The sequence below is a fragment of the Camellia sinensis genome, unplaced genomic scaffold (genome assembly GCF_055761805.1).
Source record: "Camellia sinensis isolate YWXY unplaced genomic scaffold, ASM5576180v1 Unanchor11, whole genome shotgun sequence".
Classification (NCBI taxonomy): domain Eukaryota; kingdom Viridiplantae; phylum Streptophyta; class Magnoliopsida; order Ericales; family Theaceae; genus Camellia; species Camellia sinensis.
In genome coordinates, this window is record NW_028128989.1 from 8390511 (window position 1) to 8462599 (window position 72089).

The window sequence follows — 72089 nt, forward strand, 5'->3', positions numbered from 1 at the left end:
CATTTTAGGAGTCTTATAACTTATCCGCTCATCTCGGATTCCGATATTCCTGCAGATAACCTCGACCTAGCCGAGATCACCTCGGCATCAAGGGCATGTGGCACCTCGGCTGGAACTTCGGTGCCACCTTGGCCACATGTTGCTATCCAAAAAATATGTCCCCACAACTTGGCCACGTGTTGCTATCATCTCTCACACTATCATCATAATAAACACTCTTTTACTTAATCCCTTTACTAATAATCCCCACATTAACAAATTCTTCAATAACAACTTTCTCACTAACAATTTTATTCAACCTAATCTACCAAAAAAATGTGGCCTATTTTACTTTTCCTCACTGCCTGCCAAACAACATATTGATCGAACAAACCAGTGATACCACCTCTCTGTCATCTTCCTCCTTCCCTCCATTTATTCCTCTCCATCTCCTTAGCAATAGATAGATTTGTTGCAAAAAGGGCAACCAAAATTAATACTTCTGCAGTTTCATCTGATTCATAAGCAACTAAAGTCTCGTTTGGCAATATCACTTTTTGGCCTAAAAGTTAAAAAGTAACTAAAAAAAATCAAAAAGTCAACAACTTATGTAAAAAAGTCAAAGATTCTATTTTTTCTATACTTTTTACATATCTTTTCATAAAAAGTTAAAAAATCATTCCAAATATACTAGTTTTTTTTATATCATTTTTTAACCATAAAGTCAAAAAATTACTAAAAAAACCTGTTTCCAAACAAAAATCAAGTGAAAAAATATTTTCATGTGATTTGAGATTTTTTGATTTGCGTCTTTATGTGATTTGATATGTATTTCTTTACTCTATTGTGGGTTTGAGTTTTTTTTTTTTTTTTTTTTTTTTTTTTTTTTTTTTTTTTTTTTTTTTCATGACTGAATCTATAATTCAGAATGCACACTTGCAATCATGTCTTAGTTGGATTGGAAGATCTAGTTCTTAATCTAATTTATTTTTTCCGTTCCAAAATAATAATCTATTTTGAAAAATTTAACCTTTTTTATAGTACAATTATTGCACTTTGAAAAAATTGATTTACAAAATTACTTAGTATATGTTTTGGGAAATATTAATTGTCATAATTACATTTTTTATGTTGTTAATGAATTTAAAAAAAAAGACAAAATGAGAAATTCATATTATTTTTGTCTTCGATTTTTGAAAATAAACTAATATTTTGAGGTAATAAAAAATGAAGTAGGAAACTAATATTTTGAAACGGAGGAAATATTATTTTTTCTTTTGGGTTTGAATATGGATTTCTTTTTTAATGGTTGTGATTTGTGTTTAGAATAGAAGAGGGGAATAGAGGGAGAGGAGAGGAAGCCAAAAAAGGATAGTGCAACGATTCAGAGAAAAGAGAGGTCGCGGCGATGGAGGAGTGGCAGGAAGAGAGAGGAAGTAAGTAGCTGTGACAGAAGCAAAATAAATAATAGCAAAAAAAGGAAGCAAGGAGAGGAAAAAGAAATGGGTTTTTTTTCCTCCTTTTTGACATGTGGCAAGAGGAGAGTTATGGGACAATGTATGAAGGCTAAAAGGTGGTTGTAGTGGTGAGATACTGGAGATAGGGGATGTATTGGTCCCAAGGGTTAAGGAGGAAGGGTCGTGGTGGTGGTGGTGGGTTACTATTGAGAAAAAGGGTTCATAGTGTGAGAGAGCGTCGTTGATGGTATAGGAGGAAGGGGGTTTCTAGTGTGGGAGGGAGGTTGCTAATAAGGGAGGGGGGGCTAGGGATTGGTGGTAAGAGGTAGTGATTGGGGTGTGAGATTTAGGAATAAGAATATCTATGGAATTAAGGGGACACATAAAAATAAATAAATTTTGAAAAGGGAAAATAATTTTTAAAAAATAGGTGAATGAAGAGTGTTTTTTTTTTTTATTGGTGAAAATTGAAACTCCTGGAATGACTAGATGAGGTCATTGTGCTTCACCTAGTGGATTGATAAAACACAAATTCCAAAAATGGAAGGAGACAGAAGTAAATTGATACGGGACATCAATTCTAAAACACGGATCACATTCATCCCAAGTACATGTACATGATTAATTCATGTTATAAATTTAATTTGAATGCAAAACTAGAAAATGGCAAGTCATCATCACATTCATCCCTAGTAAAAGTATTTAAAAATAAAATGTATGGTGTTAATTCAAATTTAGTTGGGAGATTTTTTTTTAAATCTTATTTTTAATATTTATATACTAATTAGTTCAAGTTAATTTCTAATAACCCATTTACTTCTATAGTTATCCAAAAGAACAAAAATCCCAACTTTAGATTTAGCATAAAAAATATAAACTAAATCTATATTTTATGAGAAAATCACAAACTTTAGTAAAAAAAATAGAAACTAAATCTATATTTTAAGAGAAAACCACTTTAGTTTGAATATTTACCCATTTGAATAAGAATCTACATATATTAGGAGAAAATCCTAGAAGTTAATAAATATCCTATTTAAAATCCTACTCTTTTAAAATTATGGAAGCTAATAACTATTCTACTTCATACTTTCACACTTTTTTATAATGTGAAAATTGAAAAATAACGTAATATAAAATCTAAATGAAAATCAAAATACAATCTGAATGTTCACAGTAAATAACAAATATACAACTAATATTCGAAAAAACAAAACACATATCAAAGTACAATATGAATGTTCACAATAAATAATAAATATACAACTAGCCTTTAAAGAAATAAACTTATACCAAAATACAATCTGAATATTGAAAATTTACAATTAACATACAATTACCGTTAAAAAAACTAAATTCATACCAATTCACACTGCAATGTGAAAATATAGAACAAAATTGAAAAAAGTGAAAGTTTACTATTTCGATGGTTCAAAGATAACAAAAAAATGGGACACAGGAATACTAAAGGCTTATTGATTTATAAGTTTTCTAATAGGATTTATAGTTAAATTTTTTTTATTTTTTATTTATAATTTTATTATTAATTAGTGATATGACATTAAATTTTTACAATCTTTGGTAATGTAATCCCAATAGTGGCAGATGTAACAAATCTCTGTATCTTATTTATGATTAACCAACTACATTTAAACCCATCTCAACCCTTCACATTATTGGCAGTTCAAACGCTGGGCAGTGTGTCTACTTTCTTTTTTCTCACACACAGACAGACACACAGATGGGGTTGAAGAAATGGGTAGAGGAGTCAAGACCATTTTTGAGCATGTTAATGGTACAAGTGTTCGGAACGGTGTTGCAACTGCTGATTAGGGTTGTACTTAGTGAGGGTACCTTCATTTTTGCTCTCGTGGCCTACCGTCATGTTGTGGGTGCTGTATGTGTTGCTCCTTTTGCTTTCTTCTTCGAAAGGTATTTGTCTTGTTATATAGTCAGGTAATTATATATCATGCATTGTTTACACTTCCTTTGAATCATGAGGTGAAAAAAGAAAGTAGAGAAATTATTATAAATTTTTTTTTTTGTGGGGGATGAATACTGATTGAAAGATGCTATATATGTTTTTTTTTTCCCCCAAAAATTATAAAAAAAAATAATTAAGATTTGACTTTTATAACAAAATAAATACTGAATTTTTTATTTTTTCAATTTAAACTCTTAAATTTTGATTTATTTTCAATATGAATCATTTTTTTTTTTAATTTTCGTTAAGTAAAACAAAGAAAAAATGATATTTTAATCATTAAACTTAATGAAAAATAATATTTTAGATATTTTATGTATACTTATATTGAGTTTAATAACAAAAATATTTTTTTTCATCTGTGTTACTAAGGTTTAAATTGACAAAATTAAAAACTCATAGTTTGTTTTGTTATAATGCTTAAACCATGGGAATTTTTTTATATTTGTCCCTTCTTTTTTTGCTTTATATTTGGAATGGTAATTTTTTTTTTGTAAAGAGTAATTTTGATTTTCTTACAAATCTCATCACTTTTTGGTGAGAAAACAGAACTTAAAAGTTTTAAAAGATTTGTTTTTCTCACAGTTTCTTTTCTTTTTCTTTTTTCTTTTTTTCCCTTTTTACCGAGGCCCTCAATCCAAACAAAATGTTAATATATTTGTTTATTTATACTATTATATAAGTAACAACGTTGTGCTAGCATATTTTTCTTAATTTTAACCATTTGAAAATAAATTTACCATTTGAAATCCTAATCTATTTTTCTCAATTTTTAAAATTTTAAAAATATAAAAATACACATGTCAATGAATAATTGATCATTGGTAATATGATTAATGTGGTAGTATATTTGACATTTAAACTTAACTATTTAAAAACATTTTATATGAAAACTAACTTTTTTGCCAAAATTCAAAGTACCAAATGCATGTCATTACTGTTTCATTGACCACTAAATGTTTTTCGAATTCCCTTAAATCATGATATTTTCTAAAAAATAAGCTAAGTTATATTTTATAGAGGAGGATCCCTTCCGGTCCAGATTTTGAATTTGAAGGTGTTGTTTAGGCATGTGGGATTCACTACAGGTTCCATTTTGATGATCCAAATCGGTCCCATTTTGATGATTCAAATCGTTCATTTTGTTATGCACTTTGTATAGCCATACCAAAAAATTGGTCTTTTTTTGGGTGAATAAAAAAAAAGCTAATTAGATCAATTCAATAATTGTAACTTATTCAATTTATTGTGTTTTTAACTAAGAAAAAATTGGTATTTTAAAAATAAACTGTACATTCTTTTTGATTAAAAATGCGATAAATTGAATAAATTACAATTATCGAAACAATCTGATTTTTTGTGTGGATGAAATACACAAAATATCGGACAAAATAAACGATTTGAATCATTAAAACGGGACCCGTGATGGCCCCACATGTCCGAACAGTGCCCCTCCATATTTTATAATCTAAAAATACACATGTTACAAAGTAACAAAATCAATCAATATTATTTTTTCATTATTATTAAATTTTATCAAACATAACATTTTCAATTTTTTTTTTATCAAACATAACATTTTTTTCTGCTAAAATTCATTTATCTATCTATTATTCATTGTCATATTTGGTGATCATTCTAAAAGGATTGCCTCAAATTATGTTGATTCAACATTTTTTTTTTTTTCAAATAGATTGCAATTTTTACTGGACATTAATTAACTATTTTAAACTCCCTTTTAAATCAAATTTCAAGAATTTCTAATTAATATCCGCTTGAACCTGCGATTCTTTTTTCACTTTCAATTCATAAGAAAAAAAATATAATATCATGTTTAACTACATATCATATAATCGCACAAAATAATTATATACCCCATTCTCATAAATTTAATAATGAACATTTTAAAAATATCTTACATTCAATATACCCCACCTAACCTACTAAGTTATTAATTAACTCTGAGTAATGTTAGGTATTTTAAATATTTTACCAATATTTTTATTAGATATCTCACATGAGTATGAGATTTACATGGAATCTATATGGTGTGAGTTCTACACCCATATAAAATATTTGATAAAAATGTTAATAAAACATTTGAGGTCTCTAACATTTTTCATTAACTATATGCCAACTTTTGTTTCATAGTTAATTTTCACACAATTTTATAAGAAACTTTTTTCTAATAAAAAATTATATATTTACTTTTAAAGTTATGTTATTTTTTTGTTAGTCATATTTTAATGGTATTGGCGGCCACGATAATGAAAATGGTAGTAATTGTGGTAAGATACTAGTGACAATGAGATGGTGGTGATATGGTGACGGATAATGATTTGTAATGATGATAATGATAGTAGTGGTGGTAAAAAAGTAACAGCTGTGATTAGGACCTCCACAGATTCCCACCCCCACCACCCCCATACACACGTGGGGGTTGGTGAGTGGGGGAGCAGAAAAAAAAAATAATAATAATTTGACCAATCAAAATTCAAAGGGGGTCGTGGGGGTGACTTTCAAAAGGGGTCGCAGTCTTTTTTCAAATAGTAATAACAATGGAGATTGTGATGGTGATGTCATAATATGGAAGGTCCCTATAACTACCATTGTTGTCATATTCATTGTTATATTGTTATTACATAGTGTGATATTGATAATATAGTTGCGATAATTGCCAAGATAGTAGTAAAGTGATAGTGGTTGCGATGGAGGCAACAATGTAATGGTGGGTAGTGATAGTAATAGTGATGGTTTTGGTATTGGTTGTGTGGTAATGATGTCGATAGTTGTGGTATGGAGAGGATGGGAGTGTTAATATTATTAGCAACGGTAGTGATAATAAAGTAATAGTGATTGTGGCATTAATGATATTGTAATAGTGGTGTGGCTGGGATAATGATGGTGCCATAGTGATTGTGTGGTAGTGAAGTAATAGTGGCGATGACAGTAGTAATATAGTGGTAGTGATTTTGATAGTGTTGGTTGAGTAATAGTGATACCTCAATACTGACATAAATATAAGAACTTTAAAATTTTACCATCAAATATAAATAAAATATCTATTTTTTAAAATTTAAATCTCTCTTTGAGGATGCAAGAATATAAATAGTACAAATTCAATTATCAAACGCGCTTAAAATTGCGCATTAAATACATTTAATCTTAAGGGCAAATTACATATACACCCCTCCAGGTTTGGTTAAATTACAGATACCCCCCTGAGGTTTCGGAAATTACATCCCGCCCCCTGAGGTTTGTATTTTCATAACAATTTACCCCCTGAGGTTTATATTTCATAACAAATTACCCCCTAATTTCTTATGCAAATATAGCATTCAGGGGGGAATTCGTAATTTCTCAAACCTCAGGGGGGTATCTGTAATTTTGTCAAACCTGGAGGGGTGTATATGTAATTTGCCCTTATCTTTTTAAATGATAAATTCGATTATTAAACTATTTTTAATGAATAGTGTTATATGCACTAATTAGTGTACTATTAGTGCACTAACACTAATTATGACATTATGATTGAACACATTCATTATACAAATTATAAATACCAAAAATATTTTAAATTATGCCACATCATCAATTGGTACACTAATTAGTGCACTAATTGATGCATATAGCATTAGTCGTTTCTACTAATCTCTTAAAATTATTAGTTGCATTTATTATATAGAAAATATTAAACACAAATATTTTTACGGTAGTGCTACATGCACCAATTAATGTACACACTAGTGCATCAACTAGTGTTATGCCATTATTACTAATTCCACCTATTAATACAAATTTCAAATACCCAAAGACTAATGTTATATGGATCAATTAGTGCACTAACTAGTGTACTAATTGATGATGTGGCACAATTTAAATGTTTTTAGTATTTATAATTTGTCTAATGAGTAGAGTCAATAATAAAGTCATAACTAATGTTAGTACACTAATTAGTATATGTAATACAACTCATATTCAAAATCTCTAAAATTATGCCATATCATCTGATAATATACTAATTAATATATATAGCATTACTCTTGTTAAGATTTTATTTTGTTTAATTTCCGTGCATAAACGAGTTCTCTGCTAGTTTACATGTACAAGTATTGAAATGGTGTGTCCTTAATGTAATTGCAGAGGCAAAGGAAAGAAGTTGAGCTGCTTGGTTTGCTTCTGGCTCTTCATGAACGCATTAACTGGGTAAACAATGTATTTTTGAATAATGCTACTATATAAATTAATAAATGTTATATATTTTTTTTAGTTATTAAATATGATACTTATTATATTATTAAATTGAAGAATCTCGTGTTTTGCTAACATTTTTTATTGCATAACACGTTTGAGAAAAGTTTCTAATCTTACAAAAGCAATTACTCCATTTATTAAAATTTGCTACAAAAAGTAATTTATAATCTAGATTCATTTTTCATGTGGGATTTACATAAAAAATAATTACTCCATTTATTTTTCATCCTCTATTGTATTTGTTTATATTAAATATTTTCATTAAACATATTTTTTGCATTACAAGGTCTAAAAATATAAATATAATTTATATATATTTTTTAAATTTTTGTTAAAAATTATTTGATCAACATTTTATTTTATGAGTTTTATGAATTATTTGTACAATATTTATGACATTACCCCAAACTATTTCATATATCAGGTAATGTATTAATTATATTGATTTAATTTTTATAACTGTTTATTATTTATTCAATCATAAAAATCATTTAAGTATATTTTCTTAATTGTACAAATTATATCAACCAATAAAATTATTTAAAATAACAATCAAACAAATATTACACTATGGCTCTGTTTGTTGCGACGTAAAATATTTTACACAATTTTTTTTTCTTATAAATTGATTTTACACAAAAAAACAGAGAAGCTTTTGTTTTTGTTTTTGGGTGTTTGGTTGATACTTGAAACAAAAATATTTCATTGCCTAAAAGAGAAATTTTAATTCAATAAAGTGTCATTTATGACTTTTTAATGAGTTAAGATACTTATTTAAAAAGGCATTCTGAGAGTCAACTTTGTAACATTTGATTTACAAAATTTTTAAAGGTAATCATTTTTGAAAAAAATATTGCAAAAATATTTTCCTTAAAAAATGTTTTACTTACTTTTTATCCAACCAAACAACGGAAAATGAGTAAAATATTTTTGACAAAAATATTTTATATCAAAACAAATGGAGCCTAAGATCCTTTTTTCCTTCTTTTTTTTGGTACTAAGATCGTAATTATATAGCTCAAAATTGTATAATAATTGAGTTAAATTAAAAAAATATTGATATAATTTTTTTTTATTGTTATTTTTCATAATGTTTATCGACATCGCCGATCCTAAGCTTGTGTAAAGGAGGAGGGTTGTGTGTTAAGTAGCTAGCAGTCAACACGTAAAAAAATCCACTCGGATTCTTTATGAATATGAATTCTACTTTGAATCGATTAAATGCTAAGTGGTTTTCTGTAAGTGACGTGTTGCTCCTACTTCTGATAGAGAAGAATTGATTCATATAGTTGATTCCATTTGATAGGACTCAAGCCTTGATTTGGTTTGGTTTGGTTTGATTTGATTTGATTTGATTTGATTATTTTTTGTAATGCTTAGGTAAGAATTTATCATTTTTCAAAATCTTTTTATTCTACCCTAAATTTCTGATTTCATCTCTGTCCTCTCATATGCACTATTTAATCAACATTACCTCCCTCAATGTCTAATGACTTATCGGCGCAACATTAAGATCGATTGCAATAATATTATGATCATCAAATTTAATGGTAGTACAATATGACAATATTAGAAGGATAAAATTTATTACCTAAAGATTTTGTGGATGCTACGGATGATGCAGGATATCAATAACTATGGTATTCTTCTACTATGGATTACGGGACACCACAGCTTCGTACGCGGTAAACTTCCTCAATCTCGTCCCAATCGTCACCTTTCTCTTCTCCATCATTGCCGGGTGGGTAAGATGTTAGTAAATTTAATCTTAGCACATTATTACAGTTTCATTTTTATAACATTTTATCATATAATACAATTTTAAAATCTCTAATAAAAATAGTCTAATTTTCCATCCAATCTCTAAGCCGTCTTATTTTACTTGCATTACAGATGTTTCATATATGTTCCCGGATAGAATTCATAAATTATCTAGTAGGTCTGGTGCATCATGTATCAGTATGTCCACCTATAATTCCACCATATTGTTTGTTTTTTAGACCATATAATTATTAGACCCCATATTATTATATCGGTACACAGTTAATAATAAATTTTAAGAATACAAGATATTTACTCAAGGGTTGGTTGGATCAGAGGGTGTTGTTCGAGTCTCATTTTGATGATTTGAGCTTAGAAATGGCAAAATTACCAGATTCGATTATTGGGCACGTTTTCATAAATCTCTTTTTACCTACTTATGTTCCACTTAGTTCACATTATTTTCTTATATTTCAATAAGTTCTATGGGTGACATAATTATCAAAATACCCTTAATAATATTTACATTTACAGTATGAATGTTTCGTGATGTGAATGTTCACACCGTCAATATGAATGTTCACATCGTCAATGTAAATGTTCACACCATCAATATGAATGTTAATATGTCAGTGTGAATGTTCATATTGTTAATGTGAACATTCACACATTACCAAATTATTAACCGTTCAAAAAATATTTGTAAGGGTAGAATGTCCATAAAATATTTTAAATATGAGAATTAAGATTTGGTAGATCAATTGTTCAAATAATAGGACTTATTGGAATACAAGAATATCTTATGGACTAATTGAGATACAAACATTTAAAAAAAAAATTTCTAATAAATATTCCAAAAATATTTGTCGATTTTAATATTAACAAAACATTTGAGAGAGCATTGATAAAGAGCTAAAGAATAAGGATAAGTAGGTCAAAATTGTCAAGATAATGATAAAATATGAAATTATATCATTAAAGTTAAGTTTAAAATCATAAATACACACCTAATACTAGAACAAAATTAAAACAATAATGATTCATCCCATTAAAAATATCACCACTAATAGCACTAATGCATTAAAAAAGTAAAAAAAAAAAAAAAATACAACTCCAAGACCAAAACATCACATCATTAATGGCGAGACCTACTGCCACCTAATTAGTGGGAGCACTAATTAGTGCTCCCAAGCATTTTTCAAATTAAAAAATAAAAACAAAAATGCCCCTGTTGCCATCCCAATCCGAGCTATTCATTGCATCATTTTTTTATTTTTTATTTTAAATTTTTTATTGATAAACACAATATGATTATCGAATCAACTTAATTTTTTTCATAAATAATAGGGCGAATTAAACTAACAGTCCCTTATAGTTTGGAACTTGTATCACTTTGATCTCTGACTTTTCAATTGTGACACATTTGACCTTGAATTTTGAATCTTGTTTCAAATAAATTGCTCAATTTCAAGGGCAAGTCGTCAATTGATAAAATATAAACTAATTTGACAAAAATAAATATCAAAAAAATATTTTTGAATTTTAAAAAATTATTTTTACCCATCAAAGATAAAATTATGTAAAATTGATAAATATTTTACACATTTATTTATTTATTTATTTTACTAAATTAATTTTTATTATGTGTTTTGATGATGATCATGTAATGGATGATTGTTTTTATTTTTGTTTTTATTTTCATTAAATTAGTTTCTATTTTTACAAAAGTCAAATATGCTGATAACTTTGTGTACGGGGGATAAGTATTCGATAACGCCCGTACTCCTTGCGTCCAAGCTCCGCTTCTATCTGATTAACTTGCGAACACAACGGTGGTGTGTTGTCCGATGGTCAAGTTAGCACACACTCAGAGAGAGAGAGAGAGAGAGAGAGAGAGAGAGAGAGAGAGAGAGGGAGAAAAGCTGGATCAATGTTAAAGTTTCTCTCACCGACTGATGTTCCATTGCAAGCATGGGGGGCACAGGCATGCTTATATACCTTCTCCGCTTGCCTCTGCATCCATTCGCTGTCTGATGCGTGAACCTGCTCTCCCTTTCCATTTCCCCACGCATCAGCTCAAATTCAGCTAACACCACCTAATTGAACCACCAAATAGCATTGGCACGAATGGACAGCCCGGCGGCCCTAACCCAGCCTCCTACGACCGTGCTACTATGCGAGACGACCAGTGCTCTTCACCGGGCTCCATTACGACCGAGCTTAGTACCACTCCGCTACGGTCGAGCTTGTGCTTCGTTGAATTGATCCGCGGAGGACCTCACTCGCCAATCTAAACGTGCGACCGATGGAGACTAGGCTAACAGAGAATCATCTCGGCTGGATAAGGTCTGGAACTTCAATCGAGCAAACTTTCCTCGGCACAGCCTAGCCCAGCTCGACCCAAACACGCTCGGACCTCCTTCAACTTGGCCAAAACTGTGGCCCATGGCAGGATTATGAAATCTCCCTCTCAATTGCCCCTTAATTCCGTCCGCGCAAGCGTGACTGGGATTACATGCTTCGGCCGTGGTCGTCCTCCTGCCCGGCCGCATGCCACAAAACAATAACCGCGTTGAGCCCCATGCCCGGTCTTTGACTTGCTCGGTTAGCGCCTCAACTTACCAACCCGTCTTTTCAATACTGACGCTGTATTCATGACGGACACGCGTTACTTACTCACTAGCCTCGAACGGCCACCCCATGCCGTCTTTTCACACTGGAATTTTGGCGCTCCTTTTTCCTTCTTATAGTCGTTACTTGCCCCTTACTCATTTCTTCTTCGCTATTCATCTCATTCTGTAAAAACCAACCTGCGATCGAGAGCTCTCGCCCTTACTCATTCTATTGAGATCAGAGTGCCTACGCAAGTACGTTCCACACTGCCGTCGCCGCTGAGGGCCTCCGTTCCACTGCTTTGAGTTACCGTCAATGCCCTAACTAGTAAGTTCTCAAACTTCCATTTTTTCTTCATTTGTTACTCATGTCCTCTAGGTCTGCGATTGTCATAGTCGTGTTTAGGGCACGATAGCGAGTAGATTTTAGGACGTAATCCCCAAGATCTATCCTTGTCCCTTCTTCCCCGACTGTTCTTCATTTTCTGTGATGAACACGCGAGGATCTAGGGCAAACCGCGCTCCCCGACCTCATTTGATCCCCAAAAATACAAGAACCGAGCAAGTTTGCAGTCTGTTGGGTAGGAATTTGTCTGACAGAATGCTAGGTCGCTCGACCGGGCTAATATCTGGTCCGCTTGGGCGACCGAGCTTCTGGGTACACAATAGTGACCGAGGTGCTGCTACACTTCCTGCGACCGGGTTAAAATGGAGCTCATTTGCGCAACTGCGCTGCTACTCACACTTGACTTTTACTGCAGAGTCCTAGGGGGCCAGACACCAGCACTAGGGCTCTCAATGGTCGAGCAGCCAACGCACTAAACTTTGCCAAACCAAAATCGCCGTGCTGAAACAGGCCGGCTTCACATGGGGCGTTACCGCTTCCTCGTTGACACGCCGGTCACACTAGCCGCGCTCCGGGAAGAATATGGCGTCCTTGCAGACGTACATCTCGAGCTCGATGCAGAGGACACCACCTCATGAGGCAGACTAGACCAATGCCCCTTCACCGTGCTTTCCGTAATTGAAGGCGGCCTACGTTTCCCGGTTCAACCCTTAATGTGTGAGTTCCTGAGGCGCACCAGGAAAGCGCTAACACAAGTTTCAACCAACACCTTCAGAATAATAAATGGGGTAACCGAACTGAACAACCGGCTTGGCCTGAACCTAGGATTAGCCGAGATTTTACGCCAGTACACCCTCGGGCATACAGGCGACGGGCTTAACTACTACCTAAAGATACCGGGCAAGGAAAAGCTTAAAACCGGCACCCCAGATAAAGATATGCACGACAACGATTTTTTCTGAGTATCAGGGAATTACAAAACAGTTGATGTGCCCAGCTGGTACATCAGCAAGAACTTCGGTTCGACATGTAAGCCGTGCTCACAGCTCGATCAAACTACCTTGTTTTACTATTCTATACTAATGTCTTTTTTCCTTTGCAGCTATCGAAGCCTTGCAAGCGAACTACAACCTAAACGAGGCTGCCATCAGAACTGCCCTGCGGTATCGTAACCGAGATTGCCACAACCTTCTCGGCTACGTATCGAGCTATAGATACACAGCTCTCCGTCGGAGTAGAGTTACAGACTTTCTCCGAGCACTGTCTCCACCACCCGATCCGACACTACCAGTCGTGCCACTAATCTGGTTAACCGAAGAAGAAGAGATGGCCAAACGGAGATGTATCAAAAATCTGATCACCGCCACGTCCACCGAGGTGCCAAGCATACCTCACCGTGCCACTGTTGCCGGTCAAACATCTGGGACGGTGATTGCTTTGGTGTCGACTGCTGCGACGCAGACCAGCAAAGACAGTCGCAGAGCCGAGAAAAGGCCTCGGCCCACCGACCCAACAGCTGAGCTGTCACGACCCAAACCCGCCCCTATGGGTTTAGCACCGTAACCGGCCAATAATCTGTGATTACCGATGGCCTGCTTGACAGTAAAGACAGTAATACAGAGTACAGGGGCTGGCGGAAGCCAAAATAGTAAATAAAAGATGTCCAATGAGCTGTGAAAATCTGAATGCCAAAAGATTTTTCTGCACATATTCATATTCAAAACCATAACAGTATATACATACATCATATACAGGCATTCAGGTTAGGGACCAAATCCCTACCATGACAGTACAGTACAAGTCTCATACAGTCTATACAAAACAGAAACAGAAAGGGAGAATCTAAAACACCCCAAAACAACCTTAGCTTGAGCACACTTGGAACCTCGAGGTGAGGCACAATGGTTGGCTTGACAAAAAGGGAGTAAACCCGACACTCCTAGCATCGATCTGGTGCCTGAACACCTACATATAAATATAAACAGTAAGCTAAAGCCCAGTGAATAACAATTGTGTAAAGAGGTTAAGAATGAATGTCATTTTAGTCATTAAACAGTCATATCAGTCATTTAGAAACCATAGCAGGCATATGTGGTACATCCAATAGCAAGACAGTGCAGTAGGTCTTAATAGACCGAACAGTCAGTTGATAGCCATCATAACAGTAAACAGTAATGGTTCCAAAAATGGGAATCGACAGAAATCTTTGTAACAATAGCAGTAACAGTACAATAATAGTAGATTGCTATGGATGCCACGAATTCAGTTCATAAGTAGGACAAACATTCATTTAGTAAGAAATATCATTTGAGAAAGTAGTACAGTTGATCATTCAAAAAATATTCATGATTGAACATATCTGTACAACATTGTTACTCACAGAGTACTGGGCTACAGAGACGCTAGTGAGCGTCCTCGGATACCAACTCTACACAGTTACAGAATGAACACACACTAAGTTACACACTTGGGAATCAATGACTTAGTCCCTATCTTGTCTTGGTGTGGTTCTACATCAATATCCTCATTAAGATGCCTTAAACATGGCCGAGGAATGCCTAGGATGGAAAGAGGATGCAAAGATGCATTTTAAAACACTTTTCAAAATTTTCAGAAAACAGGGGTCTCGCTCGAGCGTGGCTTTCTACGCTCAAGCGGACATGCAGACAAAGGATCTCCGCTCGAGCGGACATGCATTCTTTCGCTCGAGCAGACTATAAACTCAAGCAAAAGTACTGGATGCATAAAAATCACGCTCGATGGGCGCTCGATCCACGCTCGAGCGTGAGACTCAGGTCCTCGCTTGAGCATGAACTCTCTCGCTCGAGGGGACTGTAAACATATGAAAAGTACTGGATACACGCGTTTCACGCTCGAGCGTTACTTTCCTCGCTCGATCGGGATGCATGTACTCAGAGTGTACGCTCGAGCGTGGAGTCTTACACTCGAGCGTGGGTCCAAAATCTGGAATTTTCAGGATGAACCTCCAAGCTCAAATTCAACATTTAAAGCATCAAATTTGATTCTTTTGAGCCAATTTTCTGGAAAACACTTTAAAACTCATAATATGACATATTTCAAAGATCAATTTGCAAAATCAAAGCCCAAAGGTAGTTCAATTAAACACAAATCCAACAAAACTTCATGAACATAATGTATATGTAACATGCAAGTAATCAATTGAAATCAAAGCTTCAAATACTTGATCAAATGAGTCAATTCACTCAAAAACATGATGAATTCATGAACTATAACCCAAATATGGACATGCATGTGTGGATTCTATGAAAACAACCTTAAAATCCAAGAATGTAAACATGCATGCATGGATTACTGCTCAATTCAACATTTTGAACCAATTCTTGAATTAGATCACTAATGACTCATGAACCATGCAAGAACCAACTAGAATTCATAAACTAAAAGATAAATATCCTACCTTAGGTCCTCAATTCCAAGTCTAGAATTTCAATTATGCAATCTACTCTTCAATTCTTCTAATTCTCAAGCAAATTTTGATGAACTCAAGCTTGCTTCCAACTCTCTAGCTCTCTCTCACGTTTTTGGTCTCTAGAGGAAATGAATGGCATATCAACCATGAGGGAAGTAGAAAAAGAATGGTCTAGGATTGTCCAGTAAGTGGCAATTTGGTAATAAAGCCAAACTAATGTAATTTAACCTTATTTAATCTTATTTAATTGTTCCAAATCAAATTTAAATTAAACCTACCATAAAATCACATAAATTCTAATTAGCATGAAATACCAGTCAATTTCTGATTCGGCCGCCGATAAGGCCTTCAATTTACAGTTCGAAACTTAAAACATGAACAGATAAATCAATGGCAAATAGATAGGAACGCACTAAAACAACATACACACACAATCAGTTCAGAATTTCAGTCTAACCAGTTACTTATCATGTTCAGTCACAGTTTAGCAGTAATCAGTGGCGAGGGTTGTCACACGAGCTCATTGCAGAGCTGAGCACCGAGCAACCTGTAGATACATTTGAGCCAACGCCACCATGGCAGCCGCTGTTGAAGCACCGAGGTAAGGAGATCCCGGCCAACGCCTCAGTCAAAGGCAACAAAGAATATCTCCTGGCTTTTGACCTAACAAAAGCCCTACTCTTGTCGAGTGACGTGACCGGCAGCGACCATGTGCCCGACACCTGGCTCATTAAATCATCGGTTAAGTCTATGACCCGGGTAAGAACTATGCCTGTTTATTCAAATTGGTCCAAGTGTTTTCACGGTTATTCTTATCCTAACTCTCATCTTGCAGGCCATCCAGAAACAACACCTTGTGATGGACCGCAAAAGGTGACCGACGCCGCCAGCCAGGTCAAATACCTTGAAACCGAGCTGGGACGGTCAAAGGCTTCTTTGGAGATTGCAAACGCTGACAATTGAAAATTCCTTGGCCAACTTGGATTCGCCGAGAAGGAAAGAGACGCTCTCCGGGATGAGCTAGAAGTGTTAAAGCAATCGAGGAAAGCTGAAGTGGACGAGGCAAACAATCTCGGTTTCAAAGAGGTCAAAGACAACTACACCAAGCAGGTCGAGGCCACCAAGGACATATTCTTTAAGTCTGGTTAGAAGGCTACTTGCGAGCAGCTCGGCCAGGGTCCTGAAACCGAGGTATTTACCTCTCCCCCCGCTACCTTTCTCCCGGCTTACATGGTGCCATGTGCGAACGATGTCTTTAATGCTCTACAAGAGGAGGCCAAGGAAGAGGTAGAATATGACGCCAAGGAGAATGCGAAGGAAGCGGGCCGCCCAAAGAAGGCCGACCAGGTTGATTCCGGCGCCCGAGAAACCACCACCACGGTTGACTTTGAGGTAGTTGCGGAGGGCACCGGGGATGACTTTTCCCCCTGGTTTAGTTCTCTCTTCTTTTTTTTTGAAAATGTAACTGGGCTGCTTGCCCCACCTTATGTACATTTCTTCATCAATGAAAAGGTCTCGTTTTTCTTGTACTCTTGCAATGTTTTGCTGTTGTTAATTCTGCAAGCCTACTATTTCTTCTCGGCATGAAAAACATCTCGGCCAGAATCCTGACCTCATTACTTGACAAAAATTGCTGAAGTTGAACCCACCAACCGATTAGCCGAGATAAAACATCTCGGCAAAATGTAATAAAATAAATCCACTCGATTTTTTGAGATAAAACATCTTGGCAAAAATGTTGGAGTTGAACTAAACATTAACCCGATTGACCGAGCTAAAACATCTCGGCGAAAATGTTGGAGTTAAGCAAATCATCAACTTAATTAGCCGAGATAAAACATCTCGGAGTTGAGCAAGTCATCAACCCATTTAGCCAAGATAAAACATCTCGGAGTTGAACAAGTGATCAACCCATTTGGCCGAGATAAAACATCTCGGAGTTGAACAAGTCATCAACCCATTTAGCCGAGATAAAACATCTTGGCTGAAAATTCAAAGAACTAATCACTAGTCTTTTAACCAGGGTAATTCATCTCGGTTAAAAATTCAGAGTTGAACAAATCACCAACTCTTATAGCCGTGGTAATTCATCTCGGCTGAATATTTAGAGTTGAACAAATCATCAACTCTTTTAGCCGGAGTAATTCATCTCGGCTAAAAATTCAGAGTTGAACAAATCACCAACTATTTTAGCCGGGGTAATTCATCTTGGCTGAATATTCAGAGTTGAACATATCATCAACTCTTTTAGCTGAGGTAATTCATCTCAGCTAAAAATTCAGAGTTGAACAAATCATCAACTCTTTTAGCCGGGGTAATCACCTCGGCTAAAACGTGAAGCAAAAATGTCAAAAATGAACTTTCACAGCAAAAATAATTCACTTTTATTACATTTTCGAATAGAGTATTACATTCAGAAGTAAAGGGGAACAAGTCCTTTCACAAAAAATTACATATGAAAGACAAAAACTAAAAATAGTACATTTTGAGGTTGGCTGCATTCTATGACCGAGGTATGCTTTTGCCATCCAGGTCGTCTAAGTGGTATGCCCCCTTGCCCGCCAGACTGAGTATCCTGTACGGCCCTTTCCAATTTGCCCCTAGTTTGCCTTCGCCCGGCACCAGAGTGTTGCCCATCACTTTCCTTAAAACCCAGTCCCCGACTTTAAATGGTCTGGGGTGCACCGTCTTGTTATATTTCCTGGACAACTCTTGTTGATATGCAGCCACGTATCTCATTGACGAATCGGTTGGATGCTGTGGCCTCGAGGCTTCTTGCCCTTGAGACCTCGACAGCAGATCGGTTCAAAGACGTGCTGTCAGATGTCCTAGCCATTTCTGATTCTTGGAAAGACAAGTTTCAAGAAATTGTGGATGAACAGTCCCTTCTGAAGAAGGCCATCTGTGGGCATACGAATTCTGAAAAGGCTCATTCGAAAATCAAAGGGTCAATTTCTGTTTCAAAATTCTAGCCTGTAATGGCACTAAGTTGGACACTTAGTCTCAGCCAAATATATGAATACACACACACAAAAGTGCTATAACAAATAAGAGAATAGGCAACAAGTGATTACAGGAAAAACTCCCAACCTTTATTAATTGTACCAGCAATACAAAGGATGCCTATGGAAACTCTTATCAACACTTAGTTCATTTTCGAGTTCCATGGCTTATGCCTAAATAGGCTTACAATCAGTTTCAACTTACAACCAGCATTACAAGGAAAGCATGCCAAGTGGCATGGCAGTTGACACCCCCAACTGCCTAGGGACTTAGGAACATTTCTGGAGCATAACTGCTCTTAACTACTGCTATGTTTCAGCCTTGGTTCCATATGTCCAGACTTGCCTTGGCTTTGCCCATCATGGATAACTGCTGCCAACTAACATGCATAACTGTTAGAAACTGCCATGTTGTTTGGCTCATCAAGTCAGCCACAAATTTGGTTGTCTTGGCCCCCAGACCAAGTTTTGCCTACTGATTGCTTTGAACCCCCAAACATGCTGCAGCCCACATTCGGGTCATGTTAATGCCTTGCATCTGTGCAACGGCTGCACATACTTTGGCCAAGGGTTGTGCTGCTGCCTCAGCACTTTGGACAACGCTTCACCTTGCTATCTTGGCATGCCACCATCATGCCTTGGTCTTGGTTGGTCATGGGCACAAGGTGCTGCCAATGCCAACCATGCAGCCTTGAAGTAGAAGGTGCTAACAAACCACCCCCACCAGAAGAAGCCGACGTCCTCGTCGGTAAAGCCTCTAAGTAGTCCGTAATTTGCTTCTCAAACTGCCATAGAGTCACATTATTTTCCCAACTTGCATCCGCTTCAAGAGAACCCTTCCACTTAACCAAGTAAGTTTTCTACAGCAAATCATCCTCAGACGGATGGACAGACCGAGAGAATGAATGCGTTGCTAGAAGAATACCTCCGACATTATGTGACTGCAAGTCAGAGGAATTGGATTGACCTGTTGGATAGCGCACAATTTTGTTATAATCTGCATCGGTCATCTGCCATAGGAATGAGTCCATTTGAATTAGCCACGGGGCAGCAACCCCTCACTCCGCATGAAATGGCAAGGACTAGCTCAGGAGGTAGATGTCCCGCAGCATACCGGTTTGCAAGAGCTAAACAAGACATGCTAGATGAAACACAAGACAGTTTGGCTAAGGCAAGCAAGCGGATGAAAAAGTATGCTGACAAAGGGCGAAGACCCTTGGAATTCAAAGTGGGAGACAAGGTGCTGCTGAAGCTTACTCCACAGATTTGGAAAAAGATAAGTAGCAAGACAGTGCACCGCAGCTTAGTTCCAAAATATGATGGACCCTTTGAAATTCTAAAACGTGTGGGAAATGTTGCTTATAGGCTGAAATTGCCTGACCGGTTGAAGATACACCCAACAATCCATGTTTAGCTACCTGAAACCTTATAACGAGGATCAGGCTAACCTAACACGGACGCAAGCTCGACGCGCCCCTCTGGTGATCAGGAAATAGTTTGACAAAGAGGTGGAACAGATTTTGGATCACAAGACAGAGGGGCAAAGCAAGAAAAATCGAAGAATTCATTACTTGGTTAAGTGAAAGGGTTCTCCTGAAGCGGATGCAAGTTAGGAAAAGGATGTGACTCTATGGCAGTTTGAGAAGCAAATTACGGACTACTTAGAGGCTTTACCGACGAGGACATCAGCTTCTTCTGGTAGGGGTGGTTTGTTAGCACCTTCTACTTCAAGGCTGCATGGTTGGCATTGGCAGCACCTTGTGCCCATGACCAACCAAGACCAAGGCATGATGGTGGCATGCCAAGACAGCAAGGTGAAGTGTTGTCCAAAGTGCTGAGGCAGCAACACAACCCTTGGCCAAAGTATGTGCAGCCGTTGCACAGATGCAAGGCATTAACATGACCCGAATGTGGGCTACAGCATACTTGGAGGTTCAAAGCAATCAGTAGGCAAAACTTGGTCTGGGGGCCAAGACAAACAAATTCGTGGCTGACTTGATGAGGAAAACAACATGGCAGTTTCTAGCAGTTATGCATGTCAGTTGGCAGCAGTTATCCATGATGGGCAAAGACAAGGCAAGTCTGGACATCTGGAACCAAGGCTGAAACATAGCAGCAGTTAAGAGCAGTTATGCTCCAGAAATGTTCCTAAGTCCCTAGGCAGTTGGGGGTGTCAACTGCCATGCCACTTTGGCATGCTTTCCTTGTAATGCTGGTTGTAAGTTGAAACTGATTGTAAGCCTATTTAGGCATAAGCCATGGAACTCGAAAATGAACTAAATGTTGATAAGAGTTTCCATAGGCATCCTTTGTATTGTTGGTACAATTAATAAAGGTTGGGAGTTTTTCCTGTAATCACTTGTTGCCTATTCTCTTATTTGTTATAGCACTTTTGTGTGTGTATTCATATATTTGGCTGAGACTAAGTGTCCAACTTAGTGCCATTACAGGCTAGAATTTTGAAACAGAAATTGACCCTGTAACAATTGGTATCAAAGCACAGTTTTGCTCTAATGGTTTCTGCCATGGATGCCTTAAAAGACAGGGTAACTCGGTTGGAAAATCTTGTTGGTGACCCTGCTGATGAGAATATCTCACTAACGGATTAGTTGGATGCTGTGGCCTCGAGGCTTCTTGCCCTTGAGACCTCGATAGCAGATCGGTTCAAAGACGTGGTGTTAGATGTCCTAGCCATTTCGGATTCTTGGAAAGACAAGTTTCAAGAAATTGTGGATGAACAGTCTCTTCTGAAGAAGGCCATCTGTGGGCATACGAATTTTGAAAAGGCTCCTTCGAAAATCAAAGTTCCAGACCCTAAAGCTTTTGGTGGAAATCGGAGCGCGAAGGAACTTGAGAATTTTCTGTGGGATATGAAGCAGTACTTCAAAGCTGCTCATGTGCCAGAAGGAGAGAAGGTTACAATCACAAGCATGTACCTTACCGGTGATGCAAAACTTTGGTGGCGTACTCGTGTCGGGGATGATGCTCGGGCAGAGATCTCAACTTGGGATACTCTTAAGAAGGAAATGAAGGAACAATTCCTTCCGTGCAACACATCTTGGGTTGCAAGGGATGCCTTGAAACGGTTGAAGCATGCTGGATCGGTGAGGGACTATGTGAAAGAATTTAGTTCTTTGATGCTGGACATCAAGAACATGTCGGAGGAAGATAAACTCTTCAATTTCATGTCTGGGTTGCAGAATTGGGCCCAGTTAGAACTTCGAAGACTCGGTGTCAAAGATTTGCCCTCTGCCATGGCTGCTGCAGACGAGTTGCTTGACTACAAGTTAAGCAAGGAACCCACTACTGAAACCAGCAAATCTAAGAAGAAAGGAAAAGAGAAGACGGGAGAGAAGAAGTCTGGTTTCAAGAAGGGGAAAGAGGGTTCCAAGTACAAACATAAAGGGGATTCTTCTCAGACCAACGGTGGGAAATCTAACAAAGGGTGTTTCATCTGTGATGGACCCCATAGGGCGAAAGACTGTCCCAAGCGTGAGAAATTGAACGCTATGGTCGCAGAAGATGGCAAAGGGGAGTCGGATTCTGAGGGGCCGACTAGGGTAAATCCCTTACAATTGCTCAATGCAATTCATGTGGACAAAGCCCTCACTACTGGTCTAATGTACGTCAAGGTGACATTGGCAGGTACCGACATTGCTGCAATGGTAGACACCGGTGCCACGCATAACTTTATGTAAGAAAAAGTTGTGCAGACCCTCGGATTACAAGTTACCCAAAGCGCCAGTCGAATCAAGGCCGTGAACTCAGCGGCTCAGTCGGTACAAGGAATGGCTTCCAAAGTACCCATCACAGTTGGAGATTAGACTGGACGGGTTAACTTGATGGTGGTTCCTTTGGATGATTTCGATGTCATCTTAGGAAATGACTTCTTTGTGACTGCAAAAGTGGCATAAATTCCATATTTGGGTGAGATACTTATTTCGGATGAAGACAAGCCTTGCTTTGTCGCTGGTTGCAGTAAATCAGACAAAGGCAAGGGCACAAAGAGGAAGACGGAGACCCTCTCAGCCATTTAAGTGCACAACAGTTTGAAAAAGGGCGCAGAGACTTATCTTGCTGCCTTGGTGGAAATCAAACCTGATCTATTAGTAGAAGTGCCGGATGAAGTGGTAGAAGTATTGAGGGAATTTGAGGATGTGATGCCTCCAGAGTTGCCAAAGTCCCTTCCTCCTCGGCGTGCCACTGATCATAAGATAGAGTTGATTCCGGGTGCTAAGCCTCCAGCAAAGGCACCCTACAGAATGTCCCCAATGGAACTTATGGAGTTGCGAACGCAATTGACGGACTTATTGGATGCTGGACTGGTTCAGCCATCCAAAGCCCCTTACGGTGCCCCAGTGCTTTTTCAAAAGAAGCAAGATGGAAGTTTACGCATGTGTGTGGACTATCGGGCTCTCAACAAAGTGACTATAAAGAACAAGTATCCAGTCCCTTTGGTGGCAGACCTGTTCGATCGACTGTGCAAAGCCACTTACTTCACAAAATTGGATTTACGTGCTGGCTATTGGCAAGTTCGAGTGGCTGAAGGAGACGAGTCAAAGACCACATGTGTTACGAGGTATGGGTCTTTTGAGTTCCTAGTAATGCCGTTTGGGTTAACTAATGCCCCGGCTATATTCTGTAATCTTATGAATGATGTGTTCAATGATTATGTCGATCAGTTTGTTGTTGTTTATTTGGATGATATTGTAATATATAGTGAGTCCCTCGAGGATCACTTGTCCCATCTTCGGAAGGTGTTCACTCGGTTCCTGATCACCGGAGGGGCGCGTCGAGCTTGCGTCCGTGTTAGGTTAGCCTGATCCTCGTTATAAGGTTTCAGGTAGCTAACATGGATTGTTGGGTGTATCTTTAACCGGTCAGGCAATTTCAGTCTGTAAGCAACATTTCCCACACATTTTAGAATTTCAAAGGGTCCATCATATTTTGGAACTAAGCCGCGGTGCACTGTCTTGCTACTTATCTTTTTCCAAATCTGTGGAGTAAGCGTCAGCAGCACCTTGTCTCCCACTTTGAATTCCAAGGGTCTTCGCCCTTTGTCAGCGTACTTTTTCATCCGCTTGCTTGCCTTAGCCAAACTGTCTTGTGCTTCATCTAGCATGTCTTGTTTAGCTCTTGCAAACCGGTATGCTGCGGGACATCTACCTCCTGAGCCAGTCCTTGCCACTTCATGTGGAGTGAGGGGCTGCTGCCCCGTGGCTAATTCAAATGGATTCATTCCTATGGCAGATGACCGGTGCAGATTATAACAAAATTGTGCGCTATCCAACAGGTCAACCCAATTCCTCTGACTTGCAGTCACATAATGTCGGAGGTATTCTTCCAGCAACGCATTCATTCTCTCAGTCTGTCCATCCATCTGAGGATGATTTGCTATAGAAAACTTTAATTCGGATCCCATCAAGTTAAATAGCACAGTCCAAAACCGTCCCGTAAAACGGGTATCCCTGTCGCTAACAATATCCTCGGGCAAACCAAAGTATTTCACCACATACTTATAAAAAAGGTCTGCCGTAACATCGGCGGGACAAGCATGAGGAGCAGGGATAAATACAGCATATTTAGAGAAACGATCAACAACAACCATAACAGAACGCATACCGTTCACCTTTGGCAACCCGGATATGAAGTCCATGGAAACAGACACCCATGGCTTCGTTGGAATAGGCAACGGTTGCAGCAGTCCAGCGGTCTTCTTTCTTTCTGTCTTGCCAATTGGCACACCAGGAAAGTTTTGACGTAGGCTTCTACATCTTCCTCCATTTTTGGCCAGCAGTAGGAACGAGACAGTAAAGCCATCATGCGTTGTTGTCCGGGGTGACCCGCCCATTGCGGATCATGAGTTTCTCTAAGCAACTCCAATCTTAGTCCACCAACACTAGGGACATATAGTCTATCTCCTTTGCCGTGGAGTAGATCGTTTTCCAACCAATAGTGACGCACAGTGCCATCTTTCACTTGCTGAACCAGCCTTCGATATTCAGAATCAATTGCAACACTTGCCCGAATTCTTTCCAACAGTTGAGTTTCAATGTTTGATATCGCAGCAACGTAGTCCACAATTTCCTTCCGACTCAAAGCATCAGCAACCTGGTTGTGGCGTCCAGGTTTGTGTCGCCATTCGAAGTCATACTCCTCAAAGAACTCTTGCCATCTGGCCTGCCTTGGAGACAACTTCTTTTGTGTTTTGAAGAAGGTATTTGCCACATTGTCCGTCAATACCATGAATTTGGTTCCCAGCAGGTACACTCTCCAAATCTGCAGACAATGCACAACCGCTGTCATTTCCTTTTCATGGGCAGAATAGTTCTTCTCTGCATCATTCAGCTTCCGACTTTCGAATGCAACCGGGTGCCCCTATTGCACCAACACACCGCCAATAGCCTTATCAGAGGCATCAGTATGTAATTCGAATGGAAGTTCAAAATCAGGTAACCGCAAAACCGGTTCACTTGCAACAGCCACTTTCAATTTGTCAAAGGCCGCTTGACAATTTTCATCCCACTTCCAGGGTCTGTCTTTCTTGAGCAAATCTGTTAGAGGTGCTGCCTTCTTTGAGTATCCCTCAATGAATTTTCTATAATAGTTGGCCAAACCCAAAAAGGAACGCAACTCAGTCACTTTGCTTGGTGCTTGCCAATCCATGATTGCATGCACCTTTTTGTTGTCCATCTTTACGTGGCCTTGGCAAATTACATGCCCTAGGAACTTAATCTCCCGCTGGGCAAACTCACATTTTTCCTTCTTGACATACAACTGGTGTTCTCGTAACCGAATGAACATCTTCCGAAGATGGGACAAGTGATCCTCGAGGGACTCACTATATATTACAATATCATCCAAATAAACAACAAGAAACTGATCGACATAATCATTGAACACATCATTCATAAGATTACAGAATGTAGCCGGGGCATTAGTTAACCCAAACGGCATTACTAGGAACTTAAAAGACCCATACCTCGTAACACATGTGGTCTTTGACTCGTCTCCTTCAGCCACTCGAACTTGCCAATAGCCAGCACGTAAATCCAATTTTGTGAAGTAAGTGGCTTTGCACAGTCGATTGAACAGGTCTGCCACCAAAGGGATTGGATACTTGTTCTTTATAGTCACTTTGTTGAGAGCCTGATAGTCCACACACATGCGCAAACTTCCATCTTGCTTCTTTTGAAAAAGCACTGGGGCACCGTAAGGGGCTTTGGATGGCTGAACCAGTCCAGCATCCAATAAGTCCGTCAATTGCGTTCGCAACTCCGTAAGTTCCATTGGGGACATTCTGTAGGGTGCCTTTGCTGGAGGCTTAGCACCCGGAATTAACTCTATCTTATGATCAGTGGCATGCCGAGGAGGAAGGGACTTTGGCAACTCCGGAGACATCACATCCTCAAATTCCCTCAATACTTCTACCACTTCATCCGGCACTTCTACTAATAGATCATGTTTGATTTCCACCAAGGCAGCAAGATAAGTCTCTGCGTCCTTTTTCAAACCGTTGTGCACTTGAATGGCTGAGAGGGTCTCCGTCTTCCTCTTTGTGCCCTTGCCTTTGTCTGATTTACTGCAACCAACGACAAAGCAAGGCTTGTCTTCATCCGAAATAAGTATCCCATCCAAATATGGCATTAAAGCCACTTTTGCAGTCACAAAGAAGTCATTTCCTAAGATGACATCGAAATCATCCAAAGGAACAACCATCAAGTTAACCCGTCCAGTCCAATCTCTAACTGTGATTGATACTTTGGAAGCCATTCCTTGTACCGACTGAGCCGCTGAGTTCACGGCCTTGATTCGACTAGCGCTTTGGGTAACTTGTAATCCGAGGGTCTGCACAACTTTTTCTGACATAAAGTTATGCGTGGCACCGGTGTCTACCATTGCAGCAATGTCGGTACCCGCCAATGTCATCATGACGTACATTAGACCAATAGTAGGGGCTTTGTCCACATGAATTGCATTGAGCAATTGTAAGGGATTTACCCTAGTCGGCCCCTCAGAATCCGACTCCCCTTTGCTATCTTCTGCGACCATAGCGTTCAATTTCTCACGCTTGGGACAGTCTTTCGCTCTATGGGGTCCATCACAGATGAAACACCCTTTGTTAGATTTCCCACCATTGGTCTGAGAAGAATCCCCTTTATGTTTGTACTTGGAACCCTCTTTCCCCTTCTTGAAACCAGACTTCTTCTCTCCCGTCTTCTCTTTTCCTTTCTTCTTAGATTTGTTGGTTTCAGTAGTGGGTTCCTTGCTTAACTTGTAGTCAAGCAACCCGTCTGCAGCAGCCATGGCAGAGGGCAAATCTTTGACACCGAGTCTTCGAAGTTCTAACTGGGCCCAATTCTGCAACCCAGACATGAAATTGAAGAGTTTATCTTCCTCCGACATGTTCTTGATGTCCAGCATCAAAGAACTGAATTCTTTCACATAGTCCCTCACCGATCCAGCATGCTTCAACCGTTTCAAGGCGTCCCTTGCAACCCAAGACGTGTTGCACGAAAGGAATTGTTCCTTCATTTCCTTCTTAAGAGTATCCCAAGTTGAGATCTCTGCCCGAGCAACATCCCCGACACGAGTACGCCACCAAAGTTTTGCATCACCGGTAAGGTACATGCTTGTGATTGTAACCTTCTCTCCTTCTGGCACATGAGCAGCCTTGAAGTACTGCTCCATGTCCCACAGAAAATTCTCAAGTTCCTTCGCGCTCCGATTTCCACCAAAAGCTTTAGGGTCTGGAACTTTGATTTTTGAAGGAGCCTTTTCAGAATTCGTATACCCACAGATGGCCTTCTTCAGAAGGGACTGTTCATCCACAATTTCTTGAAACTTGTCTTTCCAAGAATCCGAAATGGCTAGGACATCTGACAGCACGTCTTTGAACCGATCTGCTGTCGAGGTCTTAAGGGCAAGAAGCCTCAAGGCCACAGCATCCAACCGATCCGTCAATGAGATATTCTCATCAGCAGGGTCACTAACAAGATTTTCCAACTGAGTTACCCTGTCTTTTAAGGCATCCATGCCAGAAACCATTAGAGCAAAACCGTGCTCTGATACCAATTGTTACAGGGTCAATTTTTGTTTCAAAATTCTAGCTTGTAATGGCACTAAGTTGGACACTTAGTCTCAGCCAAATATATGAATACATACACACAAAAGTGCTATAACAAATAAGAGAATAGGCAACAAGTGATTACAGGAAAAACTCCCAACCTTTATTAATTGTACCAACAATACAAAGGATGCCTATGGAAACTCTTATCAACACTTAGTTCATTTTCGAGTTCCATGGCTTATGCCAAATAGGCTTACAATCAGTTTCAACTTACAACCAGCATTACAAGGAAAGCATGCCAAGTGGCATGGCAGTTGACACCCCCAACTGCCTAGGGACTTAGGAACATTTCTAGAGCATAACTGCTCTTAACTGCTGCTATGTTTCAGCCTTGGTTCCAGATGTCCAGACTTGCCTTGTCTTTGCCCATCATGGATAACTGTTGCCAACTGACATGCATAACTACTAGAAACTGCCATGTTGTTTGCCTCATCAAGTCAGCCACGAATTTGGTTGTCTTGGCCCCCAGACCAAGTTTTGCCTACTGATTACTTTGAACCCCCAAGCATGCTGCAGCCCACATTCGGGTCATGTTAATGCCTTGCATCTGTGCAACGACTGCACATACTTTGGCCAAGGGTTGTGCTGCTGCCTCAGCACTTTGGACAACACTTCACGTTGCTGTCTTCGCATGCCACCATCATGCCTTGGTCTTGGTTGGTCATGGGCACAAGGTGCTGCCAATGCCAACCATGCAGCCTTCAAGTAGAAGGTGATAAATAAAATTAAGTGTCAAATTAGTAAGCATATTTTGATCTAATAGTAGTTGTATTTTATTTAAATTAATGGAGAGATAAAATAAAATAAAATAAAACAAAGGGCATTTTTATCTAGGGTCATTTATGTTATGTATAACAAAGAAAAGAAAAGAAAAACCCTCGGTTCCTAATACATTCTATAGCAGCAGCCACAGCAGCCACGGGGAGAAAGAAGTTGAGAGAAAAGAAGAAAAAAAAAAGGGGTTTGCAAACAAGGAATAACTTTTGGGTGTGTGGTAGGTCTCTGTCTTTCTTCTTTTCTTTGTTTTTGTTCTTTATTCTTACTCTATTATTATTTAGTTCATTGATGAAGAGGTTGGAGGTTTATGTATTTTGTATATATACATACTGTTAAGAAATCTAAGGAGTTAAATTCATGTATAAAGAATGGTGTAATTCTTAGTCCAAAAATTCTGCACAGAATCACAAACTTTAAAAATCAAGAAACCATATCAAACGGATGAATTTTATTACTAAATTTTTACAGTAGATTAATTACATATTGAATTGCATATCTGAATTTTTTCATAATTTTTGGGAGTCAAAATCCATATAAATTGAGGTATTCAAATCTGTCCAGGAAACCAGTCCGAAACAGTAAATTCGGGAGTGTTGTTCTCTTTGGGTATAAATCCAAAAATTATCAAATTAGTGTCATTAGAACCGGTTACGAGTCTAGTTTCGTACGTTTTTGGCCTTGTATTGATTGCTCTTGTATATCAAGAGAACCGTCAATTTCTTTAAAGTGCTGCCTTTTCTCGGCGCTCGTTTGCTAGGTCCAATTCCAGGGCAATGGCTTCAGAGTTCAGCTCGGACTCAAAATTTTTGCTGCGGATGGTTAGCATACCGATCTCCAATAGGATGACTGCCTCCATACCATATGCCAGGGAAAAATGGGTCTCCCTAGTCGAGTATCTCGGTGTTCTCCGATATGCCCAGAGGACAGTAGAAAGCTCCTCGGTCCATTTGCCTTTGGCCTTCTCAAGCCTCTTCTTCAACCCATCTAGGATGGTCCTGTTCGATGTTTCAGCTTGGCCGTTGGACTGAAGATAGGCTAGGGTGGAATTGTAGAATTCTATCTTTAAGTCCTCACAAAATCCTCTAAACAACCGTCCGTCAAACTGGGTGCCATTATTAGATACCAAAGCCTTGGGGACGCCAAACCGCGTTATCACGTTTTGCCAAACAAACCACTTGACATCCTTATCTTTGATGGTCGCTAAGGGTTCGGTTTCAACTCATTTGGTGAAGTAATCTGTCATCTCAATGAAGAACTTCTGGTTGCCTGGTGCTGTTGGGAGTGATCCCATTATGTCCAGTCCCCACATTGCGAAAGGCCAAGGACTGGTGAGGGGAAGGAGTTCTCTTACCGACTGGTGAATTTAGTGGGCGAACTTCTGGCACCTTTCACATTTTCTAACATATTTCTGCGTGTCTGCTTGCATACACGGTCACCAGTATCCTTACGAAATAGTGCGGTAAGCCAAAGATCTCCTCCCGATGTGACTTTCACACACACCTTTGTGGATCTCATACAGGAAAGCTTCCACGCTGCTCGGATGCACACACTTGAGGTACGGACCGGTGAATGACTTCTTATATAGAGCGCCAAATGGAGAGAGTGAAAATCGCTCTGACTTCACCCGGACTTTGTGTGCTTCGTTCTTGTCGGCTGGAAGGGTCCGTTCTTTCAGGAAGAGGATGATAGGGTCCATCCAAAAGGGACCAAGCTCTGTGTAGAATACTTCTGCCTGTTCTGAGCCCTCAATACTAGGTCTTGGAAGAAACTCGATCAAGAGAGGATTGGGAGTTGAACTATCAAACATGAAAGCCAGACCGGCAAACTCGTCTACGCGACCGTTTTCTTCAAGGCCAATTTGTTGCACTCTTATCGCTTGGAATGCCTTGATGTGTTCTCTCATTAGAGCTTGGTACTTGGCCATTCTGTCATCTTTGGCCTCGTACACTCCAGATACATGGTTGACAACGAGTTGGGAATCACTGTATACCATCAGCTGGGTTGCGCGCAACTGGAGCGCGCTTTTAAGTCTGGCCAACAATGCTTTGTACTCAACCTCGTTGTTTGACACTGGGAATCCAAGTACGATAGAGTGTTCGATGGTTAGACCATCCGGCGAGATCAAAACTATACCCAGTCTGGTGCCGTGCCGAGCTGATTTGAGGCGCCATCTACGAAAAGTTTCCACATTTCACCAATGACATGTTTCCAACATTCTGACGGATCTTGGGAAGCTTGAAGGTTGATGAGATCAAGATCACTTGGCTGCCCGGCTATGCCTGCTGCAAGCTCGCCGCTGATCATCTCAACATATCAGTCTTCATCCCCCCTCGGCGACGCTGCGCCGGACCCAACAAGTTAACCTGTAATGCCCGAGTCCATCGTCGCATCGCCGGTCTGAGATAGGCTTTCGACTGAACGTGGTGCGAACGGGCGCGCAAGTTTCGCGTCGCCAACATCATTCCGTCGTGCAATCTCCGTTGCTTTTACACTTGTTACCTCGGCTGCCACGGTAAGATCCACCAGGCACGCTGGGTGAACTCCAGGCAAGAATTCGACAACAAAATCGGCCAATGCTTGGGCTTTGATGGCGGTGCAGGGTTGAAACTTGATGTCGAATTGCCCCAATTCAACCGCCCACTTCAGAATTCGGCTGGAAAAGTCTGCCCGTTCAAATAAGTCTTTTAGAGGGAATTCGGTCAACACCATGATTTTGTGAGCATGAAAGTAGTGCGCTAATTTCCTGGACGCCATCATTAGTGCCAAAGCGAGTTTTTCCAGCGGCAAGTACCTTGATTCTGCTGGCAGCAGGGTTTTGCTCACGTAAAAGATAGGGAGGTGCTGGATGCCTTTTGCCTGGACGAGCACCGCACTAATTGCATGTTAAGAGACAGCAAGATAAAGGTAGAGCTCTTCGCCGGGCTTAGGTGTTACCGATAGTGGGTCGGAAGACAAATATGCCTTGAGCTCACCCAAGGCCTTGTCGCATTCTTCATCCTATGAAAACTTGGACTTCAAAGCTTGAAAGAAAGGTCGGCAACGATCTGATGACCGGTTTATGAATCGATTAAGCGCGACTGCCACACCAGCAAGATGTTGCACGTCCTTTGCTGAGTTGGGCCGCTTCAATCCTTGTATGGCTCTGATTTGTGAGGGGTCCGCTTCGATGCCTCGGTTGGTGACTAGGAAGCCAAGAAATTTCCTTGATCTCATACCGAAGGCACACTTGGACGCATTCAGGCGACGCTTGTGTTGCTTAAGAATGGGGAACATCTCGGCTAGGTCGGACAAGTGGTCGGCCTCCTGCTTGTTTTTGGCCACCATGTCGTCGATGTAAGCCTCCATCGTGCGTTCTAGCAAAGAGGCGAACATCTTGGTCACCATCCTCTGGAAAGTTGCCCCGGCATTTTTCAAACCAAAAGGCATGACTCTATAGCAGAACAATCCCCTTGGAGTCGTGAAAGAAGTTGTCTCGCGCTCAGGTGCATGCATGGCAATCTGGTGATAATCGCGATAGGCATCCAAGAAACTAAGCCTGTTATGTCCGGCTGTAAGATCCACCAGCTGGTCTATTCTAGGCAGAGGAAAGCTGTCTTTAGGGCAAAAGCTCGATTGACTATCTTGTAATCAACGCAAACTTGCCACTTCTCATTCTTCTTGGGTACTACGACCGTGTTTGAAACGCATCGAGGGTAGTGCACTTCCTGGATTGCCCTAGCTTTTAACAAGTTCTTGACTTCCTCCGGGACTACCTCGGCGTGGTGAATGGCTGACCTCCTCGTTCTTTGAATAACAGGACGTGCGTCCAGGAAGACATTGAGTTGGTGGCAAATAAAGCTTGGATCAATGCCAGACATGTCGTACGACGTCCATGCAAAGACCTCGATATTCGCCACCAAAAACTCCACAATCTCGATCCTTTCTTGGGCGATCTGGCTAGATCCCAGCAAAAAGAACCTATCAGGTTTTTCTGTGTCAATTCACACCTCCACCAATTCTTCAACAGCCTTTTCCTTGGCCCTAGTGCCCACATCATCCAGGACACTTTGGTTTTCCGGACCTTCAATCATTTGCACGAAGCCTTTGGCAGCTCGGCTCCCGTTCAAACATGACTTGATCGCCTTAAATCTCCTCAACTTCCCCCGTAGCCGAGGGGAACCTCATAACATGGTGGTAGGCTGACGCTACCGCCTGCCTAGCGTGAAGCCATTCCCTACCCAAGATTAGATTGCATGTGGACGGCACCTTCAATACCCAGAATTCCACCTGATTGAAAACAGATCCGGCTTTGACCGGTAAGATTATCTTTTCCATCGGCCACTCCGATTGTGAGTTGAAACCAACTAGTGGTGAAGTTGCCGGAGCCAAGTCTGTATCCCAGAGTTTGAGCTGCTTGAAGGCGTTGTTGTACATGATCTCAACCGAGCTACCTTGGTCGATTAAGATGCGCTTGACATTGAAGTCCTTGACGCAAAGAGTGACTACTAGGGCATCATTGTGCGGCGCTTGAATGCGTTCAAGGTCCTTACTTGAGAAGCTAATCACATTTTTCTCCTCGTTCTTGCCCCTTTTGATTGCGGGCTGGACTGACAAAACTTTCCTCATATGTTCAGCCTTTTTTATCATCCCTCGGAGCTCGCAAACCCGCGTCGGCTCCACAATACCGTGGATCACATTAACCACTCCTTGAGCGGGTGCCTCTAGGTCATTCAAACCACTCGGTTCAGCCGGGGTGTTGTGCGCGGCTCTAATGCCCCCGTCGATGTAAAGGTCTAAATGACCGGCTGCGACTAACTCCTCCAAGTGTTGGTTTAAGGGCAAACAGTCCTCCGTCCCATGAAATGTGTAGCAGTACCGCGGATTAAAGCCCTTTTGCGCATCGCCCAACTTAGCGGGAAACCGGACGTAATCCTCGTCGTGGATTTCACTAAGTATGCGATAGATTGGAATCTTAAATACCGTGGTGATGCTCGTCCGAGCGTTCAATTTTCTGTTTGCATCAGCTGTGTCATCACGGGGATATTCTTCTCGGTTATTGCGGCGACCTCTACCCCAGTTTCTACGATTTGGACCACTGTCAGATTCCCCCGCGTGGTCATTTGAATGGTTCGTCTCCTGTTCGACAGCATGTATCTTGCCAACTACCCTTTTGTCTGTTGCCACCGGATTCGTCTTCGCGGTGGACGCCGCCACATCATGCTCTATTCAGATGTATTCATTGATACGTTGCATTAGTTGTCCCATGGAAGTCGGTTGATTCATCGTGAGTGAGTCCCTCAATCTATGTCCAACCGGGAGACCACGCTTATATTGGGTGATTGCCAGGTTGGTTAGGCAATCTAAGATCTCGTTGAAGGTTTCCCAGTACCTGACATTGTATGCCTTGAGGATGTCGCTCGACTCCATCTTGACGCTCAAAAGATGGTCCACTTTCTTTGGCGTTTTGGTGTTAGTTTTGAAACGAGTGACGAATGCTTCCGCCAACTGCTGCCACCTTGCAATGCTTTCTTCTGGAAGCCTCTCAAACCATTTCAAGCCCAGCTCGCCCAAACTTGATAGGAAAATAAGACACATGAGAGCATCATTACGCCTGTGTCTAGCCATGACCTGCTGAAAGTGGCTTACATCCATGTACGGATCGCTTTTCCTGTCATAAAGCGTAAGCTTCGGCTAATGAAAGCTCGCTGGGAGTGGTGTGGTCTCTATCTCAAGAGAGAAGGGGATGGCGCTCAGCCTTGCCAAGTCTTTGTCCTGCGGGACAGGCACGGCTAAACGAGGTGATGGCATCATGACCTCTTCGCTGGCGTGACCTCCGTAGATAACCGTTGAAGCGCCAGCACCCTTTGAATCTCCCATCGGCGAGCTCGTTCCTTCAAGACATCCCTCAAGTCCTCTAAACGAATGGATTAGGAATATCTCGATGTTGTCGACGGATGTGAGGGATGGTAGGTATTATCTTGCACGCTAGACTTCTCTGCAAGCGTGTCTGAGTCTCCAACCTTGTAGCTTCTGGTGATGGAAAGGGAGGGCGTGTGCCGCTGGCTCTGGTTGCCTGAGTGGCGGAGTTGGGTGCGCTCACTGTGGTCTCCCACTCCAGCAGCACCTTTCCCTTTGACCTGCCGTTTGAGAGCTTCCATCTCTACCGTCATTCTCTAGATGAAGACGTCTTGGTCCGTCAACTTGTGCTCCAAGCGTCAGGCGTGCGACTCTCTTTGCTGCTGGTGTCCGTCTGGGCTCCGCGAGTGACCAAAGCTTCTGGCGCACCTATCACGTGCATCTATTGGAAGACCTCTTGGGGAAGCCTCTAGGTCCACCATATTCGAAATGGCAGGAAGTCCGTCTCTCCGTCGGACTGACTCCAGGGTGACACCGTCGATGGCAGACAATGGCACTTCGTCGTTGTTCGCCATGAAGAGTGATCCGACGAGCTTGGAAGGTAAGGTTGTGTCTACTCAAAACTTTCCACAGACGGCGCCAATTGTACGAGGGATAAGTATTCGATAACGCCTGTACTCCTTGCGTCCAAGTTCCGCTTCTATTCGATTGACCTGCGAACACAACAGCGGTGAGCTACCCGGCAATGTGTTACCGGAAAATCCCTTCGACGGTCAAGTTAGCACACACTCAGAGAGAGAGAGATAGAGAAAGAGAGAAGCTGGATTAATGTTAAAGTTTCTCTCACTAACTGATGTTCCATTGCAAACATGGGGGGCGTAGACATGCTTATATACCTTCTGCGCTTGCCTCTGCATCCATTTGCTGTCTAACGCATGGACCTGCTCTCCCGTTCCATTTCCCCACGTGTCAGCGCAAATTCAATTAACACCACCTAATCGAACCGCCAAACGGCATTGGCGCGAATGGGCAGCCCGGCGGCCCTAACCTGACCTCCTACGACCGTGTTACTATACGAGACAACCAGTGCTTTTTGCCGGGCTCCATTACAACCAAGCTCATGCTCGGTTGAATTGATCCGCGGAGGACTCACTCGCCGATCTAAACGTGCGACCGATGGAAACCGGGCTAACAGAGAATCATCTCGCCCGGATAAGGTCTGGAACTTCAACCAAGCAAACTTTCCCTGGCACGGCTTGGTCCAGCTCGGCCCAAACACACTCGGACCTCTTTCAACTTGGCCAAAACCGCGGCCCAAGGCGGGATTATGAAATCTCCCTCTCACTTTGATATTATTATTAAATCAATCCATTAAATCAAAAAAATCCAAAACTAAAAATATTTTATATATTAAAAGTCTAACAACCACCCATGACATGATCATCATCCAAACACATAATAAAATTTAATTGGGTAAAATAAATAAATAAATAAATGTGTAAAAAATTTATCAATTTTACATAATTTTATCTTTGGTGAGTAGAAAAAAATTTGAAAATTCCAAAATATTTTTTTAAAATTTATTTTTGTCAAATTAGTTTATATTTTATCAAATTGACAATTTTATCCTTGAAATTGAGCAATGATGTCTTCAATTGTTCTTATTTAGAACAAAATTTAAAATTTAGAGTCAAATATGTCATAATTAAAAAGTTAGGGATCAAAATGATACAAGTCTCAAACTATAAAAACAGTTAGTATAATTCACCCTAGATAATATAAGCCAAAGTACCTCTATGATTTAAATTACCAAAACAGAATCTGTGATTGACCTAGACCCGGACAACACTCTCCAATCTTTGGATTGGAAGGAAGCCGCCCATTACTTAATAGAATATTGGAGAAATTACAATTCAGTAATCTTTTGAAAAAATGTTTAGAATTTTAATTATGGAGAATTTAAAATTCAGTGGTAACCTTTTTTTTTTTTTTTTTTTTTTTGTAGAAACATAAAAAAATACACCATTTTAATTATTAAGATTTATAAAGTTTATCACTGATTTATAAATTTTTTTTCAATACTTACACTCTGCAGTTATTTTATCTTTAATTATTAATATTTGTAATTGTAATTTTATTTTATTTTTTTAATTGTAATTTTCCTTGAAATATTTTGTTCTACGGTTGTAGGATTGAGAAACTGCAATTTGGTACAAAGGGCGGAAAGGTTACGGTGGTGGGGGCAATCCTGTGCGTCGCGGGAGCACTAACCATCAGCCTCTACAAGGGTAAAGCATTCTATATTGGACATCACGCCACACATCATCATGTGGTTATCCAAAAAGCTAAGCCCAACTGGACACGTGGCACTCTATTTCTGGTGTCTAGTTGCATATCCTGTGCTACGTGGTTCCTTGTCCAGGTATTGACTGACCGACCATTTTTTTTGTGTGTTCACAATCCATGATTCCATGCATCCAACGGCTAGGAATGTCACACTAAACTTTGGAGCAATTTATATAAGGGACGCAACTTAGGGATCAACCTGAGCAACCTGAGTTCATTTTGAATTTTTTTAAGTTGAGGTAAAATATTTTTAAATTCGGTATGAGTTTAGATAAAAATTTAGAAGACTAAATTAAATTTAAGCTGGTTTGAGTAAAGATATCAACCAATTTGAGTAATCCTAAACCCGAAATATATGGAAATATATAAAAATACATAAAAATTATTAGTTATTTGATGATATTATAGTAATTTAGATCGTTAGATCATCTTAAATATATATTATATATAGCAGTAAATAATACAAAATTTTACTCTTTTTTTGCTTGCTCATAAATTGTAAAGAACACCATAGCAGAATCTTTCTTACATTATATAAATTATTTATTTTAATATTATTAATGATTTTATTAAAAAATATAAATAGAGTCTAATTTTAATAAATTATTTAACTTAGATACACTAAAAAAGAAAAAAAAAAGTTGAAATTTATGTACAATTCAGGCAATCCAAACAACTCGGGTTTAATTCGAATTGGGTTGGACAAACAATCTTGGGTTACAATTTAGACTTGGATGGGCCTGGACAATTCTTAGCACAATTTGAGCTGAATTTGGACAACCTCTTAACCCGTCGAAGAATTACACCCCTAGAAGCTCTTGAACTTTATACTTTTGCTTTTATTAAGTCTCTAAATTAAATTGGTTTAATTTATACATTTTGTTGTATTAGGTCCACTTTTGACAATTAAGTATATTGTATAGGATCAACTTAAAGGAAAAATTTATCCACCCAAAAAAAACTTAAAGCAAAAATTGATAATTATTCATTTTCTTAGGGTAAAAAAAAAAGGGTATGGAGCCAACTGGACTATCCTATCTGGCTTACTATGGGTCTATTTTTGGCCCATCTTGATAAGTTGAATCATTAAATTTATAGAGTTTGTTGAGCAAATTATTCATATAAAAAATTAAGAGATCGGATATCAATAACTATTTGATCAGAAAATAAATATGATCTCGATCATGTGGTTACCAATATTCGATCAATCCTATTTTTTATATGAATATCTTCTCGATGAGTTTTATAAAATGAACAATTTAAATTGTCAAAAATAAACCCAAAATGGGCCGATGATGGGCCCAACTGGACGGCCTATTGGTGACGATCTAATCCCATAGCTATATGTTATCAACCTAAGAAACGTGTACAAATAATGAAGGAAGGAGTGATGGTTCTAGTATTAAGAAAATGATATTGTGATTAATTTTACCAATTTTCTTTCATCCAAGTTCATATAATGTATTTAACAACAAAAGGTGAACTTTAATTGAATAAAAATAATAATTGAAGAGATTAGTTGAAAAAAATACCCAAAGTTCAAGATCTTTTGGCATGATTTACTCTAAATTTTGATAAAGTCTTATTTTAACTAATTGATTTCTTTCTTCTTTTTGTCAAATTTTTTATTTTTTTTTTTAAACCAAACAGGTTAAATTATGTAGGTTATTTCCATATAAATGTTGGACAACAATGCTAACGTGCATAATAGCAACAATGCAAGCGACAGTGGTAGGGTTGTGCATGGATAGAAGCAAGACTTCGTGGTGGTTAGGATGGAATCTCCAACTCATTACTATCATTTATTCGGTAAGAAATTGAAATTATCATCCTTCACACTACAAGTTTCCCAAAGTAATAAATTTTATAAAAAAATAAAATTACTTATAATATGACATATAAGGGTCGACATAAGCCCAATGGCCTACCAAACTTGCCTGAACCCGCCCATTATTATTTACAAGGTCTGTGATTTTAGTTTTGGACCAATTATAATATGAATTGGGCATGGGAAAAGTGTTTTAGGTCTAGCTTAGTGTTGCCCAACTGGCCCAAAAACTATATTATACAATATAATTATATTTATATGTATGTTTTTTATTTTGTTATAAGTATACATTATATTACTAGTTATGTAAAGAATTAGTTTTAAAATTTGAACTACTAGCCCTGAATAAATTAAAGAGCCATCCAAATGATTAAATTAATTATGATTTTTTATTTTAAAATACGAAAAAAATATTTATATTAAACAATATCCGAGCTGTATAGGTGCATGAGATTTTTTAATTTGTTTTTGGACAAATTGAGAATAAAAGTCCGATCTCAAACTAGGTCAGGCTCGAAAAATGACTTCAAGTGTTATTCTGTAATATGGGAATGACCTTGGTGAAACCCATCATATTATTGAAGTGGGTTATATTTCAAATTTTTAAATTTTTTTATTACATAAATTGTTAAAACTGACAAAATAAATAACTCAAATCATTTAAGTAAGACTAGTGATAAGCATGAGTAAAAAACTCCAATATAACGGTGATTGTCGAGTTGTTTTGGAAATTGGAACAGGGAGCATTGGCTACAGCTGCAAGTTTCTGTTTAATATCATGGACAGTTGCAAACAAAGGACCAACCTATGCCTCAATGTTCAACCCTTTGTCTCTAATTTTTGTGGCCATAAGTGAAGCTCTCTTTCTTGGTGAAGCCATCACTGTTGGAAGGTATTCTTACTTTGTTATCAGTTTCAGCAATAAATTTATTTTTCATTCATTTATAGCCATCACTATTAGAGCATTTAGATATTGAGTTTTTTTTAGTTGAGAGAATTTATATTTTGATCCTTTGAATGGGATTTTTTTTTCCCCAACCTTTGTGATTAAGAGTATTTAAATAGATATGGTGTATTTTTTTTAGATCTCAGTGTGTGTAAATCATTCCTGAAAAAAAATTATATTAGTGTCTCCCCCCCTCCAAAAAAAAAAAAAAAAGTTTATTTCAAAATCATATATTTTTTAATCTATTTTTTTAAAGATAAAGGTGACAAAATCATGTGGCTACATTTATTGAATCAATGAAATTTTTTTCAAAAATAATTTGCACACTAAGATTTAAATATGAACATAATAGACCCAATGGGTCAAACTAGAGTCTACTAATCGGGTCCTTTTATTTTTATTTTTTTCTCTGTCTCTCTGTACAATTGAGGAGATTTTTAGACAAAAAAAACCTTTATTTTATCTTATTTTACTTTTTTGCTAGGTCTAAAGAGAAGATTTTTGGTCAAAGAACCTTTATTTTATTTTATTTTACTTTTTTTTGCTAGGTCTTGACATAAGATTTTTTGTATGGCTTTGGACAAATAAAGTATTTTTGGTTGAACTTTGCAGCTTGGTTGGAATGTTTGTGATTATTGTGGGGTTGTATTCATTCTTGTGGGGAAAGAGAAAGGAGTTCAAAGTTGCAGCAACTGAGGCATCAATATCAGAAATATCCAATGTTGAAGATTTTGCTGATCACAAGAGCCAAAGGAACTTAATGGGAGTATAGTACACCTATTCCAACTAGCGCCCTCTTTTTTAAAAAAAAAGAAATATCTGTCAATTTTCATCTGAATAAAACAAAAACAGTGGTGCCAGAGATAGTTCTTATCATCAAGTCAATGATACAGTTTAATTTAAGATAATAGAATGGTGGTGGTAATTGTTTATACCGCTATTCTCTTCTTGCCCATTTTATACAACACCCTAATTTAAATAGCCATTCTTTAAATATTTTTTGATACTTCCAGAATAGCATTATTTTTCGTACGAGGTAGATCTGAAATTTTTTATTTTCAAATTTCTTTGTCCTTTACCTCAAAACATTCACATCTATTAAATTGTTTTTTAATATTAGTGCATCTCTAATTTTTTTAAAAAAAACTACCTAAGTGAGAAAAGTTAAAACATTTGTGATGTGTGGTGTTGGTTATCGATTGTTATGATTATGCTACCCACATTGTTGTAAGTTGTATTAGACATGCCAATTTTAATAATAATTTTATTAAAATAAAAATAAAAAAAAATTATGGATTTGTCAAACGAGTTTGACTTGGAAGAAGCATCCGACAAAATGCCACCGTGCATAGGAATGGCAACGGGGCGGGGCGGGGCCGGGGATCACACTCCTCGTCCCCGATCCCCGATGGTTGAATTTTCCCCGGCCCCGGCCCCGATCCTCGACGGGGATCCTATCACTGCCCCCACCCCCGCCCCCAACGGGGATCGGGTTTCCCCGACCCCGAGCATTCCCCGGCTACAAAAAAAAAAAAAAAAAATTCAGATGCCTCACATACACAGATCTGAAACAAAAAATACTATGTTTTATCATCATCAACAACAACAAATACAGATTTAAACTTTAAAAAAAAAAAAATTTTGATCTAACACAGACACAGATCAGATCATCACTCACACAGAAAAAAAATTGATCTAAAAAAAAAAAAAACTGATCTGCGACAGATCTCGCACACACACACAGACAGATCTCACACACACACACAGAGACAGATCTCACACACACAGATCTGAGCGACGCCGTCGGTGGGTTCGATGGTGGTGACACAGATCGAGATCGAGAGTGGCTGGCGGTGGCTGTGGGTTCGGTGGTGGTGGCAGAGAGACAGACGTTGTGCGGCGGTGGTGGTGATGTCGCCGTCGGTGAGAGAGAGGGGGAGTCGGGGCCAGCGGTGGTGTTGACGTCGCCGTCGGTGACCGCAAGAGAGAGAGTTGACAGCGAGATGAACGACAGAGTGGGAGAGAGTTGAGATGAGAGTGAGGGAGAAGAGAGTTAGTTTATTATTATTATTATTATTATTATTATTATTATTATTATTATTATTATTATGATATATATATAAATATATAAATATAAGGGGTATAAAAGTAATTTCACTTCGGGAAAATTCGGGGATGGGGTCGGGGACGGGGCCGGGGCCGGGGATCGGGCCGGGCCGGGGATCAAACACTGATCACCGTCCCCGGCCCGTGACAGATCGGGGATTAATTTTCAAATACCGTCACCTCCCCGTCGGGGGTATTTTTCGGGGAAAAACCGCTTAAATCGGGGTCGGGATCGGGGATCCCCGTCGGGTCAGTTTCAAATTGCCATCCCTAACCGTGCAATGCTTAATAAGACAGTTGCCGACAAAATTTCGCGGTTTGCATACTCTACAAATTTTATTCAAAGGATTAACCAACAACATATTTAAAATTAAAAATAAAAATAAAAATAAAAAAATTGATTCCTTCAAGTTCATATGGAGTGAAGGTTCTGATGGTACTACTGGTCCTTGATGGATGGGTCGGGCTGATTCACGCCTCCCACACCATTGTCCGGTTGCTGGGCTCACTGAGATACCTATACAAAAGTTCAACGGGAAACGGGAGTCCCTCAGTGAACCCTCCGACGAGCAAGTTAAAAGAAAGAGATTAATGGAATGTAAAGATAGGGTGATGATAGGGAACTTAACATTTTTTTTGTCTTAAAAACCTGCTTATATCATTTATTCATCATTTCCTTGTCCACTCCAACCTGTTATGTTGGCCGAAAGTCTATGTTTTAGCCTGTCTTGTTCATGGTGAGACTGTTTTGTTCCGACGTGAAGGGGTTATCGTATTAAATGCTGCAAGGGACCTCATGAATGGCTGATGTATGGTGCAATAACTCTGCAGGATCTTTATCTGCTTACGTAGCTGGTTCTTCTCTTGACAAGTGTTTAGATGTCATTGGTTCTTGGTGCAGTGATGGGTTCCAGTAACATTAGGCCTTAGTGTTTGAATTGTGCATTGGGCTCTAAGTAGTGAGCCAAAAGCCCCTATGGGCCCACCTATATCAATAGTCCTCCATTCTCAAGTATAGTTCCAGTCCAACGAAGGGAATAAGGAAAAAGACGGGGGTTGTGGGTGGTCGAGTGAGAGAAGACCGACTGGGAGGAGGGTCGACCGCGAAGGGTGACCAAGTGGAGAGACCGATTGGGAGAAGGGCCGACCACGAAGGGTGACTGAGCGGAAAGACCGACTGGGAGGAGGGCCGACCGCAATGGGTGACCGAGTGGAGGGACCGACTAGGAGAAGCGCTGACCGCGAAGGGTGATTGAGTGGAGAGACCAACTGGGAAGAGGGCCAATCGCGAAGGGTGACCAAGTGGGAAAAATGGCGGCACACGGGGCTCAAGGAGCGGCGGGGCACGTGGTGATGTGAAATGGAATAAATAGGGAAGAAAAGAGGGTAGTGGATCGTGGTCGTACATGTGGCATAATCCCGTAATAAGGGAGGTGATGTGTTAGCGGGAAGCGAAGGGGTAGGCTAATATACGGCGTCAAAAAGGCGGGGGTGGAAGTTTTGGAAAATTTTCAGACTGGAAAAATTTAATCTCAATCCTTGGAATATAGGTAAACCGTGGGCATTTGGAGTTATTTGCTTTACTTACCTTTTCGCAAAAAACCAACACATCCCAGAGGTGAACTCATTTGTTTCGTATGACATTCCGCTGCAACACTTTGCGAATTTCCTTGTGCCAACGTCCGAAGCTATACACAGACACGTAGGAAGAATGGCTCGAGATGAAGTGTCAACTGTGAAACTAGACTCATTGCGAGAAGACAACACAGTGGAGTTGGTGGAACAGTATAAAGTAGAGAGGAGGGAGGGGAGGGGAGCTGGGCAAGCGGCGCGGGCTCGTTCGGCGACGATGATCATAGCCGCTAGGCCAATTAGCCTAGTGGAACCAGACCACTGGCACACCAAGGCCGACAAGTCCACGTTTACAGCGGAGGAGTTGGAGGAGGTAGAAAGGAAGTACCAAATTCTGGCAGAGATAGAGTTGACGTTGCCCACGTCTAAGGAGAGGGCATTGGATGCACGCCCGATGGGATTTACGCTGTACGAGGAAGCATTGTGGAGGGGGCTAACGTTGCCAATCCCTCAAGTAGTGGTAGATGTGGCGCCGGGGCAGTTGATGCCCAACGCATGGAAAATTCTAATGGCCTGCGCGATCGCATGGCCACGGGCGATCGATGGGGCGACGATGACAGTGGAAGAATTCTTTTCTTACTATAAAGTGTCCAGTCAACAAAAGACGTGGGTGACTTTACAGGCGGTGGCGGGCAGGGGGTTAGTAGCCTGGTTACCATTGTCGATGAAGGGGTGGAGACCGAGGTGGTTCTATGTATCGGCAAATGGTGGGAGGGGAGTGCGTACGACATGGAAGGTCCCCATGAAGTCAGTGGAGCTGAAGTTGGGGGCGGAGGCCGAAGGTAAGGTAAAAAGGATGAAGGAGTGGAGGGAGAAGGAGGGTGTGAGATGGGACGACCTTGTCCGTCTTTCAGCTTTGTATGCCTTGGGTTTGGGACCGCAGCCGACAGAAGAGGATCCCGCACTAAAGGAGTTGGAAGCAAGGCGAAAGGCGGAGGATGCGGAGGAGCGGAAGACCTTTACCAAGGCAGAAAAGTACAAAGCGTCTCAGCTGGGGCTGCTCCTAGGTTGGTGATGAGGAAGAGTCCAACCGCGTCCCAAGCCGTTGGGAGGCAAAGAACTAATTGACTTTTCCCTAGTGCCGCCCCCAGTAGACCCACTAAAGGAGAGGGGCAAACAGGAGGTGGATGCAGTGTCAAAGAAAACGAAGAAAAATAAGGCGGCGACAGAGGGGAGTAAAGATGCCCCTATTTTGAAGAAGATGAAGGATGGGAGGGCAGAGGAGGCACCAGGAAGAGAAACTGCCCAAGTGGCGAAAGAAGGCATGGGCCCAAGTGCTAAAAGAAGACATAGGCCCAAGTGCCCAAGCAGAGGCGACGGTGGGACCTATGGTAGAAGTATCTCCTAGTCCTGGTGAAAGGGAAGGCTAGGATTAGCAAACTAGAAACGAGTGCAGCGCTGAAGACCGCCATGTACCATGCGCACAGGTTGGCAGGTCGCTCAGCAGAATAAGGGGGGGAGGCCAGGGTCGCAGCCAACCGCCTCGTTGGAGTGGTGGAGGATGCGACTGTATAGTCGATGGCGTAGTTGACGGAGGCCGACCTCCTGAGAGGGGTTTGCTCAGCCCAGATGGAAACAGCGACCTTAGCGGCTGCCTTGATGAATAAAGCAGCGCGCTCGAAGATAGAGGTAGGAACGAAGGAGGGGGATGGGGGGGCTGGGCCGTCGGGAGTGGCCGCTGGAGGTAGGAATGAAGAAGAAGTGATCCAAAGCTTCTAACGGTCAGACTTCTACAAGCACGAGATGAGCCAGTACTGGGACAGTGGCTGGATGAGCTTCAAGTATAAGGCACAAGAGCTGTTCCCAGGCATGGACTTCAATCTCGTGAAGGTAGGGGAAGACGACGTTGCCCAGACCCCCTTGGACGAGGGGATTGAAGAAGAAGATCTTGCCTCCAGCAAGGGAGAGTGATCTTTGTAACTAAGTGTAAAAATTTTGTTTTTGTTTGTTTTGTTTTTTATATATGTAATTGCTGCTACGAATTGTATGAAAGCGTAAGTTTGTTAATAAAACAATGAGTTCTCTTATTTATTGTTGTTGTCGTTATGTCTCTGATTTGTAAATTTGGAATAATGAAAATAGTTGAGCAGAATTCAATAAAAAGTAGGTGTAAAGATGAAACTTGGGCGTAAATTGTGAAACTTGTAAGTAAATTGTGATGTAAAAATGGTAAAAATGGGTAATTAGGCTACCCTGTATGTTCACATTTGGGAATATGAAATTTCGTGAGTAAACCATGATGTAAAAATGATAAAAATTGGCAAACAGGCTGACTTGTATGATTAGTGAAAATGGATGGTCATGAACTTGGATTTTAACTAAGTATGGTAACAGCTGAGACTAGCTTTGATTTAGACTGGGAGAATTCTTCATGCTAGTTCTGACTAAGACTTGGAGGGCTCTATCGGGCTAAGGCTTTAATTAACTAAGTCTGGCTGAGCTCTTCATGCTTAGTCTAGCTGAGGCTTTTGTTAACTCAGTCTGGCTTAGCTCTTCGTGCTCAGACTAGCTGAGGCTTTAGTTAACTCAGTCTGGCTAAGGCTTAAGTTAACTCAGTCTGGCTGAGCTCTTCATGCTCAGTCTGGCTGAGACTTTAGTTAACAAGTTGTTATTGAATCACAATGCATATAATGGAGATATAAAGTCATTGTCATTTAAGGCACTGCCTGTTTATCACAAGTTTACACCATGTATGGAAAGGGCGAAAATGGACAAGTGTACAGATCGGCAAAAGGAACATACAACAATGGAATAGTACAAAAACAGGAGACACCATTTCATTGGAAATAACGCTTCAAGTGCTCGGCGTTCCATGGATGGGGGAGGTCTCTGCCCTCTATATCTTAGAGTCGGAAAGTGCCTGGGCGGGGTTGGGTTTTGATAATGTAAGGTCCTTTCCATTTGGCTGCTAGCTTGCCCTCGGTAGGATTTTTAGTGGCAAGGGTTGCTTCGCGCAAGACTAGGTCCTCCATCGCGAACTCTCACGGTCGAACTTTGCGGTTATAATGTGTTCTCATTTTCTGCTGATATGACGCCCGTCTGTCATCAGTTGTCTCTCGGAGCTCTTCAATCAGGTCCAAGTTAGCCCGACGCAATTCTTCGTTGAATTCTGGATCCGGGTGCAAAACCCGAGGGGTCGGCAGGCCGATCTCCACTAGGATGACCGCCTCTGCACCGTACGTTAGGCGAAAAGGAGTTTCGCTAGTAGGGGTGCGAGCAGTAGCTCGATAAGCCCAGAGTACGTTTGGTAGCTCCTCAGCCCAGAGCTCTTTAGCGGCTTCCAACTTAGTTTTGATTATCTTCAGGAGGGAGCGATTGGTGACTTCGACTTGGCCATTGGCTTGGGGATGGCCTGGGGAAGAGAAGCATGGTCCAATATGGAGCTCTACACATAATTTCCTGAACTTGGCATTGTCGAATTGTTTGCCATTGTTCGAGATGATGGCTTGAGGGATTCCAAATTGGTACACGATCGACTGCTAGATAAACCTGGTTGTGTTCCGCTTAGTGATTGTAGCGAGGGGTTTCACTTCCACCCATTTAGTGAAGTAGTCAATGGCAACAACAGTGAACTTGGTTTGGCCCATTCCGGTGGACAATGGACCAACTAAGTCGATGCCCCACTTGGCAAAAGGGTAAGGGCTGCAGAGCGTAATCAGTTCTGTTGGTGGGGCATGAGGGATGTTGGCAAAGCGCTGGTATTTATCACACTTAAACACAAAATCAGTGGTATCTTGGTGGAGAGTAGGCCAGAAGTAACCGGTGTGGAGGATTTTGTGGGCCAAAGATCTTGCACCCGAATGATTACCACATACGCCCTTGTGGACTTCCCTCATCACATAAGTTACTTGAGCAGGACTGAGACACCTGAGGTATGGACGCAAGAATCCGCGTTTGTACAGTAGGCCGCTGATGAGAATGTAATTGGACGATCGGGCTCTGATTTTGGTGGCCTGCTGTTTATCGTCTGGTAACTCCCCACTTGTCAAAAACAGAAGGATGTCTGCAATCCATGGGATAGGTTTGTTTTGAAGGAAGTGAACCTCCTGTTGGTTTGGCGAAGTAGCAGGATGGGCCAAGTATTCAAGGTGGATGCCATGGCTGAGGTCTAACTGGTCGGCCGAGGCTAATTGGGCCATTTCGTCTACCTTGGAATTTTTTGACCGAGGGATGCGCTTGATATGGAAAGTATTGAAAAGGCGAACAAGAATGAGTGCAATGTCCCTGTAGGCCCGCATCATGTCTTCATTCGCGTCGAATTCCCCCGTAATCTTCCTAACGATCAATTGGGAATCACTGAACACTTGGAGATGGCTGACACCAATGTCTCTGGCTAAGTGAAGACTTGCTATCAAGACCTCATATTCGGCTTTATTATTGCTTGCGTTGAACAGGAAATAGAGGGCACACTTGAAATAACCGCCCTCGGGAGTGGTGAGGATGCGACCAGCCCTACTGCCTTCCTTACGGAATGATCCATCGACATTGAGGGTCCAAGAATGGGGGTCTTCTGCCTCAGTATTGAATTGCCTTGACGGAGGAGGCGCGGTTGGAGTGGGGTCGGTGAATTCCAAGATAAAATCGACGACGGCCTGTCCTTTGATTACCGTTCGAGGTCGGTAAGAAATTTCAAATTGGTTAAGCTCGACGGACCATTGCATAAGTCTGTCGGACAGCTTTGGCTGTTGCATGACCTTCTTCAAAGGTTGATCAGCAAGGACCATTATGGAGTGAGCTTGGAAATACGGTCGGAGTCGCTTTGAGGCTATGACCAAGACAAGTGCCATTTTTTCCAGCAGAGGGTAGTTCTGTTCTGTCCCCTTGAGTGCTCGGCTAATGTAGTAGACCGGACGCTGTACTGAGTTGTCTTCCCTGATAAGGGCCACACTGACTGCGGTGTTTGATACAGCTAAGTAGAGAAAGAGGGTTTCACCTGAAAATGCTTGAGAGAGTAGAGGGGTTGGTCATGCACTACTTCAATTGTTGAAAGGCCTCTTTGGATTCGGTGGTCCACTCAAAAGCCTATCGGAGGACTTTAAAAAAGGAAAGGCACTTGTCTGTTGCGCGAGAAATAAAACGGTTGAGGACGGTGACTTTGCCGGTAAGCCGTTGAACCTCTTTGACTGTTCTGGAAGACCGCATTTTTATCAGGGCCTTGATCTTTTCGGGGTTGGCCTCAATGTCTTGCTGACTGACCATAAAGCCCAAGAATTTCCCAGATCTTATGCCGATGGCGCACTTCTCCAGATTCAGTTTCATTTGATACTTACGTAGGGTTTCGAAGGTCTCTCGTAAGTCTGTCAAATGATCAGAGGAGAGTTTGCTTTTGACAAGCATGTCATCAACGTAGACTTCCGTGTTCCGGCCTATCTGGTGGTGAAAGATGGCATTGACTAACCGTTGGTAAGTTGCTCCGGCATTTTTCAATCCGAACGGCATAACACAATAGTGGTAAGTTCCTTTGTCTATGATAAAGGAGGTGTGTTCCTGGTCAGCCGAGTGCATCAGAATGTGATTGTAGCCGGAGAAGACGTCCATGAAACTGAGCATCTGATGTCCAGCAGTGGCGTCGACAAGTAAATCTATGTGAGGGAGAGGATAACTATCTTTAGGGCAAGCTCGATTAAGGTCGGAGTAGTCGACGTAAAGTTGCCATTTACTGTTGTTTTTACAGACCAAGACCACATTTGACAGCCATCTGGGGTAGTCTACGTTCTTGACGAACCGTGTCTCTAGTAGTTTGTCTACCTCAAAGGCAATAAGGGCATTGCGTTTCGGGTGAAAGACACGCTGTTTCTAGCGGAAAGGTCTGAAGTGGGGCTCGATACTGAGACGATGAGTGATGAAGGAGGGATCGATACTTGGCATGTCAAAATGGGTCCAGGAAAATACATCATTGTGCTCGGTTAAGAGGGCTGTAAAGTCGACCTTGGCCTGGGAGGATAGTTGGCTACCGATCTTGGATGTTTTTGTTGGGTTGGTAGGGTCAATGGGGACTTCAACAAGTTCTTCCACTGGTTCCCCTCTAACTAATTCGTCTTCGTCTTTGACGTCGAGTCCTTCGATGATTATAGCCTTCTTCAGCTTGACCTCTTTGAGTGAAGTGATGTAGCATTCTCTGGCCACCGTTTGCTCTCCCTTCATGGTGCCGACCCCGAGGCCAGTGGGAAATTTCACGGCTAGATGGTATGTGGATGTGACAGCTTGAAAAACGTTAAGGGCTGTTCGGTCGAGGATTATGTTATAAGCAGAAGGACAATCGACGACAAGGAAAGTGAGTAACCTGGTGGTCTGCCGTGGATACTCTCCGATGGTGATGGGAAAATTGATGGAGCCTATGGAGGTCACCCGATCCCACGTGAAGCCGACCAGTGGGGTTTGAAGAGGGGACAATTTTTTTCTCTGACCTGGAGCAGGTGATAGGCGTTCAGGAAGTTGATGTCTGAAGAGCTGCCGTTGTCAACAAGCACCCGTCTGACTTTGTAATTGGACATGAGAGCGGAGATGACAAGGGGGTCGTCACAGGGGTAACGGATGCCTGTGCAGTCAGCCTCCGTAAAGGTGATAGGTTGCATCCACTGTTTGGGGTGTTTGAAGGGGTAATCTGATGTCGCGACTTCTTTGTCGGAGCCCTGTCTGATTTTCCTGAGTTCGGCACGCTGGGCCGAACGAGATGGTCCTTTGCATGCAAGCCCGCCAACGATGACTCTGATCTCTCTGACCAAGAGAGCAGGGTTGCCTTGGGGTCCGGGCTGTAATGGGGGTCTGTCGTTATCTCAGTTAGGTTGTGGGGGTTGTCGGGGAGGGGTTTGTCGGCGGCGGCCTCCGGTGGGTTCGGTCCTTGGCCGTTGTTGAGGGCGGGCTACCGTGAACTGACTGAGGCGACCCTGGCGTATCAGATTTTCCACCTGGTCTTTGAGGTTGACACATTCTTCAGTGTTGTGGTCGTGGTCCTGATGGAAACGACAGTACTTGGATTGATCTCACCGGCTGAAAGGAGACCATGAGGTTTGTGGCATTTCAAGTTGTAATATCGCTGGATCTGGTTCAAGACTTGTTCTATGGGGGAATTGAGGGGAGTGTACCGCTCGAACCGACCGGGCGGTCAGGTAGGTGTCGATTGGTCGGATCAAGTAGTTCGGTCGGTATAATGAGGTATTTGCTGTGTATATTGGGTGGTTCTGGTTTCAGATTCCTTTCTCTTCTCCCTGGGGGTTGGGTTTTTAGTTGTAGTGTCTTGGCGGGTTGCCAGAAAATCTTCGGCGTTCATATATTTTTAGGCTTTGGAAAGGAGGGTAACCATGGAGGTTGGAGGGTTTTTGGAGAGGGAGAAAAGGAAGTCGGATGATCGTAACCAGCCATGAAAGCTGTGAGAATGACCTTGTCGTCGTTTTTCGCCACCTGTAAGGCTTCGGTGTTAAAACGGGTGACGAAGCTACGTAGGGACTCCCCCTCCGTCTGACAGATGTTGAGGAGCTGAATCGCCGGGCGCCGCTGGCGCTAAGCACCAATGAAATGGCTAAGAAAGGAATCACTTAGGTGTTGGAAAGTAGAGACGGAGTCCGTCGGTAGCTGACTAAACCACAGTCGAGCCGACCCCTTAAGTGTTACGGGGAAAGCCTGACACATGATCTCATCAGGAAAAACATGGAGGATCATTAGGGTCCTGTAAGTCTCCAAATGGTCAACTGGGTCCGTTGTGCCATCGAAAGAATCGATCGAGGACATTTTGAATTTAAGAGGTAGGGGTTTGTCCCTGATGGAGGCGACAAACGGTGAATTGCCTATTGTGGAAGGTTTATTCTATATGTTCTGCATGCCTCCTTGAAGCTGAAGTTTCATGACTCGGAGTTCCGCATCCCAGATAGGAACGTTGTCACCACCAGAATGCAATGGAGGCTGGACACTAATGGCCTCTTCCTCGGGAGCAGGTACTTGGACTAATAGATGTATACCCCGAGGTGGCAGATTGATATCTTGGGGTGGGGGTCGCAAACCCTCCAAGTTGGAGAGGTGGGCTTGTTGGAAGGGATGGCTCGGGATTCGTTCTCGGTTAGACGGGATATCTTGTGGTGGTGGAGGAGGCATATGGAGGTCTCGCTAAAGCAAAGCATTGATCAGGGCTTGGTTTTGTTCGGCTAAGCGGTTGATGCTGTTGATGAGTTCTGTGAAATACTGAGGTAGGTTGTTTGGGTTAGGAGGGTCGGCTTGGGGGTCGGCGACGTTGTGTTAAGAAGCCATAGATCTTGTTGTGACTATCCACCTTGGTGGGTGGCAAGGAGGAATCATCGGGAATGGGTCTTCGGCAACAATGAGCACAATTGTCACGCGGAGTGAAAGCTTCCCACAGATGGCGCCAACTGACGATACTACTGGTCCTTGATGGATGGGTCAGGCTAATCCACCCCTCCCACACCATTGTCCGGTCACTGAGCTCACTGAAATACTTACACAAAAGTCCAACGGGGAACGGGAGTCCCCCAACGAACCCTCCGACGAGCAAGTTAGAAGAGAGAGATTAATGGAATGTCGAGATAGGGTGATAATAGGGAACTTAACCTTCTTTTTGTTTTAGAAACCTGCTTATATCCTTTGTTGATCATTTCCTTGTCCACTCCGACTTATCATGTTGGCTGAAAGTCTATGTTCCAACCTGCCTTGTTCATGGTGTAGCTGTTCTGTTCCGACCTGAAGGGGTTATCGCATTAAATGTTGTAGGGGACCTCATTAATGGTTGATGTGTGGTGCAATAACTCTACAAGATCTTTGTCTGCTTACATGGCTGGTTCTTCTCTTGACAAGTGTTTAAATGTCATTGGTTCTTGGTGCAGCAATGGGTTCCAGTAACGTTGAGCCTTAGTGTTTGAATAGTGCATTGGGCTCTGAGTGGTGGGCCAAAAGCCTCTATGGGCCCACCTATGTCAAGTTCAATTGAAGCCATTGTGAACTCACATTGAATTTATTTTAGTTATTTAAATTCATATTGTTGGATTTATTGTATAAAATAATTATATAAAAATATATTATTTAAATTTAAATAAATAATTGAATTATATTTATTTTTAAAAAAAATTAAAAAATTATTCTTGAAATAACCCTGATTGTTTATTTTTAAGACAAATATAATCAAAATATGTGAGTATTAATATTTGATTAATCTTATTTTTACATTAATCATCTATTTGATAGAACTTATAATATAAACAATTAAAATTACTGAAATAGATCTAGAATATACTCACAATAACTTCAATTGGCCTCCAATGAATTGGAGGGATAGTTTATTCCTCAAAAGAAAAGTCTTTTGCCCTTTGCCCTGTTCTTGGCATTGCCCAACCTTTTTAGATTTTTTATGACTCAATTCACAGTTAACTTTTGACTTTTTATCAAGTTTTTTAGTTTAGTTTTTTTAGTAAAAAGTTATTTTTTAACTTTTTGGTATAAAATTTGTTTATGGTGTCACATAACATTAAAATGATCAAAATATCCCTATCCAACATAGGAAATTTACTTTTTGACCCATGTGATTGTTTGAACAATTTTTTGTTAACATAGAGGGTAGTTACGTAATTTCACAACCAGCATTTTTAGCACTTAATTGCCAAATGGTTGTGTTTGCATTTGTATGCTACTTGTGGCTTTTTTCTGATGCTGCAAAACTCAGTTTCTACTGTCTTTCCAAATGACCACATAGAAAGGGTTCACTCAAAGAGAACGTGACCCCCTATTATTCAAATTGTATAATTTAAATAAGATAAATAGATTCATGATTATTAAGTTAAATAATAGAACATCAAATAAATCCATATTACATTCAAGAGCATAATATAGAAATACATATCACACAATATATTGAAAGACGGGGAATCAAACCAAATTATGTATGATACCACAGTGTCCTTAAAACAGATTAGTTGCCTCACCGTGGGTGCTGGAGGAACATCGACTTCTGTCTCCTAGGATAAGATGGCTTAGACCAGCTAACGCAGAAGCACCTTCTGTTAGTTTTGGCTAACTAACAATGGCAACACTCTCTCACACAGGAAGAATATTGTAAGAGCAAGCAAACTGACTATATGATTAGAAGACAGAAATCTGTAGCAAAACCAAGAGAGATGGGTCTTCTTTTATATACCATGGAGGAGAGAGGAGGAGCTTGCGGCCATGAAGGCTAGCAACTAATACCGAAGGATGGCAACTAATGGTCATTACTCCTGCGAAACTGCTGGGGTAATAAACCAAAATTAATGGGACAATAATAGGAGATATATATTCTGTATTCACAAGTGTGTATATTTGTGATAGACTTGGCCTAAAAAGTTTAGGTTGGTGGACCACCAATCCGACCCAGCCCAAATCTAACCCATTCCAACAAGTCTCAAGTCTCAAGCCTTAAGTCCAAGTCCAAGCCCAAGGCCCACGATCCACGATCCACGGATCACGAACCACGGACCCAGACCTGAACCTGGCCCCGGCGAACAGGCGGCGCCCGCATTTGCACGTGTGGCATTTTTTCCATAACCAACTTGGAACATAGTCTTGGCCCAAGCCCATCCTTGAAGCATTCATACCTCCCTTCCTTCAAAAAATTTGGATGTCCCAAAGGGCTCATGCCCTTCTCATAATCTTGAGGTTTAAATACCCATCAAAGTTTTCATCTACAATCAATATGGGATTGATAGCTATACATAATTCCCAATACCTTATTTATGAAGCCAACTTTATGAGACAATTTCTCATTCAATTCTTAATGGTTTTTGGTCATTATTTTTATGGTGTAAAGAATTTGTTATAAAGAATCTAAATCCATTTAATCCCACATCAACTAATGGTTGGGACCTACTTTAATTTCATATTAAAGTCACCAAAAAATCATTTTTTCCAACAATCCCCCACATGAATAAAAATTGACTGAATAAAGAAAACGGACAACGTTTACAACAAAGACTCGGAGAGAGAGCACAGAGACTAACCCTGCATCAGGAAAGGTAGATGTTGCCTTGAAACTTTCGTAGTGAAAGTCTATCGGATTTACTGGCTGACTAGTGAAGGTGAAGTCTTGAATTGTTCTGCCGTTTGTGTAAACCAAGACAATAGACCTCACATAGGAGTTAGTCCAACCATTGTTCTTGTTCTCACTGGTGTGTCCAGTATGGCCTTAGAACACTAATCTGGTTCAGTGAGTGGCTTTAATGAATTCAGCCTTACCAATTCTTAAAGAAGCAGCCCACTGCGCACTCACATAGGTGACCTACATAAGGTTTCTCATTATACTACGATTGACTATTCATATCACTTAGGTCATTAAAAGCATTTAGCTTAACCTTCCACCCCCACCGCGTATCACTGTACAAAAGGAATGGGCAAGAGGTGTTACTTCTTCAGTGACTCACCCATTACACGATTTGAACCTAGATCTTGGGATCTCCAGTCAACTAGGTTAGATTTTCCATTCCAGTAACATTACTAAAAGCCTTAACCCCATTCTTCTTGATAACGTTTCTACTAACTCTTGAGTTAACCCTTTAGTTAACGGATCCGCAATGTTGTCCTTAGACTTTACATGGTCTAGAGAGACAACTCCATCAAAGAGTAGTAGTCGTATGGAATTATGTCTATGACGGATATGTCTAGACTTTCCATTATACATATGACTCGGCGCCCGTCCAATCGCCGGTTGGCTATCACAATGAATACAGATAGCAGGCACAGGTTTCGGCCAACATGGAATATCCTCAACAAACTTGCGAAGTTATTTAACTTCTTCAGTTGCTTTATCCAAAGCAATAAATTCATATTCCATCGTTGATCTCGATATACACGTTTGCCTGGATGATTTCCAAGACACAACTGCGCCTTTGAGGGTAAACACATAGCCACCAGTGGATTTGGAGTCTTTTATATCAGATATTCAATTAGCGTCACTATACCTTTCTAGTATCGCTGGGTATCTGGTATAATGCAGTCTATAATCCCGGGCATAGTGTAGATAACCTAACACCAGCCTAATGCCTCTTCAATGAGTGGCATTCAGATTACTTGTGTATCTACTAAGCCTACTAACCGAGTAAGCTATATCCGGTCTTGTACAATTCATCAGATACATCAAACTCCCAATGACCCGAGAATATTCTAGCTGAGAGACGCTCCCACCATTATTCTTGGTCAAATGTAGATTCACGTCTACCGGTGTCCTACACACACTTGTATCTGATTTACCAAATTTCTCAAATATCTTCTCAACATAGTGAGATTGAGAAAGTACAATACCACCAGATGTTCTAGTAATCTTAATATCTAGAATGACATCTGCAAGGCCCATATCTTTCATGTCAAACTTGGAGTTTAATAATCTGTTGGTAGTTCGAACCATTTCATCATTACTACCAACAATGAGTATGTCATCTATGTATAGACACAAAATGACATAACCTCTGTCAGTGTCTTTAACATATACGCACTTGTTACACTCATTGATTCTAAACCCATTTGTCAACATAGCGTTGTCAAACTTCTCATGCCATTGCTTAGGCGCTTGTTTTAAACCATATAATGATTTGACAAGCTTAAAGACCTTATTTTTCTCTGGAGTTGAAAACTGCTCGGGTTGTTCCATGTAGATTTCTTTATCTAAATCTCTATTTAAGAAAATTGCCTTTACATCCATTTAATATATCTCTAGACCATGTAAATCGGCTATCGCAATCACTATGCGAATGCATGTAATCCTTGTCATAGGTGAATACATATCGAAGTAATCTAAACCTTCTCGCCGCCTGTATCCTTTGATAACTAGCTTAGCTTTATACTTATCAATTGACCCATCCGCTTTCATCTTTCTTCTAAAGATCCACTTACTACCTAAGGTTTTACTATCTGGTGGTAGGTCAACTAACTACCAAGTATGGCTCTGTACGATGGAGTCAATTTCACTCTTAATTACTTCTTTCCATAAAGGATTTTCAAGTGAAGTTGTCATGACCCAAACCCGCCCCTATGGGTTAAGGACATGACCGGCCAGTAATCCTGTGATTACCTACGGCCTCAGACCGATACAGACATAACTTGTCAGAGAAAAAGGGTCAAACGGAAGCAAAAATTTAAAAACTTTGTCCATAGAGCCGTGCTTATATGCACATCAAACAAACCATGCTCAGATACGTTAATAACCCACGTCAAAAATACAGTTTCACAAAATTCATTACAGACAGGATCATCTAAACTGAGTCAACCCATATCACAACTACATACCGATATACACAAGATCCTTGCCAACAAGACAAAATGGAAATACATAACAGAATGGCAAGGTTGAGTCTCGTGCGTGAGACATAAGGCTGACTCTCCAAACTCATGTTATTCCTGGCAGACTTCACTGGGGCTGGGTTTGAACTTCTCTTGGCTCACCTACAAAGACATGAATGAGCGTGAGCGATAGCCCAATGAATAATATCAAATATGATAGTTACATCACAATATGTAGAACAACATGCTTCAAACGGCCTTGGGCCCAATTCATACTTCTAATTAGCAAATATATAAGACTATACGAAATGCAAATCAAGTAACTGTAGTTCCAACATTCTGGCCTTTGGCCCATTTGGGTTTCCATTCATGGCAAAACGGCCTTCGGCCCATTCACTTATGTCGAAACGGCCTTTGGCCCATTCATTTTTGTCAAAATGGCCTTCGGCCCATTCATTTATGTCAAAACGGCCTTTGGCCCACTCGTTCATGTCAAAACGGCCTTCGGCCCACTCACATGTGTCAAAACGACCTTTGGTCCATTCATTCATTTCAAAACGACCTTTGGTCCATTCATTCACATCAAAACGACCTTTGGTCCATTCATGCATTCATATCAGACTTACGTCCACAATCCCAATTAGCAATTCATAAAGCTTAAAAGGGAGTAAACAATTGGACATTCGCAAGCATTCAAATATTGATATTACTCACAGTGATCGGCTTGTGGATTTGCCCTGGAGCTTGACCCTACACATTCCATGCACACAAAAGGGTCATTAACAATTCAATCCGTCCCTTAATTCACATATTCCTCTTTAGGTTTTATTCTTATCTCATTAACTCATTTATAATGTTTAACATACGCCTAAGAGTGATTACAAGTGAAAGAGAACGGAAAACGAAACACAGAACGCATGAACAAAATTCCAGAAATTAGGGTCCCCGCTCGAGCGTCAATTTACCCGCTCGAGCGGACCCTCAAGGCCTGCAAAAGTACTGGTTGCATGAAAAATACGCTCGAGCGTTAAATAGGGCGCTCGAGCGGAAGGCCTGTCAAAATAGCTCCCACGCTCGAGCGTCGACTTCCACGCTCGAGCGGGAACCATGTCTGCAGAAAATGCTGGGAGCTCGATTTCTTTGCTCGAGCGTCACTTAACCCGCTCGAGCGGACATCAAAAATCTGGGTTTTTCCATATTGAGTTCTTGAGCTTCATCTCGACATTCAAAGGCTCTAAATGCATGATTTCGGCCCAAACTTCACATAATCATATACTAACATGGTACAAACATAGAACTACAACATATTGAAGCTCAATTTCATAATTTATTTACATGCATGGCTCATTTTCCACCGACTCATTACCAATGTAACCATTTCATGCATTCAAAGCTCATATCTTCTCAATTTGTACATGCATGTGATGGATTAGCCACATTCTCAACTTAGATAACACAAATGGTGATCAAGACATGAGTTTCCTTTAATATCTCACATGGGTTATACACATTTGTGCTCAAACATGCAAATTTCAAAGTATTTCTTACATGCATGCACATATTAAGCTTCAATTCAACAAACACAACTCAACTTCATTACAATCTTGTTCTTGATCACCAAGATAGCTTGGACATGCACAAAATTACAATTATAATCCAAGAATCACTCACCTAGGAGCTTGATCCTCACAATCTATGATCAAATCTTGAATTAGACTTCCAATCTCCAAGTTTCAAGACCAAAGTTGCATAATCCCTCTTTCTCCCTACCTATAGTCGGCTCTCCCTCTTAAATTGAGTTCAAGAATCAGCCAAAATAAGCTAAGGGAGAGGAATAAGGTGTAGTGCTCAAATATATTAAGTCCCACTAAGTCAATATAATAATATAAAATAATGGGGTACTTAATTTATCATTTCAATCAGTTTAAATTAACCAGAATAAATTTTCAATTAAATTTCACCGTAGGCTCTAAAAATTATGCCAACTACAATGGCGTAATCGATTTCGGGTTCTGTGGCCGATAAGGCCCTCAATTAAATTTCCAAAGCTGATTATTCAAACAGATATTCCTACGGTGAACAGATAGAACTTCAAACCACATATTTTCACATAGTGGAACACAAAATCATATCAAAATACATAATCACATCATGTTAAGGACCAATTAACATATTACGGAACAGGGGTATTACAGTCTTCCCCCCTTTAGGAAGTTTGGTCCTCCAAACTTAATTTACCTGTAGCCGAAAATAATTCGGAATACTTTCTTATTCAACGGTTTCATTTCTTTTTGATAGCCATTTACTTAGCCCCAAAGTCAAACAAAACTCAGTTCTTACTCAGTCAGAGACTTACCTTTTCTTCCATACAAGGCCTGTATGGTGCCATACCGAAACTAGAGTGTAAGCCGTCGTCGTGAGTAAGGTCTGCCAACGATGAATAGATCTTTCCAATTCCTCGAAAATCTAAGGTACACATTTGGAGCATTTCTCCCAGAGTCTAACAAGTTCTTTCTGATCATACATCAATTTGCGGATGGAAAAACAGCGCCGAATCATAATTCAGTTTTGTATCAAATTCGTAATTTGTCCAGATCATATACAGAAATCATAAGTCATGATTAAGTTTACGTGACACATCCATTAGCATTAACAGAACAGAACAGAACGGAACAGAACAGAACATATACGCGTGAGGTTACGAATAACCAGTTTCATAAGGGAACCTTTGGGTCCGGATAACATAACAGAACAAAAGCTGAGCCCCCATTGCCTCTTGAAGGCTTTTCAGAATTCAAACACATTTTAGAATTTCTGCCTAAACAATAGATATTGGGACCCTATGCAACCGAGCGATCTTATCGATGTAAACAGTGGCTAGTCTACAAGCATCATACAAAATTTTATAGGGAGAAATGGGCAACTTCAATAATTTTACCTACGATAGCCCAAATGGGACTTACACCTTGGGTACTCAAGGTAGCCCCACAACGAAACTCGTAGCCACATATTCCCATTTCCATTCCAAAATGGGGAGAGGTTGAAGTAGTCCCGCCACTATCTGAAATTCAACTTCGACCTGTTGGCACCGAAAAATATTTAGACATATTCACCAACTGACCTCTTCAAGGTAGGTCACCAACATATTTATTTCAATGTCAGCTAACTTTATCACAGAAGTTCGGTCTATTCCGTGTCACAAAAGTTCAATTCATTCTTCAATAATTCCCCAATTCACGATCTGATTCGGTATTTAGTCCAGTGGCTCATCACAATTATCCAAGGTCAATTAAAAGTCTTCAGGAATATAAGGTGGATCCAGATACTGATTCCTGAAACAACAAAGGTAACATCGAAGTAATTACCCACACAATACACATAGTCCAGACATCCCCGTAATACTGATTGTAAAGTACAATAACATCGAAGCAGGCAATTTCTGACATAATACACGTGTTCTCAATTCATTCAACAGTTTACAGTTCACAATTCAGTTTAATATTTAATTCCCTGTTCTATCGAGTCTTTCCACATTATCTGATAGTCATCAAAAGCATAAGGCAATTCATATATAAACCTCCATAATGGCAAAGGTAGTATCAAAGGAGTCAATCACATGTTAAGCACAATTTACACATCCTTAGGGCCCCAATTACAGAATATAATGGCACTGGGCAGGCGTTCACAAGGTGTACTGAATTCGCACACTTATGGATAATCAGGATTTTTCAAAGCTTCTTGGATGTCTGTAACATCTGCATAATACCAAAGGATGACATTCCGGACAAAACAAAGGAATAATCGTCTCGGAATCAAGCACACCTGTTCACAACCGTCGGTGGCCGACTCGAGATCGATTAGTCAAACCCACCCGTACGAAACCGTCGGTGGCAAAAGGTATCTCGATCAAAGGTGCTACATAGGCTTAACGTCCCCTAGCACGAAAGGACGCCCCAAGAATGTCATCAAAACAAACATAATACCACTCATCGTAACCTGATCTTCCAAAATCCGATAACACTGAAGCAACCACTCTCCCATACACAACATATTATGATCAGTCAAGGACAACTGTTCAGTACTGCTTATAGTCAAATCAATCTGCCATCATCAGTCCCCATAGCATCAAACCAACCAGGATGGGACAATACACAAGCATCGTTCCTTAAGACACCCAATCACGGGATTTGTACAATTCAGTTCATCTATAACACATATGTCCTCACTAGTTGAAGGTTGGTTCTCAATGGTGTTCATAGGTAGATCAATCTATTGATAACCCACAAAAGGTCTTTCAAATAAGTCAAGCACTCCAAACGGATTCAAGTTTTGGGTCCATCAGTTTTCCTGCCAATAATAATCTGGTCATTTATTCATAGACAATTCTTAACCCCCTTTTACAAAATCAACTTTGATAGAGGTTCTTATCAATCAACCAAAGCAAAGGTCTTGTCAGATTAAATCAAACAAAGGTCCCGTCAAATTATATCCAATGAGGGTTCTATCGGGTCAATTCAGACAAAGGTTCTATTGGATCAAGTCAGATAGAAGTTTTCTCAAATAGGGTACATTTGATTCTGTAAAGCTCACTTCGTTTGTTTAGGCACATGGCTGATAGTTTCACAACTACCCTAAATTTATCAGTTCTCAAGGTCGTATCAGAATCATTCATCACAACTGTTCATATCAAAGTATTTCGAATCACGTACAATACGGTATTGTCCACATAAGTTCAGGTATAGTTACATAAGCATGCAAGTGTTCATATCAAGAGGTACGTATCATAATCAGTATAACAGTTCCCAAATAAGTCTTATATACAAGAACATGGTGCACAGTAATACATTATACAAAGTTCCTCGGGTACACATAGTATGGGATTGTTACGCAAAGGTTCCAAATTAGTCACATCACCCAGTCAACTTTCTACCAATCAAAATATATGGTCTCACAATTATAGAGTTCACCATTTAGGGCGCTCAACTTGGTCACACGATTACAGAATCATAATTCCAGTGGTTTAGTCATTGAAGACGGTAACATAATAAATCACCCTGAGCATAGGTGTAGATATATATATGTGCATGTGCAGAGTCAATCAATATCTCAAAACGTATTTCACAAATTTCCCAAACGGGGCATATACCTCCAAAGAATACAGTCTCGATCATGTGGGTCTAACCAATCTAGATACACATGCAGCAGATATGAAATATATGCCGATCTGAATCAAATAATATCCCAAGCGAAGATGTACAAACGTACTAATTCAGAATCAATCAACACATAAGCATTCATTTGTAAACAGTATAGATACCTGGGATAATGGTTACAACATTCTGAGTGCTTTCTGGGATGAGTGTGATTACTCCATCCTGAGTAGCAATTCCTACCACTGGTACGGATTTAGCCAAGGCAGAGGATTCATTCACATTTCGTTCAATCCGGGGACAGGTCCTTGCCGTATGGTCCATTTTACCATATCTATAACGAGCCCCAGAAGTCAGATAACAAACTCTTCGGTGTTTCTCACACTGGTGGTGGCAAAGGTTCTTGCCGTAGCGGCAACTGACGCTGTTGTCTCAAGATCTCTGCCAATTCTTGTACTACTTTTTCCAGACTATCAAGTCGGGCTGTGGAAGAACCTTCCAACCCGTATGCCCTTAATTTGCCCATACTCTACACAAATTCTTATCAAGCTTTACCAAATACTGGGATGCCCAATACGAAATTAAACACAAAATCACATGAGTACATTCGCACATAGGCACATTGTTATATTCTTCTTTCACATATCGTACGCAATTAATCAATTACGTAACAGATAATTGCATATTTATCAAATATCGCATGCTAAACATTTACTAAGTAATTATACACTCAAATCATGTTCATATTCCACATAGACACCCATTGGCAGAATCGGATGCACATAAACAACCTTTCGTGATTCATATATTCATGTATGTGCATTATATCAAAACAAACTTGTTGTACACATTAGTGTAACAATTCATATCTCATATTCCAATCATGTGTGGTACTTCCTTTAGCATAACATAACATATTGGTCAAGCATAACAAGTTCCATAATGGAACCTCCGGTACTGAGTAACAGATCTCATACATAGGCCACGGTATTGTTTCCCCCGAGCGAGGGCCTCATGACCATAAGCCACAGTATTATGTCCCCTGGGCGAGGGCCTCCGCTAAGGATACCACAATTATGTTCAAAGAGAATTTGAGCAACCACGTATACCAAACATAGCATCTCAGAGAACTTGTCATTTCATATCATCAGGAAATAATTGAGGCTAAACACAACCTTATAGAGTTCTTATTCACTATCTGATTAAACTTGCATTATACTCTATACAAAAGATTCACAAGTATGCATATACAAAGGAGTACATATATTTAGATAATTGCAATGCGAGTAGTTCACAAACTTATATTACATAATTACTCAAATCGAAACACTTAAGCATATTCTTGATGCTTTCTAGGTTCATATCAAAATAGTTAAGCATTATTATCAATGCTTCCAATTTCATGTTAATGCATCATAGATCTCATCAAGACGCTTATTGCTCTTTTTGGACAAGTGTGTGAGTTATTAACTCATACTCTGATACCACTCTGTCACGACCCAAACCCGCCCCTATGGGTTAAGGACATGACTGGCCAGTAATCCTGTGATTACCTACGGCCTTAGACCGATACAGACGTAACTTGTCAGAGAAAAGGGGCCAAACGGAAGCAAAAATTTAAAAACTTTGTCCATAGAGCCGTGCTTATATGCACATCAAACAAACCATGCTCAGATACGTTAATAACCCACGTCAAAAATACAGTTTCACAAAATTCATTACAGACAGGATCATCTAAACTGAGTCAACCCATATCACAACTACATACCGATATACACAAGATCCTTGCCAACAAGACAAAATGGAAATACATAACAGAATGGCAAGGTTGAGTCTCGTGCGTGAGACACAAGGCTGACTCTCCAAACTCATGTTATTCCTGACAGACTTCACTGGGGCTGGGTTTGAACTTCTCTTGGCTCACTTACAAAGACATGAATGAGCGTGAGCGATAGCCCAATGAATAATATCAAATATGATAGTTACATCACAATATGTAGAACAACATGCTTCAAACGGCCTTGGGCCCAATTCATACTTCTAATTAGCAAATATATAAGACTATACGAAATGCAAATCAAGTAACTGTAGTTCCAACATTCTGGCCTTTGGCCCATTTGGGTTTCCATTCATGGCAAAACGGCCTTCGGCCCATTCACTTATGTCGAAACGGCCTTTAGCCCATTCATTTTTGTCAAAATGGCCTTCGGCCCATTCATTTATGTCAAAACGGCCTTTGGCCCACTCGTTCATGTCAAAACGGCCTTCGGCCCACTCACATGTGTCAAAACGACCTTTGGTCCATTCATTTACATCAGGACGACCTTTGGTCCATTCATTTACATCAGGACGACCTTTGGTCCATTCATTTACATCAAAACGACCTTTGGTCCATTCATTCACATCAAAACGACCTTTGGTCTATTCATTCACATCAAAACGACCTTTGGTCCATTCATTCATTTCAAAACGACCTTTGGTCCATTCATTCACATCAAAACGACCTTTGGTCCATTCATGCATTCATATCAGACTTACGTCCACAATCCCAATTAGCAATTCATAAAGCTTAAAAGGGAGTAAACAATTGGACATTCGCAAGCATTCAAATATTGATATTACTCACAGTGATCGGCTTGTGGATTTGCCCTGGAGCTTGACCCTACACATTCCATGCACACAAAAGGGTCATTAACAATTCAATCCGTCCCTTAATTCACATATTCCTCTTTAGGTTTTATTCTTATCTCATTAACTCATTTATAATGTTTAACATACGCCTAAGAGTGATTACAAGTGAAAGAGAACGGAAAACGAAACACAGAACGCATGAACAAAATTCCAGAAATTAGGGTCCCCGCTCGAGCGTCAATTTACCCGCTCGAGCGGACCCTCAAGGCCTGCAAAAGTACTGGTTGCATGAAAAATACGCTCGAGCGTTAAATAGGGCGCTCGAGCGGAAGGCCTGTCAAAATAGCTCCCACGCTCGAGCGTCGACTTCCACGCTCGAGCGGGAACCATGTCTGCAGAAAATGCTGGGAGCTCGATTTCTTTGCTCGAGCGTCACTTAACCCGCTCGAGCGGACATCAAAAATCTGGGTTTTTCCATATTGAGTTCTTGAGCTTCATCTCGACATTCAAAGGCTCTAAATGCATGATTTCGGCCCAAACTTCACATAATCATATACTAACATGGTACAAACATAGAACTACAACATATTGAAGCTCAATTTCATAATTTATTTACATGCATGGCTCATTTTCCACCGACTCATTACCAATGTAACCATTTCATGCATTCAAAGCTCATATCTTCTCAATTTGTACATGCATGTGATGGATTAGCCACATTCTCAACTTAGATAACACAAATGGTGATCAAGACATGAGTTTCCTTTAATATCTCACATGGGTTATACACATTTGTGCTCAAACATGCAAATTTCAAAGTATTTCTTACATACATGCACATATTAAGCTTCAATTCAACAAACACAACTCAACTTCATTACAATCTTGTTCTTGATCACCAAGATAGCTTGGACATGCACAAAATTACAATTATAATCCAAGAATCACTCACCTAGGAGCTTGATCCTCACAATCTATGATCAAATCTTGAATTAGACTTCCAATCTCCAAGTTTCAAGACCAAAGTTGCATAATCCCTCTTTCTCCCTCCCTATAGTCGGCTCTCCCTCTCAAATTGAGTTCAAGAATCAGCCAAAATAAGCTAAGGGAGAGGAATAAGGTGTAGTGCTCAAATATATTAAGTCCCACTAAGTCAATATAATAATATAAAATAATGGGGTACTTAATTTATCATTTCAATCAGTTTAAATTAACCAGAATAAATTTTCAATTAAATTTCACCGTAGGCTCTAAAAATTATGCCAACTACAATGGCGTAATCGATTTCGGGTTCTGTGGCCGATAAGGCCCTCAATTAAATTTCCAAAGCTGATTATTCAAACAGATATTCCTACAGTGAACAGATAGAACTTCAAACCACATATTTTCACATAGTGGAACACAAAATCATATCAAAATACATAATCACATCATGTTAAGGACCAATTAACATATTACGGAACAGGGGTATTACAGAAGTCATAGCTTCATAAAAAGTTTAAGGTTCTCCTTCTAACATATAAGTCAAGAAGTCTATACCAAAGGACTTGGCAGTCCTAGCCCTCTTGTTCCTTTTCAGCTCATCTACTTCCTCATCTTGATCATCTACTTAATTATCTTCAAGTTCCTTCTCAGAACTTTGATCTTCTCCTCGAGTTCGGCAAGAAAATACGTCTTCAAAGAAGAACACATTCCTTGACTCTATTATGGTATTCTTGTGGATATCTGACATATCAAACTTGTGCACAAGAAACCTATATATACTACTATTATGTGCATAACCGATGAATATACAATCCATGGTTTTCAAACCTATCCTAACCGCTTGAGTGTAGGTACCGCCACTTTTGCAAGACACTCCCACATTTGTAGGAAATTATAAGAAGCCTTTTGGCCTTTTCTATAATTCATATGAAGTCTTGTCTACTTTCTTTCGAAGGATTCTATTTAGAATGTAATTCGCAGAGAGAATTGCTTCTCCCTACAAGTTTTGTGGCAATTCAGAACTTATCAACATTGCATTCATCATCTCCTTTATCGTCATATTTTTTCATTCAGTAACTCCATTTAACTGAGGAGAATAAGGCGCCGTAGTTTGGTGGATAATCTTGAATTAAGCATAAATCTCAATAAACGGTGATTCATACTTACCACCACGATCACTTCTTAAAGCCTTAATCTTGAATACTGATCACAGAGATAGAAAAACTGATAGTTCCTAGGAGGTATTAGACTACTAGCGACACAGCTATGACATGCGGAGAAGTTAATGATTCCTAGAAGTAGAAAAGTCTACTGACCACATACTGAGAAATTAGTGATTCCTAGTCATCTTCAATTTCTTTGATTCCTCGTCTTTCAATATATTATGTGATATGTATTTCTGTGTTATGCTCTAGAATATAATCTGGATTTATTTCAAGTTCTATTATTTAATCTAATAAATTATGAATCTATTTATCTTGTTTAAATTATATAATTTGAATAACAATCTTAAAACTGATTCACCGCCTCTCGATGGGTGCTGGAGGAATGTCGACTTCTGTCTCCTAGGATAAGATGGCTTAGACCAGCTAATGTAGAAGTACCTTCTATTAGCTTTGGTGAACTGACAATGGCAGCACTCTCTCACACATGAAGAATATTATAAGAGCAAGCAAACTAACTATATGATTGGAAGGCAAAATCTGTACCAAAACCAAGAAAGATGGGTCTCCTTTTATACACCATGGGGGAGAGAGGAGGAGCCTCTAGCCATGAAAGCTAGCAACTAATGCCCATGAAGGCTGGCAACTAATGGTCATTACTCTTGCAAAACTGCTGGAGTAATGGACCAAAATTGATGGGACAATAATACGAGATATATATTCTGTATACACAAGTGTGTATACCTACAGCCGACTTGGCCTAAAAAGGTTGGTGGACCACCAATCTGGCCCAGCCCAAACCTAACCCATTCCTCAAGTCTCAAGCCTCAAGCCCAAGCTCTAAGATCCAAAATCCACGACCCACGGATCACGAACCCAAACTCGGCTCGGCCTAGACGACACGTGCGTGCGTGCGTGTGGCATTTTTGCTATAACCAATTTCGACCATAATCTTAGCCCAAGCCTATCCTTGAAGCATCCATACCTCCCTTCATTCAGAAATTTTGGATGCCCTAAAGGGCTCATGCCCTTCTCATAATCTTGAGATTTAAATACCCATCAAAGTTTTCATCTACAATCAATGTGAGATTGGTAGCTATATACAATTCCTAATACCTCATTTATGAGGCCAACTTTATGAGACAATTTTTCATTCAATTCTCAATGATTTTTTGTCATTCTTTTTGTGGTGTAAAGGCCTTGTTACAAAAGAATCTAAACCCATTTAATCAGTGGTAGAGGGAGTGAAGGGCCAAGGGGGTCACGTGCCCCCTTTGGATTTTTGAATTTTTTTTTTTAAAATTTTGCAAACATAAGAAAATATTTTAAATAAAAAATTACAAAAATATTATTAGAGTGAAATGTCAATGACATTTTAAAAATTATGAGAACAATAAAGTTTGTTTTAATTGAAAATGAAGAGACTATTATAAACCATATTATCTATGAAATTTTTTAAATGTAACGGTGATGTCATTATTATTGACATGCAAGTATAAGTAATCTCACTATAAAGATATAAAATTTATTGGATTGTTGGTTACATTTGACATGTGAGGTTCACTCTCTATGTGTTTATATACTATTAGTTGATGATATCACATATCAATGATGACGTGGTATTACCATTATATTCAATTTTTAATAAAATTTTGTATAATTTTTTTTTATCATTATATAATTTATTTTAAGACTTATATCTATATTTTTTTGTATTGTCTATGATACACTAGTTACAAATAACATTATTTTTTTGATATTTCTCGAAATCAAACTTGCGTGAACTATTTTTGTAAAAAATTTTGATATTGTAATTAATAAGTGTCGCATTTAATTGAATTTCTCGTTCCGTCACTACATTTAATCTCACCTCAATCAACAATTGAAACCTACTTTAATTTCACATTAAAATTACTAAAAAAAAACCATTTTTTTCAAGGGTATGGCTTCTGTCCAGTCCGAGATATGACTGGATCGTGCTGTTGGGCCCGTTGGGGCCCACCACGGGTCCCGTTTTAATAATCTGAACCGTTAAATGTGTAGAAATCGTCGAGTACTATATGCCAGTAAAAAATCACGTTGATCGGATATCGATACCTATGTGATGAAATCAGTTTCGTATTAAAGAAATTGGACGGTGAACAAATTAACGGTTGACAAAAAACTGTTTTGATCACATAGCTATCGATATCCGATCAACGTGATTTTTTACAAGCATATAATACTCGACGATTTCTATACATTCAACGGTTTAAATTATCAAAACGGGACCCATGATGAATCTCCACAAACCTAACAATTCGATTCAATCCGATCCTGAACTGGACAGAAGCCCTACCCTTTTTTCAACACCCCCTACTCAACAATATCTCACTGCTGGAACGCCTCTTTGTTGCGACAGTAATGATATTATTCAGATTGCAACCAAACCTGCCGTTAATTAGCGTACTAATAATAAACGAAGTGGTTCTACCTTGTATATATATATTAAAAAAAACAAAGGATGTTTTACTCGCCAGAAGTGTTTGGATTAAAACTGTAAAAAATCTGATTGAAACTAGTGACTTCTACCAAAAAATTGACAAATCAAAAACTGACGTACAAACGAATGAGAATAAGAAGGCGATAAAACAATTGGTTCAATCACCGGACCGAGGCTTTGGAAATATATCTCTGAGTCTAAAGTTGCATGCACAATTCTTTATTATAGAAAATGAAGTGTAACCATTGGAGAGGATGGCTGTTGACTCATTATTTTATTTTTTATTTATAAAAGGAGAGATTGATCAATAAATCTCCTATTTTAAACTTATAATTTATATAGTCTCATATTTTTTCTTGTCATCTATTTAGTCATTTTGAATGTATAATGACTCATTTATCCGTTACATTGGAGTGTCACATTTAGAAAAAGTCCATTAAAAAGTTTTTAGTGTCACATTATACCTGCCACGTTAGAGTGTCATATTTGAAAAAAGTACACTAAATTTTTTAGAGTATTGCATCATACCAACCACGTTGGAGTGTCATATGTCACGTTTGAGAAAAGTACACTAAAGAGTATTTAATTTTTTTAGAATGTCACATTATACTCGTCACATTGTCACGTTTGGGAAAAATATACTAAATTTTTTTTTTTGAAATCTTACATCATACCCGCCACGTTGTCACATTTGGAAAAAGTACACTATAGGATTTTTTTTTTTTTAAAATGTTACATCATACCCGCCACGTTGTCACGTTTGAGAAAAATACACTAAACAGTTTTTAATTTTTTTTAGAGTGTCATATCATACTCGCCACACGTTGTCACATTCCATGTTGTCACGTTTGAGAAAAGTATACTAAGAAATTTTTTTTTAAAGTGTCACATCATACCCGTCACGTTGTCACGTTTGAGAAAAATAGAGTAAATAGTTTTTATTTTTTTGAAGTATCACATCATATCCGCCACGTTGTCACATTTGAAAAAAATACACTAAGGAGTTTTTATTTTTATTTTTTTGAATAAAATTTTTGAAGTGTCACATCATATCCATTACGTTGTCATATTTAGAAAAAGTATATTAAAGAGTTTTTAATTTTTTTTTTTTTTTGGACCTTCACATTCATACTTGCCACATTGAAGTATCACACCATACTTATCACATTAATAAAATGGTATAGTTGTCTACCAAAACACTACCAAAATAACAAAATAGGACCATACGGAAAGAAACTCTCCAGTAATAGGACTTAACAGATCGATAGAAAAAATTTGAGACTAATTAAATTATTTATTTGTGAGATGAGATTTATTGGTAAATATCCCTTATAAAAATCAAAAAACATGTTTTTGTTTTCTTTTTCCCAATTTATTTATTTATTTATTTTTTAAATCTTTAATAAAGATACTTTCCAAGTATATTTGGTAACAGGTGACCGAAGGTGCTAGTGAAAGATGGTGGAAAAGACCAACAAGGGTTGGTTTAGTTGGTAAGGCTTTGTTTTCTTCGCCCATTTAGCTTAGATTCGAGTGCCGCTGTCGGCAGTCCTTTGTTGATGGGCGATATTGCGTAACGCTTTCCCTGACCCTGGAATGGGGTAGCCTCCCCTCCTCCTCAACTTTTTTTGAATCAAAAAAAAAAAAGATGGTGGAAAAGAGAGAGAAACTAATGAAAATCTATTTTAAAAGTAATTATACTTTTTTAAATCCGTATTTTGAAAATTGTTACTACTTTTAAAAACAAAAAAATAGTTCCAACTTCCAAAACATATTTTTGTTTTGAACTTTTAAAAGAATTTAGGATTAATTATACTAATAGTCCCTATAGTTTGGGACTTGTGTCAATTTGGTCCCTGACTTTTCAATTGTGACACATTTGATCTTGAATTTTGAATCTTGTTTCAAATAAGGACAATTAAAAATATCATTAGATTTTTCAAGGGTAGAATCGTCAATTTGATAAAATATAAACTAATTTGACAAAAATAAATGTCAAAAAATATTTTTAATATTTTTAAAAATATTTTTACCCACCAATGATAAAATTATGTAAAATTAATAAAAATTACATGATTAATTTTTTAAAATTAATTATACATGATCATCATCCAAACACATAATAAAAATTAATTTGGTAAAAAAAAAAAATAAATGTCTAAAAGATTTATCAATTTTACATAATTTTATTTTTAGTAGGTAGAAATAATTTTTAAAAATTCAAAAATATTTGTTTGACATTTATTTTTGTCAAATTAGTTTATATTTTATCAAATTGACAATTTTACCCTTGAAAATTCTAATGATATTTTCAATTGTCCTTATTTGGAACAAGATTCAAAATTCAGGGTCAAATATGTTACAATTGATAACTCAGAGATCAAAGTGATACAAGCCCCAAACTATAGAGACTATTTGTGTAGTTTACCCAAGAATTTAAAAACAAAAACATTACCAAAAGAGTCCTTAGCAACTTTCATTGTTTAAGCTCCAAGGTCACATGTTTAATTCCCCTCTCTCTTGGGCCAATCTTCTAGGGCGAAGCATAGTTGGTTAGGAGGTTGAATCTCAAGTTGTCTAATTAGCACTTGGCGTATGTTCAATTCTCCCCCACTGTGCGAGTCCTGACTTAAACGGAGCTTGTCTTGGGAAGTCGGGACAATTTCCCAGGTTATAGTCTTCTTGCTCGGAACGGCTAACAGGACACTTTAGTAATCTCTGCAAGGGGCGCTGCCTTGAACCTACGAAAGGGTAGAAAGGATTTTCCTGCAACAAAAAAAAATAAAATAAAATAACTTTCATTATTTACATGAGTCCTTGTAGAATTATCTATTTGTCACGATAATTTAAAGCTCAAACAATCTTACTTTGGAGTAATAGATGCATGATTATCCTTAGCAAGAAATTGCAATTATGGATATAACTACTATTATTAGTGAAGCCTTTTAAGCCAAAATGAGAAAGTATTTGGGTTTGAACTTTTAACAC

The 72089-nt window shown here is 39.7% G+C and overlaps 2 protein-coding genes across 2 annotated transcripts; one reads left to right on the top strand and one right to left on the bottom strand.

Annotated features, from left to right (window-relative positions):
• Positions 1-3172: 3172 nt before the first annotated feature.
• LOC145814512 (WAT1-related protein At5g64700-like) lies at positions 3173-40621 on the top strand. Its single transcript, XM_082911344.1, has 7 exons — positions 3173-3368; positions 7564-7626; positions 9299-9415; positions 36779-37010; positions 38585-38743; positions 39503-39654; positions 40321-40621. Exons 1-7 carry the CDS (start codon positions 3178-3180, stop codon positions 40478-40480), a joined length of 1074 nt encoding a protein of 357 aa, XP_082767470.1. The 5' UTR covers positions 3173-3177; the 3' UTR covers positions 40481-40621.
• Positions 40622-46925: 6304 nt separating this feature from the next.
• Positions 46926-48170, bottom strand: LOC145814504 (uncharacterized). The gene has a single exon (XM_082911334.1). It carries the CDS (start codon positions 48168-48170, stop codon positions 46926-46928), a length of 1245 nt encoding a protein of 414 aa, XP_082767460.1.
• Between the last annotated feature and the right edge of the window lie 23919 nt (positions 48171-72089).

Coding starts and splice junctions, on each gene's coding strand:
- LOC145814504 (XM_082911334.1), bottom strand. CDS start 48,170: ATGGTCCTTGCTGATCAACCTTTGAAGAAGGTCATGCAACAGCCAAAG.
- LOC145814512 (XM_082911344.1), top strand. CDS start 3,178: ATGGGGTTGAAGAAATGGGTAGAGGAGTCAAGACCATTTTTGAGCATG. Junction 3,369..7,563: donor TTTGCTTTCTTCTTCGAAAG/GTATTTGTCTTG, acceptor ATGTAATTGCAG/AGGCAAAGGAAAGAAGTTGA. Junction 38,744..39,502: donor TCATTACTATCATTTATTCG/GTAAGAAATTGA, acceptor AAATTGGAACAG/GGAGCATTGGCTACAGCTGC.